General features: G+C 41.7%; 3 protein-coding genes and 3 long non-coding RNA genes across 6 annotated transcripts in view; 5 read left to right on the top strand and 1 right to left on the bottom strand.

Annotated features, from left to right (window-relative positions):
* The window catches only part of LOC119733852 (paraneoplastic antigen Ma2-like), a 1,233-nt gene extending 15 nt beyond the window's left edge, over positions 1–1,218 (top strand). The window contains exon 1 of the mRNA XM_038207219.1: positions 1–1,218. This exon is cut by the window's left edge and continues 15 nt beyond it. Within this exon, the coding sequence (XP_038063147.1) occupies positions 1–1,218 (1,218 nt within the window).
* Positions 1,219–5,784: 4,566 nt separating this feature from the next.
* Positions 5,785–7,548, top strand: LOC119734110. The gene is made up of 2 exons (XR_005272043.1): positions 5,785–6,386; positions 7,018–7,548. It is a non-coding gene; the product is annotated as an uncharacterized LOC119734110 (long non-coding RNA).
* Positions 7,549–25,356: 17,808 nt separating this feature from the next.
* LOC119733851 lies at positions 25,357–31,298 on the bottom strand. Its single transcript, XM_038207218.1, has 8 exons — positions 31,160–31,298; positions 30,200–30,325; positions 29,728–29,902; positions 29,224–29,314; positions 28,243–28,581; positions 27,178–27,343; positions 26,564–26,682; positions 25,357–25,732 (listed from the first exon to the last, which is right to left on the bottom strand). The coding sequence occupies exons 1-8, from the start codon at positions 31,296–31,298 to the stop codon at positions 25,421–25,423; spliced, it is 1,467 nt and encodes a 488-aa protein (XP_038063146.1). The 3' UTR covers positions 25,357–25,420.
* A 21,962-nt stretch (positions 31,299–53,260) lies between these two features.
* On the top strand, positions 53,261–53,777 carry LOC119734105. The gene is made up of 3 exons (XR_005272041.1): positions 53,261–53,364; positions 53,540–53,593; positions 53,704–53,777. It is a non-coding gene; the product is annotated as an uncharacterized LOC119734105 (long non-coding RNA).
* A 1-nt stretch (position 53,778) lies between these two features.
* LOC119734104 lies at positions 53,779–55,353 on the top strand. The gene is made up of 4 exons (XR_005272040.1): positions 53,779–53,808; positions 54,570–54,677; positions 54,944–54,991; positions 55,283–55,353. It is a non-coding gene; the product is annotated as an uncharacterized LOC119734104 (long non-coding RNA).
* A 6,383-nt stretch (positions 55,354–61,736) lies between these two features.
* LOC119733850 lies at positions 61,737–69,078 on the top strand (the record flags this gene model as incomplete). Its single annotated transcript, XM_038207217.1, has 7 exons — positions 61,737–63,699; positions 64,031–64,081; positions 64,250–64,351; positions 64,528–64,620; positions 64,789–64,881; positions 65,050–65,142; positions 65,828–69,078. Coding segments are annotated over 7 exons (2,631 nt in total), but the record flags the coding sequence as incomplete, so codon positions are not given.
* Between the last annotated feature and the right edge of the window lie 3,011 nt (positions 69,079–72,089).

Raw genomic sequence — 72,089 nt, 5'->3', positions numbered from 1 at the left:
CCTTCGCAGGTTGAGATAACTGATTGGTGTAAGAAGGAAGATATCCGCCCGAGCCATGCCCTCCTCCTGAAAGCAGATGGCATTCTCACTGACACAACCGAAGACATCCTGATCGCTCTCGCTAAAACTGTACAGCACATCATGAGTGTCTCGCGGAGGGAGAGAGATGTTGCTACCCAGCTGCTCTGTGAGTTTGAGAAAGAGGCATCGGATGTCGTACTGCCCTCCTCAGGCGAGGTTTCACTGAAGCTTGGTGGCCGACATGTCCCGCTAAAAATTAACCGGCTGGGAGTGGTAGTCAAGAATCGGGTGAGGATTCAGGATCTTGTCGAGAAAGGCTTGATGCCGACAACTCAAGAGAAGAAGAATGCGAACCAGTTGGGGGAGGCGTTGGCACGATGCACACTCAACAGCAGCAGAAAACTTAGGCCATTCTCTGGAAGCAAAACACCAGCCAAAGATGAAGATGTCTTTGACACCTGGATTGAGCTGGCGAAGGGTCAACTGGATGAGGAGGAGAATGATCAGGAAAAGAGGAAGCGAATTAGGGAAGCTCTTCGCCCTCCAGCGGCGAACATAATTTCTGATCTTAGACGAGACCAACAAGCTGCAACTTCTGAAGATTACTTGGGTGCTCTTGAGTTGGCTTTTGGAGGTACAGAATCTGCAACCGAGTTGCATGTATTATTTCATTCATCTCATCAGAAGCAAGGGGAGACACCGTCAGAGTACGTGACTCGTCTTCAGGACATTCTTCGCAGATTGATCAGGAAGGGTGGAGTGGAGAAAGAGAAGAAAGATGGCTTGCTGCTCTCTCAGTTCATCAAGGGTATTCTTTATGATGAGATGCTTTTGGTTAACTTGCAGTTGAAGGAAAATGTGTCACAACCCCCCACCTACCTTCAACTCCTCCGAATGGTGAGACGTGAGGAGGCTGAGCAGATGGTAAAAATGTCTCATCGTAGTGTCGATGCTCCTAAAAAGGAGGCCAAAACATTCCATCAATCTGCAGGTAGCAAGGAAGTTGGGGAGAAAAGGAAGACTCCTACAAACAGCCGACCCAACTTTTGTTACAAGTGTGGCTTAGAAGGGCATTATAAAGGGAAATGCCCCAATGAGCCTGATGTTGAGAAGGTTAACAGTGCATTGATCAAGTTCATCCATCAGGGAAACGGGACAGGGCATCTGAGGGGGGCCGCCCAGAAGCCCAAAGAATAAGGCCCAATTCCAGTTGTACAATTGGCACAGATATTCCTGCTGGTTTAATTGGAGAGCAGCTGATCGTGGAAGGCTATGTTGATGGAAAGATAGCCCATTGCTTGTTAGATACAGGGTCATAAGTGACTCTCATATGTAACAGTTTCTTCCAGCAACTGCGGAGGACCCTGTATCCAATGAGTGATTTGGTTTTGTGGCATGGTGGAAGTGGCACAATGCCATATCTTGGGTGGACCCAAGTTGAAATTGGGCTTGATGTCGGGTTCTCTGGCACAAACGAGTCTTTTCTGACACTGGCATTGGTGGTGCCAGATGGCAGAGATTCAGATAGGTACCAGTTGGTTGTTGGTACAAATTCTGGTGTACTGCGGAATTGTTACCAGGCTGTGTTTGGTGGAGACTTCCGAAGAGTAGACACGACTAGACAAATGGATGTACACCCAACCTGTGCCAAGATTTACAGAGACCTCGAACTCTCCAAAAGGGTTCGATCTGATGGACGCATTGGAGTCATAAAGTTTCATTCTCGGGGTACACTTACAATTCCTGCCAATTCAATGAAGACTGTAGCTGGCACACTTCGTAACAGAGTTGGCGGACAAACTACTGTACTGATTGATGCTGCTGTGCCACGCAAGTTGCCTGGTTGTTTAGACGTAGCGTGTTCCCTGGTAAAAGTTGGTGCTGGATTCAATAGAGTCAGCGTATGTCTGTTGAATTCAACAGGGACAAGTGTACAGCTGCCGAACAAGTGTGTTCTGGCAGGGGCATCCATACCTGCCTGGACAAGTGAATCTGTCTGCAGCAAAAGTGCAAATAGTGGCAAAATTTCTGCAAGTCCATCAGACTCGTCAAATTCACACCGAAAGGATCGACCGACGACAAGGACAGAGTTTGCTAACTTACCTTTCAAGTGGGGTCCCATCAGTGAAGAGTGGCGTGATAGAATTCTAGGACTTGCCCATCAGAGGTCAGAGATCTTTTCCAAGCACGAGTGGGATGTTGGTCTCACTGATGGAATTCAACATGAAATCCGACTAAGTGACGAGCAGCCTTTCCGCGAGAGATCTCGGCGTGTGTCCCCGGCTGACTTGAAGGATCTTAGGGATCACTTGCAGCGACTGTTGGATATTGGAGTGATCACTGAATCAAAAAGTCAGTATGCATCTCCAATTGTCATCGTCCGTAAAAAGAATGGCCAGATGAGACTCTGTGTAGATTACAGGACTTTGAACTCCCGTACCTTGCCCGATCAGTATGCAGTTCCCGTTATTCAAGATGCTCTTGACTGTCTACATGGATGTAAATGGTTTTCAGTGCTAGACCTGAAATCAGGTTATTACCAGATTCCAATGAAGCCTCAAGACAAGGAAAAGACGGCATTTGTGTGTCCAGCTGGTTTTTTCCAGTTCGAGAGAATGCCCCAAGGCATTAAGGGAGCACCAGCAACATTCCAACGACTAATGGAACAGTGTGTGTCAGGTCTGAATTTTGATGAAGTCCTGGTGTACATGGATGATATCATAGTATTCGCTCCAACCCTGGAAGAGATGGAGAAGCGGCTGGGTAGGACCTTTGATCGTCTCGCTCAGTATGGCTTAAAGGTGGCACCGGAAAAGTGTCAGCTGTGCTGCACCTCAGTAAAATATCTTGGCCATGTGGTTTCAAGGGAGGGTGTCGAAACTGATCCTGCAAAGGTGGAGGCGATCAGATCCTGGCCACGTCCAGAAAACGTCAGACAGCTGCGCTCTTTCTTGGGGTTTTGTGGCTACTATCGCCGATTTATAGAGGGTTTTTCCAAAATTGCTAAACCTCTCCATCAGCTCACTGCAGGTTTCCAGCGGCACGATCCTTCAGCAAAGTCTGCGGGCAGGACACACATGGATAGACGGGTGTCATTCGGTCAGTTGTGGACGGCAGAGTGTGACAGTGCGTTCAACATTCTCAAGGACAGGATGTGTGCTGCTCCTGTATTAGCCTTTGCGGATGTAACACAGCCATTTGTGTTACACATAGATGCCTCCCGTGATGGTCTTGGAGCAGTCTTGTGTCAGGAGTCATCAGGGAAACTGCGCCCAGTAGCTTATGCTAGCCGAGGGTTGACCCGCACTGAAAGAAACTACCCCGCACATAAGTTAGAGTTTTTGGCCCTCAAGTGGTCCGTCACCGAAAAGTTTAAGGACTATTTGTACACAGCAAAAGGGACGAAGGTGTATACAGACAACAACCCCCTTACTTACATACTCACCACAGCAAAACTCGATGCTACGGGCCACCGCTGGCTAGCTGCCCTCACCGTGTTTGACTTCACATTGCACTACAAGCCTGGACCAAGCAACAAAGATGCTGATGCATTGTCTCGAAGGCCTCACTGCCAAAACTTGGATGTTGTCGATCAGAAGGAAAAGATCCACATCCTGGAAGCTCGATTGCAGGGTGAAAGTGGCGAGACTGAAAAGCACTGTGATGTTGAAGTCATCCATGCTATTTCTGCCAGCCTCTTGCCAAGTTCTGCAGGCAGTGAAGTTGATGAAACCCCAACCTATCCTTTAGTGCATTCCTTGGCTCTGGGTACTGAGGCTATTCCTGCATTGTATTCTACGCCAGATGGGAGTGGATCTGGTGAACCAGTCGAATGGAAGAAAGAACAAGCTGGCGACGATACATTCAAAAGAATCCTTCCAGCAGTCATAGATGGCAAGAAACCCAAAGTTGTGGCTGATATGACTCCCCAAGAGAGGATGATGGTAGCCCAGTTTGACAAGCTGGTTTTGAGAGAGGGAATTCTGTATCGTCGGGTCATCAGTCCAGCTGGCGAGGAGACGTTTCAGTTGGTGTTGCCTAAGAAGTTCAGAGAACAGGCAGTGAAGGGACTTCATGATGACCTGGGTCACATGGGAGTAGAGAGGGTGGTTGCTTTGGCTAGACAGCGGTTTTACTGGCCCAAGATGACTTCGGAGATAGAGGATTGGGTTTCTCATTGCCTTAGGTGTGTCTCCCGGAAAACAACGCAAAAGGTCGCTGCGCCCTTGGTGAATATATCAACCAGTTCTCCTCTTGAGTTGGTGTGCATGGACTTTTTAAAGTTGGAACCTGATAGGAGTGGATACCAGTATATCTTAGTCATAACCGATCATTTTTCAAGATATGCACAAGCTGTGCCAACCAGGGATAAATCATCCAGAACTGTTGCTAGGGTGTTGTGGGAACGTTATTTCCTGCACTATGGGCTCCCAAAACGCCTTCATTCAGACCAGGGGCGAGAGTTTGACAACAAGCTTATAAAGGAGCTTGCGTCTCTTCTGGGGGTGTCTAAATCCAGGACAACTCCGTATCACCCACAGGGCGATCCACAGCCCCAGCGATTTAATCGCACATTGCTCAACATGTTGGGTACTTTGCCTGTCGACAAGAAGCATACTTGGAGCAAGTTTGTAGCACCCCTGGTTCACGCATACAATTCCACAAGAAATGATAGCACAGGGTTTCCCCTATCACATCATGTTTGGAAGGGAAGCTCGACTTCCCATTGATGTGTGTTTTGGCACAGCTCCAGATGGCGTGTCCCACAAAGAGCACACAAAGTATGTCCAAAATCTCCGACGTAACCTGGAGAGTGCTTATCGACGTGCGTCAGAGGAATCTGCTAAATCAGCAGCTGCCAACAAGCAACGTTATGATGTGAAAGTGCGAGGGAGTGAGTTGCAGACTGGTGACAGGGTACTCGTCAGGAACGTAGGTTTCAAAGGCCCTCATAAGATTGCAGACAAATGGAATCAAGACGTGCATGTTGTTGTTGGCCGCCCAGATGATAATATACCGGTGTACAGGGTCAAGTCTGAGTCTCGACCTGGTATTCTGAGAACACTGCATAGGAACATGGTCTTACCAATTGGTGGTATTGCTCCTGAAGTAAGCCCCAAGGTTACAGCCTCTAAGGTTCCAAAACCTGTTGCCCAGAAACTGCGGACATCAAACTTAAAACCTTCACCAGTACCAGCTCCAGTCCAGAGTGAAGAGGAACATGACACTACTGCCCCTGATGAAGATCAGGAAGTAGTTCTCATTTGGCCTAAAGTTGGAAATCCAAATGAGGTTACTGATCAGCCGGACCCTGTTGAGGAGACACGGGTGGACCTGAGTCAACGTCAAGAAACCAGTATGAAACCAGGCTGTGAGAAGATGGATTCGGTCAGACTGAGAGTGGATGCTGATGTATTTGTTCCTGCAACTGTTCCACTGACTCCATCAATGAGTTCAGTGCAGCAGGATACAAGTACTTCCACAGCCCTGAAAGTAACTGATCAGTTGAGAGAGACGACGACTTGCGACACAGGTGTGAGAGACTCTCACTGAAAAGGGTATAACCTCTTGTTCAGAAGTACCCACACCTATTAGCCAGCCCACATGTTCTGACAATATCCCCACAGTTACTTCAAAAGCAGCCGGGGCTGTAGATGTATCAAGTTCTGATGAGGAGAAAAGCTTCGGAGAAGTGGGACTTCAAATCAAAACTACTGTAGAGGTTGAGCATGATGGTGGTGGTGTACATTCAGACGAAACCGATGACCTTGGAGATGGAACTGGGATGACTGTCGATGATGGTAGCCCTAACAGCTCAGTGGTTGAAGCTCCTTGCCGTGAGTCTTCTTTTCTTGATTCAGTAGCTGAGTCCGAGTCTGAGGAGGGCAGTATCAGTGATCCACATCCCGCAGATTCTGAAGAGGATGAAGGGTCCTTGCAGAGTCACCCTTCACGTCCCTCTAGGAATAGGCAACCACCAAAGCGATACACTTATGATGTGTTGGGTCAACCTACTTGTAGAGCAGTACAGGCTAACGCACAGAGTAGTTGGATTCCGGAGTTCTGTAGATCATTTCTCTCTACAGACAGACATGTTATCGGGACGATACAACATGTTTAGAAAGGGGGGAGTGTAGCCACTTGCTTTCCAGGAGTCGCGAGAAATGAAATAGCGCCCTCAAGCGTTCGCTAAAAACGCGCCTGTTTTCTTGCCATTGTTCACGAAGTTTGTTTGTCGATAAAAGTTTTGTTCGACAAATTTATCCAGAATCATCTTGCTGTAAAGTCGCTTTTTGAGCGAATCATCAACCTATTGTGTGCCTCAAGAATCCGTTATTTCTGCTCAGCATACTGTTGGCTCTCAGGTGTGTGATATTTCCTATATTTGAGGGGTGTGAATTAATGACTTTTCATGCTATGTAAAGCACACGTTTATTTGGGAAATGCGTGTAATGCAGGGATATATAGGGGATTGAATCGGACATTTTTGAGTGCTAGCTTTTGATTAGATAATGGGTTGACATGTAGCTTTTCACATTGGGATATATTTCTTTGTTTGCATTTATTGTGCCTTCTTGTTATTTAAGGAAAGCAGTAAGTTCCTGTAATTTGTTTTCCCAGACAAACTTTGTTGTGATTGCAAATGCAGTGGGTCAATGTTAGTTTATATGCACATTAATACTCATGCATAGTTGAAGCATGTGCATGTCTAGATTGGTTAATTATGGGAAATAATTAAAGTGATTATTGCGCTGATTAAACGTTGTTTAGTGCTCATGATGGATTCATGGTGGATCAGTTGAAATATATTGCATGGGTAACTGTACCTGTGAGTACATGTTACTATGGTAATTTGCATGCCCTTGCAACGAATCTATAAACAGTGTGTATTGAAATGGACACGCATTGAAAAGTTTATAGCTTGTAAAAACGTGCACATGGCTATATTCGGTTTTGTACCTTATGTACATGTTTTGTATTGTATTTTGCTCTCAGTTCTCAGGTTCTCAGATACAAGTGAGAACTTCTTAGTCTCTCTTTGAGATAACTGAAGGGACGACCTCACCTGATTGCCGTTTGCCAGATCTGAATTTCACCTGATAAAGAAAACTACTACAGTAGGCCAGTGGTCATCAGAGGTGCTCCGTTAAACTACTGGAGTGAGCCTACTCAAGGAGACCAACGACTTCGTCTGCCTTGCAGTACCGGGCCAGTTTACTGACTTCGTTGGAGTCACCGGTTCAGTCAAGTCGGTTGTCTGGACGTCACTATTTTGGAACTGAAAGCTCCAAGAGTAACATTGACTTTCTTGCCGGCCGGCCGGCCATCTACTGTGCACATCATTGGGCCCCATTTTTTTGTGTATTACATGTACTTGAGCATCGTTGATCCATATCCTTTTAATTAAACATTGATTGTATTTTGATTGAATTGTTTGGCCAAACGAAATTGTTGTTACACAATAAAAGCTGATTGGAAATTAATTTATTGTTATTCTCCTGTGTCCTTCCCTAAACGGTTACAGTTTAATGGAAACGCGTTACATTCTCTGGCGCATGGCGGCGAGTTCGATCCAGATGTCGACATGTCTTCTTCGTCAGAAATTATATCTTGGGGGTTTAGAGATCAAAAGAAATATTTCGCTAACAGACAGAAGCAGCACAGCGCAGTGTGCAAGTCAAGTGGGCTGCGGATTTCGGAGAAGTCGGGAACAACCTTCAGAATTAGAAAGATCGTCAATAAATCAAGAACTCCAAGCAAAAACAACACTTTTTAATATGTACAGGTGATAATTTCTTGGAATACTGGGTATTTACTTTACATAATCACATGTAAGTAACGGTGCTAATTTCCATAATGCTTTAGTTTAAAAATGTACTCAGGATGTACTCGATATTTTGTTCTCGTACTCGGTCCGTACTCGGACTCTGAAAAACTCAAACTCGGAATTTTGGCCTAGGACTCGACAAAAAAGTACTCGGACTCGGCCCGTACTCGGCACTGTGTGTACTGGGAAGAGTTGGTACTGGAGTTTTGGTACTCGACTACAACACTGTGTACATGTATAACCCATCAGACATGTCAGAGTTTGTTTTAAATAAAAATGTTTGGAGTGCTATGAAAACATGACACTTACATTCTTGAGACAAATAGAAACATGATATTTTTTTTAAATAATTACAACAGGTGAGGGTCCTGTATCTAGAAAATGCGAACATACGAAAGCGCTACAACTTTGGCCAGGTGTATGACAAAATTCGGAGAAAATGCTGCAGGACTCAACTGAATAGGTATGTGATAATTGATAATATATTTTCTACAACACAACTGGGCTGCATTTGAATATCTGAAACGTAAAAAACTGTGCTGATCAATCTTTATGGCCTGTTTCAAGTATGCAGAGATGATTACATGTACGTCATCATGGCTCACGTGACATCATCACAAAAGTGCATATTTTATCTTATAACACCTCACCCACGGATTCTTTGTCTGGATTGGCCAAGAGCGAGTCACATGATACTTTATAGTATCAGGAGGCCATATCTAGTTTAAAATCACATAATGACGTCATCGTGACGTCACTGCAATTTATGTCTATAAACACTGTCTGGAATATCTCCATACCTATATGTACCTACCCACCGTTTTGTTACGATCAGACATACCCTTATATGTGAATCACAAAATCACTTTTTTGATGACGTCATGATGACATCACACATTTTATGATATTTTGAGCATCTATCTTTCACCTAACAAACATGTTACAACACGAATTTGAATTTACCATGTTACATTGATAAGATTTTAGTAAAAGGTCCAAAACTGTAAAATTTATATAAAATCACATGATGACTTCATCGTGACATCACTGCAATTTTTGTCTATAACACGTCCAGGAATATTTGCATAACAAGTTTGAACCCAATTGGACCTCCGGTTCCGTAGATATAGGGCCTTAAAGTGTGCACTTTTAGGATCGTGCCATTTGTGACACATGACGACGTCATCATGACGTCACTGCAATTGTTGTCTATGACACGTCCCGGAATACTTGCATACTAAGTTTGAAACACACCGGGCTTCCGGTTCCGTAGATATAAGGCCTTAAAGTATGCTCTTTTAGGATGACGTCATGATTCGGCATACATCTTCAGATGGTGGTGTAAGTGTGTGCTAGGTTTGAAGTCGATCAGATTTGAAAAAAAAACCAAGTTCTACAAGTGACTTGTAGAACGAAAACACGTGTTATCCTATGAGAAAAATGTGGGGGAAAAAAAATTTAAAAAAAAATTAACAGAGACACACACCAAAACAGTTAGAAAAAAAGAAGGATTTCCGGCTGAAACCGGAAAAAAATGTATCTCTGAGTATATCAGCCCCAACAAACCTTTTCATTTTCAACTTTTCCTTTTTTCATATCACAATTGCAGGTTTGACACTGGCGCAAGTAGGATGCTGGGAAGTACATGAAGTACATGATCTTATATGAAGTACCCGACTGAAAACAACACAGATACCCCCCCCCCCCCCCCCTCTTCCTTAACCAGTTCATGCCGCTGGGCCCTTGCAGTACCTGGTTGTACTGGACAGTCTTGAAAATACAGCATTAGGGTCAGTTGTGATTATATCATATTCTAAATGCAATGCGCATGTAGAACATAAGTAAACAACTTTACAGCGCGTCATGACGGTTAAAAAATGTCACGGCAAAAAGCATCTGCAGTGGATACGCACACGTATTGCGCTGTTTACGTAGAGGTATTAAAATAAAATGCTCATTTGCTGATCCTGCGTTTCGGTTTTTGGCGTATCGGCTTTGATAATACAAACAAAATACGTACAACACGTCAAGTTGTCCATAAATGTAGGTGTGTGCACAAACATGGATGCACCCAGCAGGCATCACTCTGCACCTGAGTCACTGCTCTAGTACTTTAATACAGTGATGTAGTGCCTTGATGCTGGGCCTTGGCCTTAAGGCTGCCTTAAGGCTGGATTTTAGGGCCTTGGCCTTGGCCTCGAGGCCAAAAGCCTTGGCCTTGGCCTTGAAAGTTCAGGGCCTTGCAATTTTGAGTCAAGGCTCTTCAAGGCCCATAGATTTTTGCATTTTCCAGATAAATCTGTTCGAAATTTTGCTGTTACCATTTTAATCGTATTACCATGGAGGAGGGAAGGACCCTAAAGATTTGTGTGTTGGGCACACATCCACTTTTGTAGCATCACATTTGTTACCATTGTAGTAGATTTTCTGCAAAAATATTCTGTACACATGTGGGGCTAATGAGATGATCACTTTAATTGCATATAACTATGGAATAGATCTGATTGGTTGTATATGTCTCCCTGATAAGTGCTAAAGATTTGCATATATCTGTTTTACTTTAATTGCATATAACTATGGAATAGATCTGATTGGTTGTATATGTCTCCCTGATATGTGCTAAAGATTTGCATGTATCTGTTTTAGATAATGCTGATATTTCTGACCATGTTGGGCCAGCAAATAAAAATTTCCCAAATCAGTTTCTTGGATCCCCCTTTTGTTACATTTGGGAGAATTGTGTGTCAATATAGAAGTAAATCATTATTTTGTTAAGTTAAACCATATTGAAGACCTGAACTTATACTTTAATAGATACAGTGCAGTCATAAAACGGTGTAGGCCTATGCGAGCATGTTGTTTGTAATTGAAGAAATGTTGTTCTTCGTAACGAGCAATTCGTGATGATAAGGGTGGATCCAGGGGGGCCAAAAGGGGCCATGCCCCCCCCCCCAAAAAAAAACTCCGAAACCATTTTTTTTTATGTGACGTAATAAAGGCAGGCAATGAGTACACCACCATCTTTTCCTAAAAAAACATCGGTTAAAATGGTCAGAAATTGCCTCCAATCGCACCACAGAGCATCTCGAATCCAATTTTTTTTTCGGGGCCCTTAAGCGGGCCCCGAAGCCCAAGCCGTAATTTTTTGACCCACTTTTTTTTGGGGGGGACCAAAATTTTTTTGCCCCTCCCCCCCCCAAAAAAATTGTGTTCTGGATCCGCCCTTGAGTGATGATGTGTCACTCATTTGACTATACATGTAATTAGTTCTATATCAGTGGTCATTTCATAAAACAGGGCCTTGGCCTTGGCCTTGAGGGTTAAGCCTTGGCCTTGAGGCTTGAGGGTCAAAGCCTTGGCCTTGGCCTTGAGGGTCAAAGCCTTGGCATTGGCCTTGAGGGTCAAAGCCTTTGCTCCAACACTGATTTAATATAGCTTTAAGGATTATATGAACAGTTTAATGCACATAATGCTTGCGTAAAATATGCACTTGAACTTTACTGTGAAGACAAACATTGCTGACTTTGAGAAGCCAGTGGTCTCTGTTGCTACTATGCCCTCATCCAGAGTGCTTTGTATACATGCAGGTGGGTTGTTCCCTTGATAGAGGAAACAGTTTATGTTACTAACAACACACAAAATACATGTATCTAGATATGTACATGTGTATTGGTACAATGTAGGTAACAGTCAGAGTAGCTTCAGTAAGTTGTTTGGTAAAGGCATGTTCATTAACTTGTACTAGTTCTGTAATACACCGTTTTTAAAATGAGATTTGGATTTCTGTAGATATTTGACTATGTGTTTAGAAATTATCACATGGATTCAAACATGTCAAATGAAGTTCATGCAAGTAGTGATGATATAATTTACCATTGACATATCTCAGTCCAAGATGAATTCAAATACCACAGTTGTGAGAATGAACTTATAAATGTACCAGTAGGAACTGAACCATCTTAGCATCTATAGCCCCCCCCCCCCAAAAAAAGTCACCGGTTTCTGGTATGCGCGCGCGTCGCCCTAGCCATGCGAGTCGGCAAAAAGGATAAGTTTTTTTTCCATGAAAAATGATGTCTCAAAACCGCCAAACTCACTGGTTTGACTGGAATCCTGCTGCTGCACAATTTTATCGTGTTTTTAGATGGGGTTATGGTCGAGAAGAAGCATTATGTGGCCTCTCTGGACTCCCATATATTTGCACTAAGTTTAGTCGGGCACCATTTGCAGTCATCAGCCGACATTTGAAGCAAAAAATCACAAGTGTACATGAGGATATAACACTGGAAAATGTACTTGAAACTCTATTTGATGTAAAACACGTGAATTTAAGCCAAACAAACTAATTTTATCAGGGAAATCAACTAATTTGGAAGTTACACTTGTTATTTTGATCCTATGTATACAGCCCACTAAGAATGTAATAATTAAGTTGCTTGTTTGAACTGAAATAATACCATTGTACATTGTGTCCTAGAACACTATGACTAAAGAGCTGCAAGAATGAACTTAACTTAAATAGTCTGAGCATACCGCTCACAATTAAATGTGTCTGCCGAGTTGTACAGTCCATCACAACATGACTGATGGATAATTCATCGCGCGCGTGTGTGACGTCACCATTGAAGAAAAACAAGTTGCGCTTTCTCAACGACTGTTTTATGTAGTCATATGTGCCCGCGCCGTCTGACAGTGTGGGCTTTTGGCGCGGGACACATACGACTACATGCTCGGAAAAAAAGCCACTATGTCAATCTCCATAAAAGGGTTGTTTACATCTTACTCGTCAGCTGAACACTCCATTATTTTGCTAGAGGGATGTTTCAAAAAGCATGAATAGAACTTGTTGAACAAAATTGGGATTTTTTGAACGAATTATTTGATAATTTTTAACCAAAAAGGTATTTATGAATGGGAATAAATATGTGCTCGGTCGGTATTTATCACTCTGTTTAATACCACTTAGAGTCTGGGTGCTGATAATTACCCTCGCCTCCGGCTCGGGTAATTATCAGCACCCAGACTCTAACTGGTCTTAAACAGAGTGATAAAAACCTCTCGAGCACACATTTATTCCCATAGTAATACATAAAATTGATGTGACGTCATCATGTCATCACGTGACATGTGACGTCATAATTCAAAGCCCTATGAGAATGTAATTACATAGTATATGCCACCATTTATTATAAACAGAAACGCATCCTTCCTTGATGGAACTTATACTTGAAACTTTACATGTCACACGTCACAAAAAATTACCTGTCCACAAACATAAATCTAGTTAATCTTGTTCCCCAAACGTATTTTATAAATGTATAAATTGTGAACTATTGAATGGAATGGTGCCAGACTATTTATGCAGTAAATAGTACACATATCTTTCATTTTTTTAAATGTGGCTTAAAACATTGGGTGTCCACTGTAATGAATAGCCTTTTACTGATTACCCATTGGCCATTCTGAGTGTCCCGCACTGGAATAGCCGCTTACTGATCACATACCAGCGATTTTGAGTGTGCATTTGAATAGCCGGTCACTGATCACACACCGGCTATTCTGAGTGTGCATTTGAATAGCCGGTCACTGATCACAAACCGGCTATTCTGAGTGTCCACTGGAATAGCCGTTCACTGATCACACACCGGCTATTCTTACTGTGCATTGGAATAGGCGGTTACTGATCACACACCGGCTATTCTGAGTGTGCATTGGAATAGCCGGTTACTGATCACACACCGGCTATTCCTAGTGTCCACTGTAATAGCCGGTTACTGATCACACACCGGCTATTCTGAGTGTCCGCTGGAATAGCCGGTTACTGATCACACACCGGCTCTTCTGAGTGTCCGCTGGAATAGCCCGTCACTGACCACACACCGGCTAATCTGAGTGTCCACTGGAAAAGCCGGTCACTGATCACACACCGGCTATTCTGAGTGTGCATTTGAATAGCTGGTCACTGATCACAAACCGGCTATTCTGAGTGTCCACTGGAATAGCCGGTCACTGATCACACACCGGCTATTCTTACTGTGCATTGGAATAGCCGGTTACTGATCACACACCGGCTATTCTGAGTGTGCATTGGAATAGCCGGTTACTGATCACACACCGGCTATTCTGAGTGTCCGCTGGAATAGCCGGTCACTGACCACACACCGGCTATTCTGAGTGTTCGCTGGAATAGCCGGTTACTGATCACACAGCTGCCATTATGTGATCGCACACCAGCCATTGTGATGTATTGGCATAGCCAGACTCAGCAGTGGCAGGATTTCTTCAGAATTGGTGATATATTTTGTGTAGCATATTAAATCAGTTATTTTTTCATCCCACACATTTCATTTTAATACTTAAATGACAACGTACCATTTTTAAAAACAAATGATGTTGACTTTTCCTTAATGATTTTGGCGAAAGGCCTTTTTCGACCATAAGGCAAGGTTAGTACTAGTGACTAGTCTTACTTGAAGGCAAATCGTTTGTTTATTTTGTACACATAACAAGTGTTGTGTTTCCACATACCAGATCTTTACATTTTGTAAGAGAAATTAAAGCATTTGTTCATTCTGTCAAAATTGTGTATCAATAAACCTGCTACTGAACCAGAGCCAATTTTTGTCATATTTTAAGTACTTGCATTATTTTTGGTGTTAAAAAACGGTTGCATCAACACGTCACGGCAAATATCGCATTTTATCAGGTCACTAAGATAGAATTTGCATGAAAAACTGATAAACCGAACTTTTTCGGCAATTTAAAATGTCTTCTTTTTTTAAATATAATTTTAAGAAAATAGTTTTCATCCTGTTAAAAGAGTTCCTAAAATATATTGTTGATAATAAGCAGGACAGTTGAAAAGTTTCCTACTTGGTTCAGCAAATTAGATGACAATTTGGCGATTAGTTCATTCCTTAGACACACAGGACACTTCATTGTATATGTATTTCCAATTTTGCTACAAAATCTAGTTCATTTAACCCACACTTTCATTCATAGATTTTGTTCTCAAAAGGGGGGATGTAATGGCTTTTTGAAGGTGTAGTTGCATATGATGTGTGTCTGTTTCTGAAGTACATGATTCAGAGTAAAGGCTGGTTTACTGTCGAACTGTTAAATTAAAGAATTGATGAATGTGTCTACCATGGAAATGACACATTTGACAAACCAGCACATATTGATGTCGGCAACAGGAGACTGTGATATGATATGATAGTTTTGTGTTGTACGTCTTTGTGCAACAGCAAAAATGTCTTGTTTCAGTTGTTCCTTCGAGACCAGACATTAACGGCAAAAATGATGAGCATTAAAGCTTTCCACTAAACCACCTATGCCATGTGAGCCTAAATTATCTCCACATATCATCAGCAGGTAACACTGATACTTTTGGCCATTAGGACCAACAATTCCATGCACTTCTAACTCAACAAGATCCCTTATCAGAGGTTGAAAATCTTCATCGTTAAAAACCTTGTAATCAGATTCTTTGCATAACTGGACAAGCTGTATTTGGTCAATTTTTGACCTGTTATAATTCGTCACCGACACCACGAAGTAACACTCTACCGTGTTAAAGCATATTTTTTTCGATTTTCAGTTTACTGGATTTTTAAACATTACTCATCAAGGCCTACCATTGCACAAAGTTTCAAAGCTTCACTTTAATAATTATGCTAAGTATCCATGGCAACTTTTGCGCAAAAGTGACAATTTTCGTTTTCACGAAGTAACACTCAAGTTCCATTTCCATTGCATTGCATGGCGCGCACTCTGCTCATAAGTGAGCAAAAACGTTTTCACGAAGTAACACTCGTCTTGTAACAAGTTGTATGAGCGCGCGCGCGCTGACCTGAAGTTGCACTTTCCTCGTGTTAAATACATTGAAGAGTGTTACTTCGTGAAAACGAAAATTAACAGTTTCGCAGCCTTTTCGGTTTCACGAATTAACACTTTTTTTCTCTTATTTCTTGTTTATTTAATACACAAACTAGTAAAAAACAGCAGAATTAATACATTCAATTCATCAAGTGTCCACAACGAGAAACCCAACTGAAAAAACTCTGTCGTTTTGACGCAAAGTGTTGTTTTAGAAAGCGTTCAACTTTAGTTGCCGTTTTCTCCGATTGCTAGCTTTTACTGGTATGTAGATGGGTGTTACTTCCGTTCGTGGTGTCGGTGACGAATTATGGATGTTTCCTAGTGTCAAAAACACCCCAAAGAGACTTTTTGTCTCTTTCCTCTTAGCTGATCCGAGGGGGTTGACTTCCTCAAACGCATCTTGATATAATATCACATGCAATACATCTGGGTCATGTAAGAAGGGAGCACTCTTAAAGAGTAAACCGTCAGTAAAATCTGAGTAAACCTCATTTTCGGGTTGCTGTTGATTCTGCAATTGTTCTTGTACAGATGGTTCTGACAGGAGGTTCTTTAATGTCTCTCTATTTTTGTTTGTTTGTTCATTTTTTTCCAAGCAGAAGTACGAGTGGTTCAAGGTAATTGGTAAAGGTAAAGGTAAAGTGACTTAAATGTTTCCTTTTGACAGGGGGTTAAGGACTTAAGATTTGCAAAACTGTGTGAATTAGAAGACTGCAGTGAACAGGTTCTGAATGGACAACAGTATTTGAAGTTTGATTGGTTGATATGCTGGAAACTGTAGTGTTTATTATACTCCTCTGCTGTACGCCCCCGAAAACCACAACTGCAACAATTCATCAACAAGCATTGTGCTGAAAATATAAGACAAGGATTTTTTTTTACCACCACGGTTATTGCATGTACTTGAACGTGTAAATTTACATACAAAATGTATGATCCTAGCATTCTAGTGGCCGACCAAATTTAAATGTACATTTTAAAACCAAAGGTGATTAAACGAGACCTAGCCCTCGTCTATGGCCCGCACTTCATGCAGGGAACTCTCTTCACTGGACAGCGAACGTTCCCAAATTTTGGAACGGTCGATCCACTAGTCTAAAATATTCGTCAGAAGAACTTTTAATTTTGTGACTTTTTTGATAAATCTCTAGTCTTGTTTTATAGCATTACTCTCATCTCGTGTTTTTGTATCGAATCATCATGTCTCCTCCAAATATCACGCTGGGCTTTGATTCACTTTTTTAAATACATGTTTTCTCTCTGGCATCTGTATACTTAAAAATGTACATCATTTTCTTTCTGTTTTATACTTTTGTGAATGGATTAATAATTAAATCGTGTTGTTGTTGTCAGATACACACATTGATTTTGGATTAATTTTCTACCCGGCATTTCCATGATACTGTAATAATTAAATATATACAAAACAGACGGAAAATATATCGGAGGAACACAGGACATGGTCTGCATCGTTTTAATAGGTCCCCTCGTACGTTAATGATATTTAATGCATGTACTGTTAGATTTGAAGTCCGTTATCCTACAAAAACGTTGTTTGCTGTCTCGTGAGGAATTAGATTTCCATGCCTTCCAACAGGCGGTTTTTTTTTTTAAATAATTGAAGAGGATATGCGTTTATGCCCTATAAAGAGAATCCTTGAATTGAAGAAAACTGCAACCAGCCCCGCATCTTTGAATAAAAAACAAATCATTTCCAAACTTTAGCCTTAATCTCGAAAACAGCCTCACTGATTAAATGAACGAAAGCGCCTCTCTGATTTGTCATGGGACTATTTTTATTATTTTACGAAATAAAAATAGAAAAGAAAAAAAGCGGAGCTTACCACTGACGATTTGCACTTTGTCAGACAAAATCTGAACTCCGACTGCACGGGTCCTGCTGCACGGACGTACTCACGTATACCCGACTGCGAATACCCATCGGCGCAGCGTTCCGTAGGGAACACGGCGTTCCCTCCCCATTCTAGCTAGACCGTAGCTCGGTGCGTTCCCTTCAAGACGCGGAACGTTCCTACAAAACGTTCCTCTGGACCGCGAACGTTCCAGACTTATGAGACGCTCCCTAAGACGCATTGGGCTTACTTGAATCAGATATCAGTTAGAGATGGTGTGCTGTATCAACGTTGGAAAAACGGGGGATGGTAGTTCCTTCCGGTGGAGGCTTGTGGCTCCCCAAATCGTCAGACACAAGTTTATAGAAGAATTGCATGGCGAGAAACTTGGTGGCCATCTTGGCCTGAAGAAGACGTAAGCCCGTGTGAAACAAAGATACTTCTTTCTGGTCAGGCATGAGTGCTGATGTAAGGACCTGCCTGCTCCAATTTAACTAGTGTGCCAGTAAGAATCTGCCCCCTATAAAACGGAGGGCGCCCTTGCAGCGGTATGTTAGGGGAACCATGGACAGGGTAGCGATGGATCTGGTTTGTCCCCAAGATGGATGGAGGCATATGCGCTTCCGGATGCGAAAGCTGACACAGTCGCCGCTAAATTTGTTAGCGAGTTTGTGTATCGATTCGGAGTGCCGAGAGAGGTCTATACGTACCAAGGCACCAATTTCGAATCCGAACTGTGTCGGGTCCTCGGCATTAGTAAAACAAGGACTACAGCATATAATCCCAAGTCGGATGGTCTCATAGAGAGTTTCAATAAAACCCTCGTTACCATGGTATCCATGATGATTGACCCACACAAAGGTCAGTGCGACCGGGACAAGTGCCTCCCATTTGCAACTAGTGCGTACCGATGTACGCCGCAGGAGAGTTTGGGGGAATCACCGAATATGATGATGCTTGGTCGAAAAGTTACTCTGCCATTGGACTTAACCGTGGAGAGTCCTGCACCAAGTAATGACGAAGCAGCACAGACGAACTATCCGCAGAATCTTAGGGACCTGTTTCAACAAGCTCACGAGTGGGCGCAAAACGCTTAGGAAAAAGCATGAGACGTCAAAAGGTGAACTATGGCCGGAGGGCAACCAATCCTTGCATCCTAGAAAATGAGTTCGTGTGGGTGTTCAACCCCGCGAAAAAGAAAGGGGTGAGCCCCGAACTTCAGTTGAAGTGGGAGGGGCCATACCTGGTACTGAAGAAACTGTCGGATGTGGTGGTTCACATTCAAAAATCAAAGGGCGCCAAGCCACGTGTTCTACACGTGGACAGGCTGAAGCCATACCAGGGTAGTCTGATCGATCTATGGACTACTCCCAGAGAAGGGCCTTCTCTCGTGACACCGAAAACGGCGCATGCGCTGAGAACGTACAAGGCCATCTGAAGGAGTTGGAACCTTCATCCATTGAAGGAGTTGGAACCTTCAGATGAAGATGGTAAAGAAAACAATCTCATCGTACCCTTCGATGGTAAGGGTGGAGAAACCATTATTCTTGAACCCCTGTACGATGCGCGTGGAGGCGACAGTCTTCTTGAAACCTAAAATAAAGAGGATGAGACCAGTTGTCTTGAACCCCTGCAGGATATGGGCACAGATATAAATACCTGTGTTGAACACGTACAAGACGGGGGTGTAGAAAGTATACAGAAACCATGGGGTAGCATGGATGCGGCAAGCAGGGTACAAAAATCCAAAGAGTCAAGGAGGTATCCAAAGAGGGCGCATAGGTTGCCCCTAAGATTTCGTTAAATTGAATTTGAGTGGGCTGTCAAATAACAGCTATTTCCACCTTTTTGTTTTTCAGAATTGTCTCTTGATGGCGCCCTAACAGAAACAAAGACGTACAAGTGCGACAAGTGTGGTAACACATTCCAGAAATTGAAGGCATTGCTCCGGCATCTTAGGATAAACCACGGGCAGGTAGCGTTTCTGTACTGCAGCCACTGCGGATTCCACGTGAAGCGCAGGGACCGTTTGCGTAGGCACTGCAAGATGGAGCACCCTGCGAAGCTGTCCGAGGTGTCAGAGATAGACATGGAGCCGGAAAGAAGGGGGCGCCCCACTGCGGGGGCTGGCCCCCAAGCACAAAAGGATGTGCGTCTAGTCAACATTTGTCAGATCCCCAAGCGCCTTTGAAGGTCGTTGTGCCGTTGAACGGCAAGAGTAGTCAGGAGGTCGTCGATGACGGGCTTCCCGCCCTGAAAGGGCTGCCCCCTTGTCTGTCCCCTATCCCTTCCTCTCCTCAACGCACTGTGGAGGAGGACTCAAGACCGCCAGGAGATGAGACGCCATCAGTCTGTCATCAATGCCCCCACTGGAGCTAGACATCGACAAGGATCTGGAGAAGATACCAGAGGAGCCTCAAGGAGAGACGCACGTGCCAAAAAAAGACTTCATCAAGGAAGCAGCCCCCTGCAAAGACTCGGTTTGAGCTTCAAAACCCGAAGATATCCAAACTGGCCACCTTTGTGGAGACCATCATCTACGTCGACAACGTAGTCATCTCCAGAAAATCTCGCAAAAGGACCTTCTGCCGGGACGTACTTGTGCAGTGCAGCCACGCACTCCGTAGGCATGGATCTGCAACCAGGAAGACCTAGGATATATCAGAAGATGAACTTTATATATGTCTTGAAGATAAAGACTGTTATTTTTTTTAAAGTATATTTTATAACAACCAGTTCAAAAAGAGCTTTATTTAATTTCGAGACGTATGGGACAAAAAATGGGCTTGAAAAGTCATTGTATTACTAAAGTAATTGCATAAGATCTTATAACCCATTGTTAAGGTAAACACTATGTTGAAAGTGTTTGTGTATTACTATTGTTGTTCCTTGTGTTTCTCTTTCAGGTTTTCAAATTAAAAGTAGGTTGTATTAAAATTTCTTGTATTAAAATGTCGGATTATCTAAATGAGGGCATTTAGGCCTGTCAGGAGGCTGTGAAACGTGACAGAGGGCGCTTTTGCATGGAGTGCTGTGGCTAAAATTAGCGCATTTACTTTTAGTGCATAGCAGTGGGCTAGACGCGCACAGCGCTTAGGCTCCGCCTCGCGCGTTAGCAATTGGGCAGTGGGGTCACTGCTTGGTGACGTGAAGCACGCACGCGCAGGCGCATATGGGCCTGCGGCCGGCTCGCTAGGCTCTATAAGGCGCGCAGAAAAGCGCAGTTGGTTGGACATGATTTCTGGTTCGCAAACGCAGGCACTTGCGGGCGTGTGGTTAGGCATTATACCTCCTGTACTTAGGAGGTAGGGCTGTTGGGCGGTATTGTGACGAGTCGGTTACGGTTGCTCGAGTTGGTGCTGGTTGCTGCGGGATCAAATGTCCCTTCTTAGGGGCGCAGGTTCGTTGTGATCTTGGCTCTGCAAGTAGGGGCCGGTGGTGCTTTCGATCAAGATAACTGACTCCGGCAAGGTCTGCCTATATGGACCTGCGTGCGCTAGGCTAATAGGAAACAATAGGCACATTGCTAATGCTGCGCGCTGTGGATGTGAGCGGGTGAGTTAAGGGGCCTAGTTGTGGTGCGGTTCGAGTCGTCCCTTATAGGGACTTGCGTAATATCTGGCCCTAGACTTGCATTAGTCTCACGCATATTGCGCTTGCGTAGGAACTTGGAACTCCCCCTTCACTGGGTTATCGTACACTGCTTGTATCTCGAAGTTCATTGAACCCCTGTATTTAAGTGTTGCATTCAGAGCGCCCTCTATTGATCTCTTTACTGTTCCAGAAGAAATGTGAATGTAAACCACATGGACCACATTGGGGTCAACACACCTTGGGTCAGACAAATGAACAAACCACTACTTAGTCTATAAATTATACTGAACTAGAAAATCTTTAATTTGAAAACTCGGTCAGAACTCTAGATCAAAAATCTTTAACGCCAGCGCTGATGATGATTGACTAGTCAGTTCACTTCACTTCACTTCGTGGAGTTCCGGCGAAACCACGGAAGTTCAACGTCACTGTTTACGCTTCATAAACTGGTTCCCTCCTCTTTGGAGATGATATGAAAGATGCTCCTGTTACGGTAGTTCACCTAATGCAGACAGCATACATGTTATTCCTGTCCTTGTCAAGATGTTACTTGTGTAAGCTCACATGTGGCCAGTCCAGTCACCAACGGCTTGATCCACTCAAGATGTGTCGCAGAGTTCCAGACTGTGACTGTCCAGGCAGCAAAAATACAGATCAAGTTAATCCCAAAAATATCAGGGTACACCTGAGAGTAAATAAAAAGCAAAATATGTACCTTAACAAAAGGCCTGTGTCTCTACACAAAGCAATTTAGGGGGTCAAAGCAGACGGTATTCACATTTGTTTCTGGTACGTGTCGTCCGCGCCACGCCTGTGGAGAAGGGCGCCCTCTTTCGAGCACCGCTCGGGTGTGACGTCACAATATTTCATGCAACTTCTTTTTTTCTACATTTCCCTAATATCTGTCTGGAATAAAGTGATCACTTTTTTGTGCCTGCTCTTACACAGGTGGCATTAATTCTTTTACAAAACCATCGTCCCTCTCTGTCTTATACTCTATGGGTTGATCGATCGAAAGTATCCACTTATTGAACTAACGCATGATATCACGTACCACTCGGTATCATGAAAACCATTATCTATCTATTTCAATGTAAGTCTCGATACGACTGGAGAAATTAGTACCCGTGGGAACTTGATGGTGTCCACGTTGGCTTCACCATTACCAGCACGATTTCCTAACGAGCCACCTTTATATACAATGCCTCATTGGCTATTTTTTTTGTGCGTAAACCTTATCAGTCAGACGATCACATTCAATTGAATTCGGCAACAGCGCAATTCCCATCATAAAGAATAAGTAAATTAACCGGACCATTTATTTCCAAAAGTGTGATTCTCAAGACCGCAATGGGATGCGGTCACAGTAACTGTCAATGATATTGCATCAGCTGAATATATCAACTGTTTCAGGTTTTTTTGGTTTATTTCGTGTTTGCACAACGTAATAATCCCCAGTATGCAATGGTGGAAAATGTTGGCTGTAAGAACATGTGTATACAACCTGAACAGAACGAGTTTCATGTTAAGTCGGATATTAATGCACGTTCATGTACTATATTTTTGCTCTTATATGTTTTTGCAGGAAAAGCAAAAATTGAGCTTCCACATAATACGACGGTGAGAGTGGTGACTGAGGATGATAGTACTGATATTGAGGAAGATTAGGTTCTGCAAGGACTGGAAGCAGGAACTCTTCTGCTTATTTTGCAAACTGAGGAAATATGGATGTCATCATCTGCCACTTAAGCCATCGATACCTCTGTCAAGCTTCAGTTCGAACAACCCTGTGAAGCCCCATCATCAGAGCACTCAAGCAGCTCACGTTACGGATGCATCTCCACTTCCAACCTTCAGTCCAGCGGTACTGCAACATCTTACTCTGGGAAGGGAGTTTGTGGTCTGGAGGGATCTGATCTCGGAGGCAGCAAACTACTACACGGGTAGATACCCATGCATTAACAGTCCGGGAGAGTACTGCAGCATTGGGAAAAGGATGTTCTACTTTTTTCCCAAGTATTCGCCGTGAGGGAGAGAAAGAATGGGTAAGAATGGGCAAAACTCTCCAAATTTACCTCATTCGTGATGGAAATTCCAACTGATTTATTTGTTGTCATGAAAATTAATGTAACCACTATATATCTTCATATCTATCTATATCTATATATTTATATATCTATATCTATTTTTGTTTAACCATTAAAAATAATGGACAATTAGCCCTTTGTGCAATACGTTTGGATAAAGTCCGGTGCACTGATATAACATGTTCACATGTTCACATTCAAATTCTCCAGACTAAAATATTGCTAATTTATCGTCACATAATGATGATTCGGGGCAAGCATTTGACCCACGTGTTACCGATTGTTGCTGGATGTCATGAAACATATATAACCTTGCCACCAAAACATATGATACTGTGATGTTTGGAATGGAATATGGACACGGAGAGAAACTATTTTATTCAGGATTACATGTGATACAGTTTCCTGGTCTAAGACATACAACAACAGAGGGCGCTGTTCAACTATACTACATTCATTTGGGCGAGTAAGCTTTTTTTAACACGACTCAATATTCCTTTTTTTTTACTTTCAACTTTAAAATTTTGAACTTTAAAACTGTCAAATGTTTTAAAACCTTGAAACTTCAGAAGGTTTTGCCTGAAATTGGCTGAGAGTGTGATTTGGCCTATTTTTGTAGTTGGCTAGTTAGTATAGATTTGACGAAAAATGAGCGAATACATTGTAAATTGCGGTTTGCATAGAGTTCACTGAACATTCTTGAAATCGCACTAGAGGCTTGCAAACTCGTGTGGATTGACGAAGATCGGACTACAGTTTAGGATTATCCTCAAGAACTGCTGGAGGTTTGACGAGAGATTGAGGATCTTGGGATGGTTGTGGATCAGTGACTACAGGTACATGTATGTCGTCTGTGGGGTCATCACTGTTGTCATCGTCTGGGGTGAGGAGGTCAGGGTGTGGGGATCGGACCTTTTTGAAGTGAGAGACGTTTCATCTGGTTACTTTGTCTCCTCTTGTGGCTTCCACCATGTTTCCTCTTCTCATCGTGACTTGGAAGGGTTTGGGGTTAAATTTTCTTTGGGTCTGGTGCGATGCCATCTCCGCTGCACGTGTGTCCGTAGAACTTCACTTCTGGTTGTGCAAACTTGCATTTGCTCTTGTTCAGTCTGGCGTTGTGGCTCTGGAGTCTGTCAAAAACAGCTTTCAGGTTTGTATCGTGTTCTTGTTGATCTTTGCCGTAGATAAGAATGTCGTCTGGTACATTCCTGCATCCACTCAGGCCAATAAGAAGTTGTGCCACAGCTGACTGGAATATCTCAGAGGCAGCGTTGTTACCAAATATCAAACGCTTGTAGCGGAAGAGACCGACTCGTTTCAGTTAAGGCATTTTGCTCTCTCTGTCCAGAATTTAGAAAAGCAGAAAGGATAAGCAGTCGTCATCACAGTAACTAAAAGAATGCGATTTGCATTCACATGGTTTACTAAAGTGGGGAAATTGGACTTAAAAACTTACTTTGATTTAACACAAACCTTCGATACTGCATGATTAATGGGCTTTTTTTACTCGTTCAGTCCAATCATTTTGCTCTGCAGAATTTAGAACAGCAGAAAGGTTAAACAATCGTCATAACATGAAAGTCACTAATGCTGCCCAGCATACTTAGATTTCACAATTTGACTTAACAATTTTGTTTCATAAAACATTAGATTTTTTAAACTTCATGGAAAGAAAAAACCTTTTCTTTCAAATGGGGTCTTCACAAGCTCATGAGCTTTCACGTATGCAAACACAAGCCTAGGCATGAGCGTTATTTGCATATGATTTGCATCCAAAACAACTGTAAAACTAATTAAGCACTCCACTGAACTGAAATGCAGCCTACCTGCAGTGTGTCATATATCCTCGGCTCGGTGTTTTTGTTCATTGGCTTATTTAACAAACATTAGGGTGAGCCAGGAAACTTTGATTGGACCAGACTTGATTTTCGTATATTTCTGCACCTACTGTGGAAATCCAAGTCTTGGGTTTGAACAAATGTGTAGTCAAAGTTTCTTTGCTCACCAAAATTGATTTGAAAATTTCTTAATTGATAGCCAGATTGAGATTTACATATTTGTCTAAAATCACAAACATTTCACTTTTAATTACTGGACTCTACTCAAAAGGGTCTAACATAGTGGCAATAACATGGCATGGAGGCATGGCTTTGCATCTAAAGTGCTTTCAGTGCCATGGCAATTTCTGTCACCCTCGGAGGTAACTTGCCTGTGTACTCAAGACCATAGATTTGTGTCTGTAAGTACAGAAAGAAGTTGAAGAGTTGAGGTGAGTATTCAAGATTGAAGATATAGTGGCTTTTGAACAGTAGGTCGACTGCTGCTGTGATGTTGGTTGATGGGAGGTGGAACCCGAACTCTTCTATCTTCAGCAGAATCTGTTCCATCGAAGATTTGGTGCCGAGGACTACCAGGGTGGGTTGCTTGGTCGTCTTATCATGCAGAGTCTCTTCCAAAGGCACATTCACCTGAGATAATCAGAGCAAGTGTACAATTAAACAGCCTATTCAAACAGCATTTTGGACACTTTCTATGCCATGAAAAATGTTACGTACAAATTTCATCACTTGGTCACCTAGTGATCTATGTACATGTACATGTACTTGCTGCCTGTCGGTGCATGTGCAACTGCAAGAAGTAAAAATAACTGCTGACCATGGCCCAAACAAGCATGGTGATTTTTAAGTAAGATTTGAAGCTATGCATGGTGGAAGTAGCAGTAAGTTTAAGGTTTGCGGGTACACCATGTGATCAGATATCTCTTTTATGGATGTGGTGGTTCTCTTTGGGCTTTTGGATGTGGTGGTTCTTAACACTCAACGTTTCGGCCAGGATGCTCTGGCCGTCCTCAGGAGAGGCCTCTCCTGAGGACGGCCAGAGCATCCTGGCCGAAACGTCGAGTTAACACTCACCGGTTCTTTTCAGAACCACCACATCCATAAAAGAGATATCTGGTCACATGGTGTACCCGCAAACCTTAAACTAAACCTTGGTGATTTTTGTTCCAGTTGTTTTTTCTCTCAAGAATTCTTGAGAATTGAAAGCACAATTTTGATCAGAGATGCAATGACCACAGCTTGTTTCCCCCATCCAAAAGGTTCAACTCGAAATTGAGTGTGTCATAACCAAGGAGAGATGGAATGTTGAGGGAGCTCATTATAATGGGCAGTTGTGCAGAACAATGTACGTCGATGGTCAACACTTGGCATACAGGCATAAAGGTGATAAGATACAGCATCTACAGTACAGTTCTAGAAACCCAGGCGGTATATCGTATGCGAATACCATGATGAACATACCTCAAAAAATTTCACCAAGAGCCTGTCAACATCTTCACAGGAAACACGACCCTTGGCCTTGGTATTGTAAGATGGCAACAGGCGCAGCAAGACCAAGAAGCCATACAGTGCTGTCAGCTCTATAAAAAGAAATCAAACAATGACAAAACATTGCGAGACCAAATGCAACCATAGTGTATTTTGATTGGTTTTTTTTTGCTCCCTTTGCTTCTGAAGGTAATTTAATGTGCCGTGATTCAAAGTTTAGATTTCAAGTAGGTTGTTGTGAAAATGATAAATGGAACCTATCAATTTGGTATGAAAAGGGCTAGTGGCAGCTGTTTGTTGAAAGTGTGTGTGTAATTGCTGCAAAAAAAATAATTTGTAACGCACATGATCCCCACATCCCAACAGACACAAGGATCTTTTCATCCTAATGCAATCCTGTTAAATCATAGGTCCAAGTGAATTAAAATCAATTTTAAGTTATGGAAAGTTTTGATTGACCTGTAAACAGACCTTTCAATGTACATTTGTCTAGTATAAAGGGAAAACTAATGCTTTGAGTTAAGAGAACAGTAGTGACTTATTAGAGTTTCACCTAAAGAGATCATATTATATAAATAAATCATTACCTTCGGTTTTCCTTGAAGTTTGTGCCCTGAAGTCCTGGTGCACTTTAACCACTCTCTCCTGCTTACAGGTTGAGGCATATGTCAGCAGCATCTGCGCGTGATTGGCCCACTTTTGCAAAAGGTTATCAGCAGGATCACTGAAGATGGCTTTGAAATCCTGATCAATCTAGACATAAATATTCAGTGAAGAAAGGTTACCAATAGATACAGCAAGAAAAACCTGGAAACTATAATTTTGTGACTAGCTGCTGAAAGTTTGTGATGCCTTTGATGGTGATTGTTACAAACACCAAGGATCAAAATTTGGTTTTATAAACATCTGAAAATGTAATAGGAAAAGCTGTTTTGTCCTTCACCAACGTGTTGTATGAAGCACTGTATACTCAGTGCTTTCCTAGAGCCTGTGAGAAAAAAATTCACAGGCTTACTCGGGCGGGACTCAAACCCACGACCTCCTGCTTACTAGTGCAGACGTCTTAACCACTCGACCACCGAGCTTCCGGGGCCGGCTGGCTGATTCAAATCCAATATAGCAGCGGATACCGCAATCAATGTTAAGATGGAATATTTGTGTCGGGGATGTAAATTAATTGCGGTATCCGCTGCTCTCACAGGCTCTTGGAAAGCACTGAGTATACAGTGCTTCATACAACACGTTGGTGAAGGACAAAACAGCTTTTCCTATTAAATTTACATCCCCGACGCAAATATTCTTAACATGTGAAACATCTTAATATATCTTAACATCTGAAAATGTCTTCCTCAATGTTTCTCAATGTAAAAAAAAAAGTAAATGATCTTCAAAGTAGCCCTTCAATTGCAGGCACCAGCACAATTACTGACAGTGTTGTAGTCGACACCATCACAAGACCAGCCACTAGACCACTCACAAGTAACAGGCACAGCAATGACAAAGAAATGCCTCTGTTGCAGTACATTTGAACAGTTTTTGACTTGAATTGAGAGTGTTGATCTTGTGGTGATCTCGTTGGTCTAGCTCGTGTCGGTCTGGTGTTGGTCTCGACTACAACACTGATTACTAATGACAGAAAACATACAACTTACCAATTCTGGCATGTCCATGAAGCGAGGGTACTTCTGGAGGATTACAGACAGAAAGGGTTCCTCTGCATTAATCCATGCCCTCCTATTTGGTGCAGACTGGGCCATAGCTTTAGTGACGGCCGTTTTGTTTCGGTCACCAAGGGCATTTCGGCAAAAGGACTCCAGTTCTTCTGCTTCCGACTCTGGTAGCAATTTGCAAGGCAAGTCCTCTTTAGGGCAAGGCTTTGGAGTGTCTTTCTTCATCCTCAGCTTGGCTGATTGAGGTAGACTGCGCCGCATGTTCTTCAGCTTGTCTTGTATGTAGCCACTCTGTCCTCCTGCTGAGCAGAAGAAATGCTCCTGTAGAGAGGATATTTAAATAAGGTAATTCATAATAAGTATAACAGTCTAGCTGCCACAAATTTAAAACAGTTATTTTTATTCAGGTGATTTTCATTGAGGCCATTTTCAAATTGCAATAAGAGACCGGTAAAACTGAGAATTGTTGAATGCCTTTTAGAACTGAATAATAATAAAAAAAAAATAGGGGACATTTATATGAAACATATACTATAAAAAATATACTCATCTGCACATTATAAATTATTACTGAAAACCTGAAAACATTTTTTTAATGAAAGTAGGCACTTTTTTATGAAAAAAGGCACACAGGCAACCTGTTGTAGGTAATTAGTATTTGCAGTTATTCCAAAAGTTATCCCAGACCAACGTTGAATAAAATAAAGAATCCACTTGTTATATTGGTTGTGTAAAAGAGAAATAGCCGGTAACGAACTTCAGAGTTGTAATGACTTGATTCAGTCAAATGATTTGAATCGACTAGAGTCACAAAAACAAGTGACTCATTACAACACTGACCACCTAAAAAAAATGTAGGAAATACCTGGACTATAAAGGCAGAAAAAGTTATATCCTTCTAATTAAAGATATCGTTTCTTTGTTGAGAAGTTGAGAAAACTTGGGATGATCTTGAACACTTACGTATCCTGTTTTTCCACTCGAATCCGAGAGATTTGGAAACAGGGTGATTACTGATCTTCCAAGTGCATGCTTCTCTTCAATGGTTGGATAACTGATTAAAGTTGAACAGATAAAAATGAAAGATTTGGTTGAAAATCCTCACTTTAAACAATTTATTAATTTTCGGCAATGTGGGAACAATGTGAAATAGCAGTTTATGAAGTACGGTAGCAATTAGATTTACAAGTAGCTAGCCTACCTACTACTCTTAGCCATTTCAATGCTCTTTAGCCTAATTGTACATGTACCACTGTTGCAGCTAGGTGGGTAGTTTTACAATAGCTTTTGTTTGATCCACAAGAAAAACTGACCTGGGTGTGTCAGTTTGACCAGAGTTGTCCCTTCGTATTGATGAGGGCTGTGCATTTTGAAAGTTATGATCAAACACTTCTCAGAAATAGTCTCATTTTGGGTGATTAGTTTAAGTATTAAACAATTTTGGCTTGGTAACAAAAAGAAACATACCTTCCACATTTTGCAATAAGATGTGCAACAAGCACGCTGACAAGAGTCATCCTTGAACCTGGGCATATGTATCTGTTCTTGTGGTACTCCTTTATAATGGTAGGTCCTTTTGGGTGCTCCATCAAAATCTTACGAGCGTCGAAAACAATCTGTGACTGAACACAACAAAAATGTACTATAATTCAATTGAAAATCCAAACTGGATCTAGGCGGGTTGTATTCGAGACCATCACAAGGCACTGCAAGTCAATCACATGTTAATTCAGTCTTAATCTAAGTCACAATACAAATGTATATTCAAATGACTAACAAAAGCATTCTTTTGTCATTGTTCACCCTGTTACTCATGACTGGGTCAGTGAAAGGACTTTTGATAGACTCAAAAACAACTCTGGCTGGATCATGAAAGCCACTTTGGTTGCTTTAATTGCTGGCAACATTAAGTTTTCTTCCACTTCTGACTACCTCTCACCTTTGCTGATCCTGATGAGACACAGCTCTTGGACACTGCATCCTGTGAAGTAGATGGTCCATCGGGGCTGGCAAAACTGTCCTGCACGGTGGCTGAAATGGCTGTATCTGGTGTATCTGAAGGCATCTGCAAAAGATCCTGAAGTGAAATTGCAAAGGAAATCACCATTAAAGTCAAGAAACAATATTTACAAACCCTCTCATAAAATAAATTCGTGGGCTAGTGGATCGGACTACATCCCACTGTGAGGTTCAACACATCCAAGTGCATATTATGAGGATACACAAGACAATTTTTACAAGCAATTTGGATGGAGGCAACTCATAGCCCTGTACACTAGAGGATAGCTTGATGAGTAGCACAAATTTTATTTGTGATATTAAAATTGAAAATAATAATGAATCTAATATTATATGAGATTGATGGGAACTGGGGCCTCAACTGCATTTTTTTTCATCTGACTGGCAGTTTCAAAATGTCTTCACCTCATCAGTTGGACTTTCTCTGGTCTTGAAACTTGTGGCAACTTCTTGGCATTTTTGTGAATCTGGAAACTCACGATATCCTGGCTGTGAAGTAGGCGAGCTTTCCTGCGATAGAGAAATAATGTAGTGAAAATGTATCATGTATAGCAGTGTTCCCCCTTTCTCATACAGTGTATATCCTTTTCGACATATTGCACATGCCCACATTCAGACACTTGAAAACAAAACGTTTAGGCCCACTGCAACACAACCATCATAGTTGCCTTGGTTGCTTTTAGGTTATTGTGCAAATACTGACATGTCCACGCAGGACAGCACGCTAACTGTCCTTTTCATTAACACTGACAGTCCTCATCAATCCTCCACCTGTCCAAGGATTGAGGACTTAGGGTTAAAACTGTTTTCCTTGCATTTTGAGTGAAGAACCTTAAAAATACTTCATGTTTTTGCAAAAAATTATACATCATGCACTTACAATTGAAGATGAGCTTCTGGATAAGTATGGCACCCCCTCCGTGTACAAGACTGTACTTGCAAGAGTAGCTGATGACCCTGACTTGGAAGACCCAGGTGATAAGCCCTCCAGTAGTGGTGGGGACTGACTTAGGGGCCATTGTGAATCAGTTGGCATTTCAAGTTTTTGGAATTTGACTTCAATGACATCATCAATGATATCATCATCCATATCATCTAGTTCAACATATGGCCCATGCTCTTCCAATTTGCCTTTGAAAGCATGCTTTTCTAGACTCGACAAGGAGAATTTGTGTTTTATTTGCTGGCACATGGTATTGAAATTGCTTACATCAAGCTTCAGCATTTTTTTCTTCTCATGTCCATTCTCTTGGACGTATGTCACGTATACTCTTTTACCCATGATAGCATTTAGTGTGACTGATTCAGCAACTGGCTCAAAAAGTACATCAACATTTCTTTCAGGTAGTCTTGTGTTATTATGTCAAACTTGTATGCCCCAATTAGAACAATTAAGAAGTGTAATGGGTCATCAACAAATACGGTAAACCACTCATCATCTGCATGTACGTCATCAGGAACTGGCATTGTTTGGCTGTAAATGAGGATTTAAAATGGTTTAAATTAATATTCGGCAGTGTCAAGGACTGGCTAAGGGTTATTGCACCAAGAAACAACCATTTCAGAAGATGTAATTTCTAGGTGTCACAACATTTGTAGTTTCATATTTGTTCACATGTAGGGGACGGAAATTTTTAAGCAAATGTGGTTGAAGAAAGAATATTTCATTTGATTCCCTAACAACATAGGAGTGAATGTGTTCTTCGAAATTCTCTACTAGCCACACATTCCCTGTCATGACAACAATTTTCCCCACAATGATGACATGTGATATCTGACCAAACCTTGGCATTTCATCTACCATGCCAATCACTACCATTGTGCCAGTTCTGTACTCAGTGCCCCAGTATGTTAGCTTTTGTGTTACATAAACCTCATCATGGGGAAGGAGTCCTGGGACCTGTTTCAGAAGATCGTTGAAGTTTTCTACATCAATTACAGAACAATTGACAGTTTCATCAGCCTGAAACTCAAGAGGTTTCTGACTATGCTGAGACCACTTGCAGCAGTGGCTTATTTGATGCCTCGAAGCTGCAGTTGAGCAAATGTCCTTGAAGCAATTTACGACACTTGCCAACTTCTTTGTCAAATTATGCTTTGCCTCAAATCGCATAGACCACAAATTGATCAGTGGTCCAAGCTCAATCATGGACATCGGATAGTGCACCATAAAGTGGTGCTTTGGAAGCAATCTGACAGTTGTAAACAATTGCTGAAATAATGCATGGTGATCTTGAATAAGATATTTCAAATACTGACTCAAGGCTTCTGTGACTCCATCTGCAAAAACTATATCCACAATTGTTCGTAGTTTCAGAAGCAATGCCCAGTGCAAATTGCCCACTGGAATGAACGATCCAATCAGAAGAGGCAAAACTCGCAGGAGGCACCACATTTGACTCGCTGTTTGCTTCAATGAATTGTCTTTGCCTTTTAGAGTGGATTCAATGATTAGTGATGGCTTATTCTTTTTGTCACAGTTTCCATAACTGTGGCTTGATAGTCGTGAACTAAACATATCCAGTGTGAAAAAGTTATCTTCATAGATAAACTTCTCAAGGACTAATTTAACTTCCATTGGCACTACCCCTTCTAGCAGGTCATGCATAATATCTGGGGTTATATTCATCGTTACATGATAATAACGAAGGGTGTTCAAGTTGCTGTCTCTCTTGACACCCGAAAGTGATGTTGCTGCAGTGTTGTGAAGTGAGTCATCAACATGATCACTGTGACTGTTTCTGTCTCTGCGTGGAAATTCCTCGCCAAGAAACTGTGTTTGAAATGTTTCTCTATGACCCAGACAAATCCCGCATGGTTTATTGGCACCAAAGCTTTCAACAAAGCCCAGCAAACCATTGAGCCCAAGATTGTCTCCACAAACTTGTACTAATGTGCCACGGACAAACCTCACAGTTTTGTCTGGAAGAGAGATTTTGGCACCTTCGTCAGATTCCAGTTTCTTAAGTTCAGCCACAAATGGAGCTAAAACAGAGTTAAAGCCATACTTCTTCAGATCCAGACAGTTACAAAAGGCCAGCAAGTGGATGTTGTCCAATGAAGAGTTCACTCTTGGTTTCAAGTTTTTGAAGGTGCAATAGAATGCTCCAATTTTGTGAATACCTCTCTTAGAACCCAAAGGATTTACAACTTCAAATTCATCAAAGTAAAGACAAATCTGAAGTGCCTCTTGGCAGGAAGAGTACAAAGGATGAGTTCTACACTGACGGCCATCACAGAAATCTCGCAAGACATCATCACTGCTTACATGTCCAGATTCAATTTCATGGCTTGCATAAGCATCTCCTAGAACCATACCAATGATTGACAAAAGGGAGACATATTGGAATGTCTCTGGTACAAGTACTTGCTTAGACTGACCCTTTTCTCCAGTCTGAACATCATAACGAAAGCCAAGGAAAATTTTCTGAGGCTCAACTACACTAAGATGTTCCTTAAGAAATTTTTTTCTTGCTTGTATCTTGTGTGGAGGCCTTCAAACAGTGACTTGTTTTTGTCAAACTCTGACAATAAGTTCCTGTACACTACGTTGTCTGGTACAACTCCCATGTCTTTACATGAACCTTCAACTTTACTCTTCAAATCATTGATTATTTCACCAGTCAAACTTACAGTCGCTGATACCACTCTACTAAGTGTTGCATGAGTCATGTTAGTGTCGGACAGAAGTGAGCCAATACATGCAGCTGCTTGTTTTTTTTGTACAAAACGTATCTCTCCTGATCTCTTCAACTTCCATATTACCAACAAGTCCATCACTATCACTTAAATCATCCTCACAGTCTTCAAAATGATCACGTAAATCTTCAAGTAAATTCTCAGTTTCAGTTTGACCATGCTGTTTTGTAACATGCTTCCTAAAAGAATTGAATGTACTGAAGGCTGATGGGCATTCCCCTTGACCACAAACTAACTGCAAATTGTTCATGTCAAAAAGAGCATGTGCCATGTGTAAATGGCTGATCAATTTTGAAACAGGACCTGGAATGATGATATGGCATTTAAAGCAAATGTACCCCATATTGTCAATGTTAGGCCTTAATATTAGCTAGGTCATGGGCTGGGAAATCTCATGTCATGCACGTGGCCAACTTCCTCAACCTGTACAACTGGCAAAGAAATTGACAAAATAAAAGACAAAATTATGAACTTTGAAGTATTAAGGTTTATAAATATGAGCTTTTTAGTTGTTTCTTTTGTATTCATCCTCACTCTAGTACGTTTCACATTGCATTTATTCCGTCTTTATGCCCATAAAGATTAGAAGGCAAACGTCATTGATACAAAATGTTCGGGCCTAGGCCGGCCTAGGCCTAAAACCAAATGTCTACATATGGCAATCATGCTGGGCTGCTTCGGACTTAGTCCGAGAAACTACCCTACAAATAACCTTTTATAGCATTTGGATACGGTTGGGAGAACATTAAAAATATTACTTTAATAAAAATAATAGGCCCCCTTGACTTACTACTTAGCCTAGTTCCTAGTGTTCCATATTCTTCCTTTTTTGAGGTGGGTTTTATGTTCAGTGAATGTCTGTTGCATGTTTTTAGGTGAGTGTTATTGGGATAGACTCCTGTAGAGGGAAAAGACCCAGCAAACTCAGACACGAAATCGGTGTCTGGACGATTGCACAGCGAGTTACTCAAGCTAAGCCTGAGCATGCCTAACCTTGCTAACGTTTAAGCTAATGTTAGGCCTGGCTTAAGTTGGTAAAAAATGGTAAGGGCTATGGCCTAAATGTCGCGAAAAGCTACAACAACGCCTTGACTTGAGCGTTACTATATCGTGTATGTATCAACTATAGGGGACTATGAGTTTCATTGTATTTGAGGTTTGCATGTTAATAAAGAGACAACGGAAAAAAAATCTAACCTCAAACTCATCGATCGATGCCCGAGTCTGTGTGCAAATATGGCGCCGTGTGCGTACGTACGTGTACACACATACATACATAACTACAGCACGTACATGTACATGTATGCCTACTGTGCACGGCATGGCGGCCAGTGCGTGCGCGCTTTCCATTTATGGGTGCGTTCGATTAGCTTCCCGTGTTTACCCGGAGGTAACACCCGGGGGAAGCCACGAAACGAGACTAATCGAACGCCGCGGTGTTTTTTACCTAAGCATGCTGGGAAAATAATAGGTCAAAGGTTGTTTGGCGGGAACTTTTAAGACATGAAAGAGTGTGAAATGTAAACATGTCGTCTGCTCATCAGGAAAATGGAGAGGCATCGATCAAAATTCATTACTTGCATCATTGCAGTGCGATCAATTGATGAGAGAATAAACGAATTTGCTCTAAATTATCGACAAGTATGTCAAAACGACCAGGTAGCTGTAAATTTATTGACAAATCGTAGGGACTACGTCCCAAAAGTTGAGGATTACGTCGAGTACACCGTCCCGCAGTACGAACTAACGGACTTCAAGAGTCACTTTCGGCTTGAAAAACTACATTTGAGCTCCTCATTCAGCAACTTGGACCTTGTCCAGAGTTGAGGCCAAGACAAATCCCCGGAAATCCACATACAGATATTACAAAGTCGGCATTGGTTTTCCTGTGGTATTTTTGTAAGTAATTTAAAAAATCCGATTTAATTTTAACACAAGTCCTAGCTAGGTATTACTCTTTTGTTATAGGCTAGCTCCATAAATGTGGCCTATTTACTGGACAGCCTCCGTAAACATAGGCCACACAGCCACATGTACAAAAACGTGTCGCACTTTGCCAAATTTTGATTTTCACATTTAGGCTTAGTTTGATTTTTTTTTGCTTTAGAAGCATACTCACCCTCTTAATAGACTAATCAGAAAGTGCTGCCTTTTTCAGATGTATATTGTTTGTGAAATTTCATGTTGAAATTTTGATACGAAAACGTGTAAAAATGATTCTGGAAATTTCACGAAAAATATACATCTGAAAAAGACAGCACTTTCTGATTAGCCTATAAAGAGGGTGAGTATGCTTCTAAAGCAAAAAAAACCCTACAAACTAAGCCTTAATGGGAAAATCAAAATTTGGCAAAGTCGACACGTTTTTGTACATGTGGCTGTGTGGCCTATGTTTACGGAGGCAGTCCAGTAAATAGGCCACATTTATGGGGCTAGTTATAGGCCTAACTATTATTAGCTGTTTAGCCCTGATTTTTTTTTAAGTGAAGATTATCTGTGGTGGCAGTAGGCCTACCATGCATATCCACCTATCCCGAGAGCGAGATGCATATAAAATGACAACCACAAAAAACCCTGACATTGCGGTATGAACTCACTGCTTAGGCTTTCCCAAATTGTGTTCAGTTAGTCATATTGTAGTAGAAATATTTTCATTGTGACTACCCCCCCCCCCATAGTTAAAACCAATCAGTCATTATAGTTGTAAGCTCAAGCTGTGGGAAAACACAAAACAAAGAGATTGTGTATTTAATATAGGGGACGTTGAACAACAGAGGACAATTTCAATTCCCGAGGGGTTCCCAATTTGGATTCATGTAGGCCTACAAAACATATGAGCGGTCTTTCTTGAAAGTTAGAACAAATGACAGAGGGAAAATAGGGGGTCCCTGATTGCAGGCAAATACAGGGATGTGGGTGTGTGTGTGTGTGGGTTTTGAGTCAAGAGCAAAATTTAGGGGGAAAAACACTCCAGCAAGTCACTGAGGGACAGGACAGGTCATCAATATGCAAGAGATCTTAAAATTATTCAGCCTTTGTTTGTGTTAAAAATACTTCCGCAGGGGCCAAGTTCCTTGGGACCGAGGAATATATTTGATCTGGCACTAATTGCTGATCAGTCTGCATACATGGGACCGAGTTGGTTGGGGACCCAGTTGACCTGCACGTGAGGGAGGGGGTATATGAAGATGGCCAATAAATGGCAGAAATATGAAGCAGATAAAATATTGTCAGTGTCTTTTTTTGTTTCATTGACGGTGACACACCTTCAAGAAATAAATACATATATTAATTTTTTTTTTCATTTGCTTCTCAAAGTAAACAATTAAGTCTATTGTTTCAGTGAACCAACCTTCCATCTACTTACATTTTTCCATGTGTAATCTACTTTTACAATACCTATTAACAAACAAATAAAACATTTAATAATACTTCAAACAACACAAAATTAAACTGATCAACAAACGTGTCTTTATAACAAAATGCAAACACTTAGTCAATCATTTTAAATATCTGTTCCTTACTTACTTCTAAATGTGTACCCTCGTTTTGTATATCCCCTTTTTAGGAAACCTGGAATCGTTTCGCAGCATGGCTGATCGGTTTGGGCTTTCAAAGTCAACTGCTCACAGTTGTTGCAAGAAGGTAGCTTCTGCTATAAAATGTAACCTTATGCCAAACATAATCACATGGCCCTACACGGAAAATTCGAAGCAAATTATCTCTGAAGGATTTGCACAACTTTCTTCGCTTCCTAATGTGATTGGAGCTGTGGATGGTTGCCACATCCGCTTCAAGGCACCCATTAATCATCCACAATCATACTTCAACAGAAAAAAATTCTACTCAGTAGTTCTACAGGGAGTCTGTGACCATCAGTTGATGTTCACTAATGTCATGTGCGGTTGGCCTGGTACCAGCCATGATTCTCGGGTACTGCGCAATTCCAGTGTATATCAGGATGCCCACATCAAGTTTCAAGGACAGGAGTACATCATTGCAAACACAGCCTACCCACTGAAAACCTTCTTACAAACCCCCTTTAAGGATTTTGGCCACCTCACACAAGATCAGAGGCGATTCAACAGGGAGTTGTGTGCAGCCAGGCAAGTGATTGAGAGGGCTTTTGGCCATCTAAAGGGAAGATTTCGCAGGCTCACCCAATTTGATGTCAGTGACCCACAATTTCTTGTGTCCACAGTCCTTGCTGCTTGCACTTTGCATAATGTCTGCATTGCACAAAAAGAGGAGGTGCTTCTAAATGACATATTTGCAGTGTCTGAAGATGAAATGCCTGATGGAGGGCATGAAGCACCAAGAAATGATGGAGCTGGACGACTGAAAAGACTTCAGCTTGTTCATCAAATCAATCATCAATAGGAAATGTAGAGAATTTGTACAAACATCCCAATCCATTTGACACATGGCAGACTTCATGTCGAGTCTGAGTCACCTCTCCCAAGTCAGAGTCCAGTCATAAGTCATGCAGGTCGAGTCCGAGTCACCTCTCCCGAGTCAGAGTCCAGTCACGAGTCATGCAGGTCGAGTCCGAGTCACCTCTCCCGCGTCAGTCCAGTCACGAGTCATGCAAGTCAAGTCTGAGTCACTTCTCCAGAGTCGAAGTCATGAGTCATACAGGTCAAGTGTGAGTCCCAGTAACCTCTCCCGAGTCAAAGTCAAGAGTCATGTATACAGATCAAATTTGAGTCCGTGTCTAAGTCGCAAGTCATACATGTTGAGTTTGAATGCCAGTCACTTCTCCTGAGGTGTTGGGGTGTTATAAAACCTCACAGTTTAATTTGTGTGAACGTTTCCATTTTTTCAGAGTTTTTCTCTTATTCATTGAACTTGAAATACCGCTCACCGAAAAGGCACCAGTTTCTGGAAAGGATAATCTGGCACCAAATACTATCAAGTTTGCATTTAGGCATAGCTACGATTGGTCCTTGGCACTATGCCAGCCTAATACAAAACCGGCTGTTTCTCCCAATTTATCATATTTAGTTAGTTCGCATTTTCTTTGCAATTGATTACAAACTTGTGAATGGGTACTAGCCAGCTAGACTGATAACCTGACCTAACAATTGCCCAATACTTTCAAATGTTATGTTACAACCAGAACAGGGCACATGAATAATGTCTGCATACTACAAAGTAAATGTTGGCCTTACTGTTGGGTCATCGTGAATTTCAATAGTCACGGCTATGTTTATCATGCGAGTGCAAGTGGAACACGGAATAATGAAGTGCGTCTGTGTCCGGCCAAGTGGTATGTGGGACAGAGTAGTATGTGGGACAGACGCACTACATTTTTCGTGTTCCTCGAGTGTGAGCGTGATAACAAATTTATCTTCAAGCAAACTTGACGCTCAGTTCAGATGGAATGAGTACACTTTACATTTCAACTTTACATTACGATTAATTCATCGCGTCAGTGCAACAAGGTCGTATCTCAAAAAAAAACCAGCATGTGTTGTCATATACATGACATGCGAGTTTTCAATGTCAAAAGGTTGTATCTCGCTTAAATTAACCCAGATATACACACAAAGTCAATGGATGTTGCAATATGCTAGAAACGACCTTGCACAGAGCGTATTTGCTCCAGATACGACTTTGTTGCAGAATCAAGTTGCGACCTTGTTGCACTGACACGACAAATTGCTCCCTTTCATTTTCAGTGGGATCAGGGAACTAGACTAAAAGAAAAGCTTTTGTTTTGGTATAGTCAGGTTTCAAATATCGCAGAAACAATACTTTAATGTGGATGTAACAGTGTCAAAAGCACTCAATGGAAATGTGACATGTGGGGTTGACACATTGTCAATGTTACGTCTACAGCCAAGCTATCATTTCTGCTCTATTTGATTCCTGACTACCATAACAAAAGTTTTCTTGTTGTGTTGCATGTATATCCCAGCCAGCACACTGACGTCGGCCCAACGTCGTGTTCAGTCGGGGATCAGTCGGCAAAGTCGGTAAATGGTCGCGGTCGGCCAAAGGCAGTCGCACGGAAGTCGAACCTACGTCCCTGAAACGGACGTTGGGCTCTGACCGTCTTGCCGACGTTGGTGGGATTGCAGTTCATCGACATACCAAAAAAAAACCGGTCAGCCGACGTCTGCTGTCGTTCTTCTGGCCGACGTCATATTATTCAGATTCCCGCCGACGTTGGTGGGATGATTTATAGCCGACGCGTTCAATCAATTACGTCGGACCGTAGTCCCTGCACAGTCCTACAGCCAACGTCGGGTTGTTACGGTTTTGCCGACGTTGGTGGGAAAACGGCTAACCGTTAGGACTTATAGAAGCCGGTCTGCCGGCGTCGGCTTTCGTTTATCAGGCCGACGTCATATTATTCAGATTCCCGCCGACGTCGGCCTGATGATTTACAGCCGACACGTCCAATCAATTACGTCGGACCGTAGTCCTGGCACAGTCCTACCGCCAACGTTGGGTTGTTACGGTTTTGCCGACGTTGGTGGGAAAACGGCTAACCGTTAGGACTTATAGAAGCCGGTCCGCCCACGTCGGCTTTCGTTTTTCAGGCCGACGTCATATTATTCAGATTCCCACCGACGTCGGTCTGATGATTTACAGCCGACACGTCCAATCAATTACGTCGGACCGAAGTCCTGGCATAGTCCTACAGCCAACGTTGGGTTGTTACCGTTTGCGGACGTTGGTGGGAAAACGGCTAACCGTTAGGACTTATAGAAGCCGGTCCGCCGACGTCGGCTTTCGTTTTTCAGGCCAACGTCATATTATTCAGATTCCCGCCGACGTCGGCCTGATGATTTACACTCCGACACGTCCAATCAATTACGTCGGACCGTAGTCCTGGCACAGTCATACAGCCAACGTCGGGTTGTTACCGTTTTGCCGACGTTGGTGGGAAAACGGCCAACCGTTAGGACTTATAGCAGCCGGTCCGCCGACGTCGGCTTTCGTTTTCAGGCCGACGTCATATTATTCAGATTCCCGCCGACGTCGGCCTGATGATTTACAGCCGACACGTCCAATCAATTACGTCGGACCGTAGTCCCGGCACAGTCCTACAGCCAACGTCGGGTTCTTACTGTTTTGCCGACGTTGGTGGGAAAACGGCTAACCGTTAGGACTTATAGAAGCCGGTCCGCCGACGTCGGCTTGACGGTTTTTCAGGTCGACGTTATATTATTCAGATTCCCGCCGACGTCGACCTGATGATTTACAGCCGACACGTCCAATCAATTTCGTCGGACCGTATTCTTGGCATAAACGTATCATAATGGGTAAGCAAAAGCTGGGGTGAAAATCCCGTTAAAAGTTTATGTAATGAATTTGAATCCTGTTTTGTATTGTAAATGTCATATATTAGCGCGTCACGAACGTTTACGACCCGCCACTTACCCGCATTCAATAATAAAAGGGCAGGTCTCCAGTCTGAAAAGTGCCGTTCGCGGGCTTTTTATGTTGGTAATGCTAATTTTTTGTCACTGGTGCGCGCGCGCGGTCCCAATGCGCGCTAATGGTGTGACATAAAATGTAGTTTCCGCGAAATATGGGTTTAGCTGCAAATATATATTATTTGGTAATGAATTAGGAAGTTATCTCAGAAATTCGGATTCTTAGCTAGGGTTTTATATGTGTCTGATAAAGATTAAGGATAATCGTAGTAAATAAATGAAACTCTGCCATCTTGAGTGTTCTATTGTCAGTTGGTCACAAGTTTTCGAAACACTAAAGTGGTGTGACCTTATCGACGATTTTATTGGATGAGGAAGGTCCTGCGCGCCCTGAACTATTATGGTATATCGTGCGCGCGCGCGCACGTACGTTCGCATGTACATGTACATATGTATTTTCAAGCCAGCTGATGTGAGGACACATATAACTACCTCGCGGTAATCCGGGGACCGTTGAAAAATTTGAGGACATTTCTTATGTCCTCACATTTTTTATCGTACTACAAGGACTTGCGGCTTGAACAGAGGCTAAGGACGAATTACCATCGTTGTCCTCGCATTGGCGGGTTTGCAGCTACGCAAGAGATCTCGCGCGACAACTCGGAACTGTATGGCGCCCTCTGTTGATGTAGTTGGCGCCCTACGTATACGTACGTGTGCCGCGCCGCGCGCCGATCGATGTTGTCCTCACTTTTTCTTGAAGTATGGCATGTATGGCCGCGTGACTGCTGAGGCGGGCTCCGTAAAGTTCCTTGCTCCATGCCATGGTTAGACGGTGATGAAAGCATCATGCAAAACGTGAGATCAAAACGAGTAAGTCGGCTACATGTAGGCCTAAATAATATTGTTACTGTTACTGTTAGTGCTACTGTAGGCAGAGGTAGGCTTATTCAATACGGAATCGGGACAACTCGTTACCGGGACAACTCGTACCGGGGGCGACTCGTACCCGAAATTTGTGACCCGGGACAACTCGTACTGTAACAGCAGTTAGGCCTACACAAATAAAGGTTCGAATTACTACAAGATTTGAGTGATTTCTATCTTCTGATTGATATGATTGGTTATTTATTCTGGTACTGATTGGAATCAAACGGTCCTACTAAAGCGCGTCAACAAGGGTCAACAAGTTTTAGTAGTCGTTAAGTGCGCGTCAACAAATTTTTTATAGGCTTTTGAACAATAAAAACAGCTATATACGGTAGAAAAAGCAATAATGAACATCTTCTGCATATCAATTAAAGTTAAAATTACTTAAAAAGAAGTTTTCCAGCGCGATATCTACGACGCGTTTTTCGGTTTAGTATTGGCCGCCATCTTGTTTGAGATCTACATACTACGCATGCGTGGAGTGTACCATTCATACATAGGGGTTTCTTTATACTATACGCTTTGCGAAACCTCGTTTGGTTTTTGCATTGGGATTTTTTGGCAGACATTGTGAACAGTGTCAGTCGGCATATTTTTCAAATAATTAGCCAAGTACCGTGACCAAGTTTTGCATAATTTATAATTGAAAAAAAAAATTTTTTTCCTAATTTCTTTATAAACGAGGTATCGCTAAGCGTATCGTATAAAGAAACCCCTATGCGTGAATGGTACACTCCACGCATGCGTAGTATGTAGATCTCAAACAAGATAGCGGCCAATACTAAACCTAAAAACCCGTCGTAGATTTCGCGCTGGAAAACCACTTTTTAAGTAATTTTAACTTCAATTGATATGCAGAAGATGTTCATTATTGCTTTTTCTACCATATAAAGCTGTTTTTATTGTTCAAAGGCCTATACAAAATTTGTTGACGCGCGCTTAACGACTACTAAAACTTGTTGACGCTTGTTGACGCGCTTTAGTAGGACCCGAATCAAAGCATAACAACAACGGCCATATTGAATCATATCCCAGCATGCTCTACCCGGCCCACAATGCATCTGCCATCTTGAGCATACGATTATAACATACATGTGTAAACGTTACATGTACATGAACAATGTGTGTGTAATATCCCGTTACAGTACCCTACCCCTAGAACTATGGGTATTAAGGTAAAACTAATAATACCCATAGATAGGCATATCAAATTTAGCATTCTGTATACAACACGAATTACAAAAAGTTGGTTATTTTCAACCAAATTTTACCAAACTCAAATGGAAATCAATCGCGTTCATACTCGCCATGTGGGCTCAGTCTCGCAAGCGCCCGTAAATTAATTAATAAATAGCCGTTTTTGCATATTCATTGATAAATGTACAGTCTGGTTCCCGAACCGAAAAAGCAATCGTCCGAATCTTTTGGTTGCGGAGCCAGACCTCGTCCGATGCATGATCGATGACAACAGAAGTTGAAGCGTCGATGGGAATTTTGAAAAATTCAACGACGAATTTCACCAAAAGTAAGCACCGCCAAGTCCTAATTTTGATGAAATTTACGGGCGCTTGCAAGACTGAGCCCACATGGCGAGTATGAACGCGATTGATTTCCATTTGAGTTTGGTAATTTTTGGTTGAAAATAACCAACTTTTTGTACACACATGCGTATGGCCAAGTATGTACGATCAGTACTGTTGGCCATAGACTAGGGCTAGAATTACGCAAGCATGTTGTCCTCTGAGTTTTGGATCGACCGCAGTATATTTGTACCCCAAGACCTATGCCCAGTACATGCAGTACTTCGTGACATATACTCGTGTTCAAAACGCGAACAAGTATAACTTTGAATCGATCCCGATGGTGCCAAAAATGATGAAAACGGCACGATCAAACTTGTTTAGACCGACCAGACATATGTCTTACACCATTACACAGCTTTAATATATACTGAACTCTTTGGAAAAACATCGTCTGATTTCGAGAAAAATTTTGAAAGCAAGATTTAAAGGCATTTAAACAGCGGACTCCCTCAGATACTGAGACGTTTCAGCACAAAAAGAGGAGCAGGCAAAAACATTTTAAACAGTCAAAACTCACCGAAAAATAAACAAATGTTGAAGAGTTTTGGGGCAAATGATGTCGGACATCTTAGATTATCATCATAGAGTTAATCCGCATTACTGATAGCCGAGGCATAATTAGTTCATTCATAAAATTGAACCGAGTCGGGCCGGAATCGGCCGAAAGATCTGGGGTGCGCGTGAAGCGAGAAATTTACAATGACGTCATACTGAGCGGCGCTGTTCACCTAATTTGCATACGGCAAATTCGGCGCGAAGTTTGATTGTGAACGGTCCCCGTTCCGTACCGAAGCTACAGTTTGAGTTTTAACGAACGAAGCGTTGTTAGTGCGCGTGACGTCAGAATAGTCAGACGCCGCCCTCGATATGCACTACAGACGTTGTCTGTGGTTCCCAGACCAAAAGACTCTGACGTCATGCTAACAACGCTACGTTCGTTAAAACTCAAACTGTAGATTCGGTACGGAACGGGGACCGTTTTCATCATTTTTGGCACCAATGGGATCGATTCAACCCTTATACTTGTTCGCGTTTTAAACATGAGTATGTCACGAAGTACTGGGCATAAGTCTTGGGGTACAAATATACTGCGGTCGATCCAAAACTCAGAGGACAACATGCTGGCGTAATTCTTGTTGTATACAGCATGCTAAATTGTATATGCCTATCTATGGGTATTACCTTAATACCCAAAGTTCTAGGGGTACTCGTACCCGAGACAACTCGTACCCGGGACAACTCGTACCCAGGACGACTCGTACCCACGACAACTCATACCTTGTACTTTTCTGTAACCTAGCTACATAAACCTCTGCCCATACTTGCCATACCTTTTGAATTAAAGATGAGAACTGTAATATCAAAATTAACACGAAATTGACGATGATTTCATAGTTGGGTCCCTGGTCTTTATCATCTCTCCCTGAACATGTGCCTGGGGTTGGTTTCCCCCTCCGACGATCTTAACATTGTTTCTCCAAATTTTTACGGTTTTTAATCTTAGATCATGTATGAAATTTTTTCCCTTAACTTTTTTATTGAATTTTATCCAGTAATCTTTCAATGTACAGTTGTGCCTATTTAAAAAGACAATTGTTTTTTTTTACAACCCATTACAGTAGAATTTCATGTGCAATTTTGATTTTATTTCACTGTAAACTCCCCCATACCCAAATCCTTCCCCACCCCCCTTCCCTTCCCCTTCCCCACCCATTCCTCCAGCCAGCCCCCCCCCCCCACCCATATCCCTATCCCCACCCTCCCATTCTCCCCTCCTTTGCTCTTCCCACCCTTTCCCCTTTTCATGCTATTCCCTCCAATTAGTGTATTTGTATTGCCTTGCAAGGCCTCCTCAAGGTTTTATCCCCTTGTTTTTACGCCTGAATCCTAGGTTGCTTGTTTGATTTGTGATGTCACCCTCCCACTGTGTAATATTGTATTTTAATGTTTTAAACACCTACCAAGTACTGTATTTTATTTCTTTTTGTCATTTTAACTAAATGTCACTAAAGGTATTTCAAATATATCAGCAATATTTGGAAACTAAGGATTGCCGTCGATTGCCGCCTGGTGGACCATGTTCATGAAATATCTGCCCTCTGGTTAAGACTGAATATTTGAAAATTTGATCAAATTTGAAGTCACATATTCAAATATTCAACTATTCGAATTGACTCAATCCTTCATGTATTTGTTGACCTCAATATTTGGAGACTGACTACATTCTGCATAACTTGAGTGGTGCTGAGACTGTGGAAGGTGCACATGTACGTTGTGTGAATTCTAATACCTTTTTATTTCCAATGTTTTCATTAGGGAAGATTTCAAAAACCGGATTATTTCAGGGCCGAAAACAGCTTTGAAGTTCGCCTGTTACCTGTTAAAGGGTTGTATCCCTCCACATGCATTCCAAACAGTTGGAAGCCATTAAAACTCCCCCCTCCCCCTTTCTTTGAGGTCATCTAGGCATGAATTCAAATTGGACCACAACTTATTTTTCTTAGCGTGACTTGCCAACCAACAAAAAGCATAACACTGATAAAAAAAATAAAGAAGAATAAAAAGAACCAAAATTCGTATAAGTCAAGTCATAAGATCTTTCAGATGCATGCCAGACGATGCAAGGTGCTGGAAAACACTGTGCTTGTAAAAATTGGGAGTCTCAGGGTCATCAGACTTATGACAGTGTCTAGTGACTTGACTTCAAGTCTACTAATGTTGTGTGTACAATGTTTACCACATCTTTACCACAGGGAGATCTGTTTTCACGACCAAATGCTTCTATCAAGGGGATTTTCTACTTCAGTATGTTGGCCAACATATCGATTCAAGCGAGGGGGAAAAGCGGGAAAAGCAGCAGCCATCGGTGTTCCGGTACTTCTTTTCTTCAAAGGGCAAAAAGATGTGGTAAGAAGACTAAGATTTGTATGAAGTTCAGTACACTTGTACCGGTATGTATCAGGACCAATTTACACGTACATGTAGGCCAGTAGATCTGCCCCTCACAATTTTTTTTCAGCCAGGCACGGTACTAGAGCCAATGTTTTTTGGGGGGGCTAGACCCTTCGCATGTGACTTCAACTCCAGACTTTCGCTACTTCTCTTATACTTTGGGAGTCGAAAAAGAACCTATATGCAGGGTGAGTAAAAAAAAAAGAATTTTGAGGACACAATGAACAAGTGCTTTTCGCAATGCTTAGCTCCACATTCATGAAATTTGAATGATCTATTCAGATTAGCCTGGACATAATTCTATTCATAAATTTTTGCCACCCTTATTCTATTTCTGAGAAAATAGAATGGGAGAAAAAAAAAGATTTTGTTTTTACTCGTCCAACGTGGTTTTGAAGTGTTTGGCGCGTAATACACAATGTAAGTACCTTGGCGAAAGCCAGGGTCTATCAGATTTGAACAAATTTGCTGATTAATTATGCAAAAAGACTGCTTCCAGGGGCGGATCCAGGATTTTTCCAAAGCGGGTGGGGCGTGAAATGTACCAAGCAAACAGTGCAAGCAAAAGCAAGGGCGTTAGTCACGTCTCATAAGTGTATGGGGGAAGGAGAAATCCCTTGATCAGAACTAATCCAAGCGGGAAGCTTGCAATGAAGGCCTAACGGCGTGGGGGCCCCGGAAAATTTTGGATTCTAGATGCTATATCTGGTTTGGTGATCTGAGGCAAGTTTTTAGCTTGCGCTTTTGCAAAAATGTAGGCACACAATTTTATTTGAGGTCCAGAAAAAAAGGGTGGCGGGGGCCAATAAACAATGTGATATTGGGGGGGGGGGGGTTGGATGAGGACATGTCCTCCCCCTTCCCCTACCGATTTCATTCTAGCCGAAGAGTCCCCGATGAAACTCTTCATTAAGGACTTTCCCAAATGGACAGCGAAGTCGGCAAAGATCAAAAAAGTTTAACTTTGCCAACTGTCGCCATCGTGTTGTGAGAGTATAGGCCCAGTCAAATACACTATAGGCACTGCCATGCCGTGCATTGAGGGATGTCTCTCACCACTTGAGTGGCACAAATTTGACCCATTTTATCCTTTGATCAAGAAATATGAGTATAAATGTAAGTAAAATAGCTGCCCTTAATTGAAAACTATTGAAATGAAATATCAGTTCAGCTTTCAGAGAGGTGTGAAGTACTAATAAAATATACCCAGGTGACACATTTTCAAGCATTCGGACGCTATTTTGTTGAAATCTTTTAGCCGAATGACATGCAGAACCTTCTCTGCCTGGATGTCCGCGACTTGGCATGTTTCTTCTTAAGAAAAAAGTCAAATTTTATCTGTTTTCTTGGCGTATATGGCCATTTTCTCTGGTTTGATGTAACAACTTTATCCCGTGAATACATATACCGGTACAGTCGAACCTCGATAATAGGAGCACTGTTTATACAAAATTCTGCTTATAACAAGGAAAAATTTAGGTCCCACTTCCTTTGTCTTCATTGTTTTCATTCCTGATGATACAAGGTTCCTGTTATAACAAGGTAATCTGCAAAGTCACAAGGGCCTCTTATTAACGAGGTTCAAATGTACATGCCCGCATCGTCTTCAGTTCCAAACTCATGTTCATGTGTTACAAAACAAGGCGGCCGGAAGCGCCGGTGGAAACCGCGCTTGTCCAACGTGACAATACATGTATTAAATGGGTCGTAAAACATTTAACTGTACACGCATAGAAGAGTCTGGGCCAAGACTACTTTGCTCATAGTGACCTTGCAAAATGATCAAAAAACTGTTTCTAAAAGCTTGGTTGGTCCACTTTCCAACAAAACAACTGATTTACAAGAAGAAAATGTACATATTGAAAATACTTTCCTGAATTTACCTGTCGTACTCAATTGACAATTGTGCAGAGATGCGTGACTGAAATGAAATGAAACTCATAAAGGGGTTGAGTCCAATGTGGGAATACATTTATTTGCACTACGAAACATTTTCAAAATTAACGTCATGGTTCTGTAGGTTTCTTAAAAACAGTTAGACAGATGGAGAAATACTGTAGATTAAAAATGTATATTGCATTGTTTTTGTTTTTTTTTGTCTTAAAGTCTTCCCAAATGTTTCATCAGATCTTGGCATATTTAAAATATTTGGTTGCACGTTCTTTTGTCCTCACATTTAGACCTTGGCTTGTGGAATAAAAGTTTTGTGCATGGTGAGTATATCATACATGTATGTGCTGGTAAAGACAAATCTGCTAATTTTTGCTGCATGTGAGCAAAGTAGCTTGCTTTTCTCCCCTCGCACCTTCGTACTTTGTTTCCTGGTGATGGTGAACTCAAAGTTATGGTAAACTGTCCTCATATTCACAACTTGTAAGTAGGGCAGTGCATCCGAATGGTGTACATTTTCCTCATAATGCACTTGCATTGGCCTTGTACATTGTCCTAAAATTGCCCCTCATAATGCACTCGCATTTGCCTTGTACATTGTCCTCACATTGCCCCTCATATTGCACTCGCATTTGCCTTGTACATTGTCCTCACATTGCCTCTCATTTTGCACTCGCATTGGCCTTGTCTTGTACACTGTCCTCACATTGCCCCTCATATTGCACTCCCATTGGTCTTGTACATTGCCCTCACATTGCCCCTTATTTTGCACTCGCATTGGCCTTGTCTTGTACACTGTCCTCACATTGCCCCTCATATTGCACTCACATTGGCCTTGTACATTGCCCCTTATTTTGCACTCGCTTTGGCCTTGTCCGCTACACTGTCCTCACATTGCCCCTCATATTGCACTCACATTGGCCTTGTACATTGTCCTCACATTGCCCCTCATTTTGCACTCGCATTGGCCTTGTCCGCTTCACTGTCCTCACATTGCCTCTCATATTGCACTCACATTGGCCTTGTACATTGCCCTCACATTGCCCCGCATTTTGCACTCGCTTTGGCCTTGTCCGCTACACTGTCCTCACATTGCCCCTCATATTGCACTCACATTGGCCTTGTACATTGTCCTCACATTGCCCCTCATTTTGCACTTGCATTGGCCTTGTCCGCTTCACTGTCCTCACATTGCCTCTCATATTGCACTCACATTGGCCTTGTACATTCTCACATTGCCCCTCATTTTGCACTCGCATTGGCCTTGTACACTGTCCTCACATTACTCCTCATATTGCACTCACATTGGCCTTTGTACACTGTCCTCACATTACCCTTCATTATTGCACTCGCATTGGCCTTGTACACTGTCCTCACATTACTCCTCATTTTGCACTCACATTGACCTTGTACATTGCCCTCACATTACCCTTCATTATTGCACTCGCATTGGCCTTGTACACTGTCCTCACATTACTCCTCATTTTGCACTCACATTGACCTTGTACATTGCCCTCACATTACCCTTCATTATTGCACTCGCATTGGCCTTGTACACTGTCCTCACATTACTCCTCATATTGCACTCGCATTGGCCTTTGTACACTGTCCTCACATTACCCTTCATTATTGCACTCGCATTGGCCTTGTACACTGTCCTCACATTACCCCTCATTATTGCACTCGCATTGGCCTTGTACACTGTCCTCACATTACCCCTCATTATTGCACTCGCATTGGCCTTGTACACTGTCCTCACATTACCCCTCATTATTGCACTCGCATTGGCCTTTGTACACTGTCCTCACATTACCCTTCATTATTGCACTCGCATTGGCCTTGTACACTGTCCTTACATTACCCCTCCTTGCCTTGTCATTTTTTCATTCTGCGTGTCACACTCATGCATTTGTAGAGTACAAGTTTGTTGTGTGTAAGGATTTATCAGATTCGTCCACACATTTAACTGTGTACACCTGCCCGTGCACGCAGGTTTGTTTATGGTGTTAATCGAAGACATTCTATTGTTTTTCACCAACTTTCCTTTGTTTATATTCTAACTTTTTGTGCAACAGCTCTCATTTGTTTTGTACACGTTTTCTAATTGAGGTGGTCCTCGATTTGACTCCTGTCCTCAATTATCCAACAATGGTGTGTCCTCGATTTACACCGTAAACATGTACACCAGCACCATGTAGGCAGTTTGGTTCCCACATCCATCCTTGGCACAATATGCATTTTTTAAAATGCATACCGGTAAATGTTGGGTGCACATTTCTGTTCTATTTTTATACTTTGCCGTAATTTCATTCTAGGGGGTTTGCACCAGCAGCGATGTAAGGTTGCAAGCTTTCTGAAATGTAAATCATGCCTGCTACATTTACCTGGTAGCAACTTGGGATTGTCATCACATTAATGGTTTACTCACATTGTCCTTACATTTTCCTCATATTTTCCATTAATGGTACATACTCACAGTACATGAACAAGTTTGTTGCATTCTGTTCTTGCATTACGAGCAGTGCACATATTGTACTTTACATGCACCAGTATCTCCTGATCTTGCTCTATTCTGGACTAAACCTGTGCAATTATCCTCCATGATGAATGCATTTTTTGTAAAACTCGCAGGTCTGTTGTCTTCTCAAGTGTTTCATTTTGGTCAGTGTAAAGTAGTCTTGAGGTCTGTTACATGTAGTTTTTTTATTGTTATTTACAAAAGATTCTTTAATTTAGGGAGATGTTGTCATTATTCAACCCTTGGTTGTTTTTGTAAGTAAGAAACAAACTAATACAGTTTGCAGCAAAAGAATGGATGAAGTTGCCCAATGTGTTACACATGAAAGTGAGATTTATTCCACCTTCTACAAAATGCAGGGTAGAATAAATTTCATAAGATTGGCTGCTACATTTTAATAGCGCATTTCCATATAAAGTCCTGTTACAATTCGTCAGTCGTACCACGAACCGTCGTATCCTGGTATTTTGGGCAAAGTGACATTTTTGATTTTTATCATTAATAATGTTAAACTGAATTATTTTACGGTGATTTTAGACCAAATTGAGCTGTAATTTTGAAATATAGGTAATCAGAAAAAAATATTAATCTGCAAATATAAATGAAACTGTTTTCACGAACCGACTTATACATTTACGCCGCTTTGTCAGTCCACAGAAATTACGAAAAACCGTTCCACGAACTGTCGTATCTTTTTACGACACTATGTGGAAACGTAGTGTGTCATTTTTATTATGCGCCCTCTGTTGGTTACGTCAATTAGCTTTTTCGTACCCAGGACTCTTGAACTTGCGTGCTTGTTTTTTAAACAAAGGCAGACTCTGCTGGGAACGAGGAAAAGCATTGCTTCGCACACGTACACGTTGTACGTACGTACATAGCATACGTACGTACGTACGGCTGTGCAGCTTGCAGTTTGCTGGGGCTGACTCAGTAGGCAACTTCAGGCCATTAAAATGGCTGAAAATGGCACCTTGCCCTCCACGGATACCATGACAAATAAAGGAAGTGAGTATTTTTCTTTTATAGATCTCTATGTAGCAAATATATGTAAAACACTCCCAAAAACATGATGTAAGCTTGAGCTAGCCAACGTTAGGGCCTAGGCCCTAGCTAAAGATTGGAATGGTTTAGGCAAGTCATTGATTCGACGTTTCATATGTAGGCCTACTTGGCTTTGTGTAAAGGCCTATATAATAATTATTAATAGTGCAATTTCGCTCAATCCTTTTAGGACTCTTGGACTCGGCCTCCCTTTAAATAATAAAATATAATCCCCTCAAGCTCGATCGCTTTAGTAGCCTACTTGAGTACTACTTAGTCTTGGCTTACAACAATACATGTTTTTAGTCTTGCATGCATGATGTAGGCCTCCCCAAACAGGCACACTGTCACTGTTTCAGTTTAATAAGGAAAATTTCAAGTTTATACGTGCATCCATGCCCCCTTACTTGTCTATAATTGGGGTGTTTTTCTTGTTCCCTGTCCTAAACCTCACCTGGGAGTATAGTCCTGCCTTAATAATAATAAACAACACAACAATATTCTCTGGCTAGACCAATGCCTGGCTTTGGTCAGTGAGTTGAAGTAGGGCCTATCGGTGGGCCAGTAGGGTGGGATAGCCCATGCAAATTGGTAAAATAGACATTCCAAATGATTACCCTATTCCCACATTTTACATCCTCTGGCAAATATGTAATATAAACAAAGCATTACCTCGCTACATGTACTATCAAAAGTTACATTACCTGAGAGTCATCATTAAAAATGGATTCAAAATAGCATTCTTTGAATATAATTTTCAACTTCAAATTCCAAATATTGACATCCTGTTTAACAACGACCTTTCTTCAAAGTAAGACCACATTGCCAGTTTACAGTATAGATGTATAAAGCAGTTTGTACTTCAATTTAAAGATAACTTTGTTTCTCAATGTTTTCCATTTAGTCACAGGCACCTCTCCAAAAGATGTCTTGGTCCAGTGGAGTGACCACACAAAGAATGTAGTTATATCCAGCGAGTTACATTTTCGTGGACTATTACATCAACATCAGCGGGTGAAGATGAGGTGGGGAAGAACTTGGTGGAGGGGCAAGGTGCTTGCCTATGAATCAGCAAGTCAAGGTATTTGAAAGAAGCACTCGTACAGCTAAAATTGGAATCGAACATGGCAAAATTAAGTTTTCTTTAAAATGCCCATGTTCGTACCCCATTATTAATCAAATGAAGTTCTTCTCAGTTGGTATAATCACACACATCCTCAGTGAATTTCTGTTTTCATTTTGTTCTTGAATTGTAGAGGCATCTGATGAGTCTGAGACCTTCCGTGATGTGGATGTTACATCTGAGCAAGGTACGTACATTTTTATACTGCATGTGTGTAAGTGATAAGGATGGCAAAGAAGTATGACAACTCGATGTGTATTAAACATTGTTGTAATAGGATGATTTACTGTTTTGCAGATTCCTCTGACAGTCAGGTTATCGGAGAGCTTAGTGACAGTGACTTGGACGAGATGGATGACATTCCACTTACATAGCTGCAGACACACCTGGCATCAACTCAAAGTGAGTATCACATGGAGATAGCCCCATAATGTGGCCAGTTTACTGGACTGCCTCCGTAAACATAGGCCACACATCCACATGTACAAAAATCGTGTCGACGGAGCCAAATTTTGATTTTCCCATTTAGGCTTAGTTTGTAAGTTTTTTTGCTTTAGAAGCATACTCACCCTCTTTATAGGCTAATCAGAAAGTGCTGCCTTTTTCAGATGTATATTTTTTGTGAAATTTCCAGATTCATTTTTACACGTTTGCGTATCAAAATTTCAACATGAAATTTCACAAAATTAAGACATCTGAAAAAGGCAGCACTTTCTGATTAGCCTGTAAAGAGGGTGAGTATGCTTCTAAAGCAAAAAAATCCTACAAACTAAGCCTAAATGTGAAAATCAAAATTTGGCTCCGTCGACACGATTTTTGTACATGTGGATGTGTGGCCTATGTTTACGGAGGCAGTCCAGTAAATAGGCCACATTTATGGGGCTAACATGGAGATAGCATCCCATACATCTTCAACATTATAGCACGTCTTTCTTTTACCCAAAATATCCATCAAAGGAACTTGAGCTGAATTAGGATTCTAAGCGTATCTTTGAGTAGTCCTCTGGTGAGTGCAGATGTCAAGCCTGACAATCTATATGTAGTTTCTCCTTCTTGATACCAAATGACACCTGAAGTTGCTTTTCTTAATGATTCATAAGTAGGGACAAATGCTATTATTTGTTATGTTTATGTTGATTTCCTGTTCTGTTTCTTTCCTGCAGAGCCACTCCATGAAACTGATGGCAATGGGAAAGTGAATGTTACTGACTCAGAGGAGATGGATGACATGTCATTGATGCAGTTGCAGACACACTTGGCACGTACCAATAGTAAGTTTCACCTGAATATGTTAATATTTGAATGAGTGATTCATTTGTTTCGTATCAGTTTATCTTCACATCGTGGCTAGTTGACATCCAACATTATTTTCTTATCCTTCTAGAAATTTTAACAGTCCTGAGATAGACATGCATGAAAGTACACCATTGAAAAAAAAGCAGCTTGTGGCACTATCTTATAAAAACTGTAGTAAAACAAAGTACTAATAACACAGCATTGTTGGTGGTGCTAATGTGATTGTTTCTGTGCCTTGCAGAAAGCATGACATCATCGGAAGCTGCAGTCTGTCCACCGTCTCAGACTGGTAGGTACCAAATGGAGTATTCACTCACTTTTTATATTTGAATAGTTCAAGTAAAATATCTTAAAAGTTGTTTCACAGTGGTTAAGAATCTTATAAAAGATAAATGATTTCAAAATTTTAGCTTTGAGTTTTTGTAGGAAGAATAGTAAAAACAAAATCACCTAGTCATTTAACTCAGCTTTCAACAATTCTTGGCTTCCTTTTTTTTGCCACACACACTACATATTTCCTTTACATCTATCTCATTCAAATGTGAATGAATTCCTTGATGTGATTTTAATTTCTATGCAGCCCAAGACCTCAACGCGAACAAGACAACAACACCCACTGAACTGGCTGCCACTGCCATCCCAAATGCAACAATACCTACAAAGGAGGCTGGTGAACACCAGGAAAGCCAGATGATGAACATATCTGAACAGTGTTCAGAGTTTCATTGCCTTCAGGACATTTTTGCCGCATGTGCTCAATGTCAGTGCTTATTGTGCTTTGAACATTTTATTAGAAGTGATGCATGTTCAAATCACAATAAGTATTTTTCTGTATACGTAGATAACATGTCATCCTCTGTAATTGACAACTCTCCCTGTTTTGTTGAGGTTGGCGCTACTGATAACACACTGATTCAGGATGAAATGCTGACCACAGTTGATGTGGGAATGAACATTGACTGTGTAAGTGATCCATCTCAACAAAAACAACCCGAAGATTATGTGGTAGATGGAGAAGAGAGAGTTGAAACAGGGTTCTCTGCTAATGTTCAGCCATCTGGCACTAAAGCAAGGAACAAAAATGTCACATTTAAGCGAAACCAGGGAGAGTCATATTATACTGAGAAAACCAATAGGTATGTCCTGCCAAGAAAAGAACAAAACAAGCAAAGGTGTTCATCTGCATTCTGTGATGTAAGAAAGTTGTCATGCAAGGCATTAACGGAGTCAGACCGCAAGTCAATACAGCATGCATTTTATGATTTAGGCAACTTAAGCTTACAACGCCAGTGGATTTCTCGCCATCTTGAAATACAGAATCAGAGCCAAAACCCCAGAAAGAAAATTAAATTGAAATATTTTCTTCCACTCAATGAAGAACTTCAAATATGCTCCAAGGTACAAGTGTGTAAGGTTATGTTCCTGAACACGCTTGGGTTGTCAGAAAGACAGGTCAGTACCGTGGTTAAAAAAACAAGGCCTTTGGGTGTGATAGAACCAGAGAAGCGAGGTGGTAGGGTGAGAAAAGATCTAGACCAACAATTAGCCGATGAAGTGCACAAACACATCAACAGATTTCCTAAAATGGAATCACACTTTTGCAGAGCGAACACTGGCTATCAGTATTTGTCACCAGACTTAAACATAAACAGGATGCACAGATTGTACCTCGAAGAGCACAAAAAGAATGGCAGAAAAGCTTCTTTGAGTTTTTACTCGAAGATTTTCAAAAGCATGAAACTCAAGTTTCATTCTCCCAAGAAGGACTTGTGTGGGTTGTGTGATGCCTACAGAAAAGGAAATGAAGAAGAAAAAATGCGGATGTGTATCGATTACGAAAAGCATATTCAAGAAAAATGCAAAGTTCGAGAACTTAAGGAAGAGATGAAGGAAAAGGCGCACTTGAATCCTGAGACTTTTGTGGCATCAGTATTTGACTTGGAGCAAGTCTTGTACCTGCCCAGGTCTAACAGAGGTGAACTTTTCTACCAACGAAGGTTGTCCTGCTATAATTTCACTGTGTATGAGCTTGCGAGCAAAACTGGATACTGCTATTTGCATCACGAGGGCTTAGCGAAGCGTGGATCGAATGAAATTGCTTCAAACTTGTACTCTTACTTAACAGTTTTAGACAGGGAAAAGAAAAATGAAGCAGCCTTTTTCTGTGATGGGTGTCGTGGCCAAAACAAAAACTCAGTCTTGCCAGCTATGCTCATGCACTTTGTCAAACACTCAAAATCGATGAAAAGTGTGACAATATCATACTTTGAAACAAATCACGGTCAAAGTGAGGGCGATGCCATGCATAGTACGGTAGAGAGAGCTATGAAAAACTTTGGTGACATCTTTCTGCCTGCACAACTCGCTGCCCTGATCAAACTGGCTCGCCGAAATCCTTCTCAATACATAGTTAATGAAATTCAAACAACAGACATCCATGACTGGAAACAACTCTCAAGAGACATGCATATTCTGAAAGTTCGCAAAACTGTGGAAGGAGAGCCAGTTGATTGGACTAAAGTTATGGCTGTGAAGGTAGAAAAGAACTCCCCAAGTAAGATCCAGGTGAAATTTTCTCACACTGACGTGAACTTTTCTACCATTGCTATCGGTGAAGGGCAAAGAAAAGTTGGTCATCAGCTTGAAATCAGTCCTAAAAAGGCATACCCAAAGGGACCGCCCAAGCTGTCCCAAGACAAGTATGCTGATCTGATGAAGATGTGCACTGGCACTACGCCATTGATTTATCATGCAGATCATGTTTCATTTTACAAACACTTGCCGCACCAATAAGACCACACGCTCCATATCAGTGTCAGAATCTGCAAGCTTTGGTTGAAATCATTGTGTTAACTTCAGTTTGTCACTTCATCAAGCATCGGAATTTGCATCAGTGTAACATGTGCCATTGATAATTCATTAATAATTATTGTAGCAAAAATGTTTGAATGAATTTATGAATGAATTTGAGCTACAGAGTTTCAGTGTGTAAAGACAATTTTGTGCTTGAATAAAAATACACAATTGATGAGAACCTGTAACATTGGAACTGGCAAGCTGTTATTTTTATGTTATCATTGGTCTTGCTTTGAACATAACTTGACTTTCAACTCCAGAATAGTGCATATTGGGGAAATAATGCTCTAAAACAACCAGGGAAGATTGAAATTGAGCCATTCTGGCACCCCTTGTAAACGCAGTGCATGAATTCAATATATGTACACGTATAACATCAAACCACGCATGCGCAGTAGGGATAAGTCACACGCGCTGGGACAAAATCGCCACATTTTCGTTCCACGAACTGTCGTAACTTTATACGTCACAATCGCGGTGTTCGAAAACAGGCAAATGATAATTTCACAAAAACGACGTTTGATTTCCGAACAAAATAACATTCAACAACCGGATTGTTGACACAAACGATAAGTATTTAATTAATCCACGATTATTCTGCTGCGAGGCTGCATAAAATGGATTAAATTGTAAATCTGCTTGTTTGAAATATGAGTCATTGAAAACATGCCCAACTTTAAACCGTTTTTTCTCAAATCAAGGTAAGTCTGAGTTACGACGGTTCGTGGTACGACTGACGAATTTATCAGTTTGACCTTTGACTGTTTGGTTGGTTTCTTTCTAGATAATCAATTTTGGTGTTTTACTTGCAGTATTGATGCCACTGAAGAGCCTACTGATGGATTGAAGTTTGGAAGATTGGTCAACCACGGGCGCAAAAATGAAAGAAACAGCCACATGAAAGTTGTGGAAAATGGTCTGCTGTGCCTATTTGCAACTAAAAATATCCATGCAGGAGAAGAAGTTCTTTATGATTATGGGCTGCCTGATTCATTTCAATTCTCAGTTCCTCCGGCGTATTCTAATCATTTGGGTGCAAATGAGCTCCCGGTTTCCATTGATGATGCTGTCACTGCAGGGGGTCCACCACTCACTCTTACAGTTGCACCTGATTCTAATCAGGCACATGAGCTCCCGGTTTCCATTGATGATGCTGTCACTGCAGGGGGTCCACCACTCACTCTTACAGTTGCACCTGATTCTAATCAGGCACATCAGCTCCCGGTTTCCATTGATGATGCTGTCACTGCAGGAGGTCCACCACTCACTCTTACAGTTGCACCTGATTGTAATCAGGCACATGAGCTCCCGGTTTCCATTGATGATGCTGTCACTGCAGGAGGTCCACCACTCACTCTTACACTTGCACCTGATTCTAATCAGGCACATGAGCTCCAGGTTTCCATTGATGATGCTGTCACTGCAGGAGGTCCACCACTCACTCTTACAGTTGCACCTGATTCTAATCAGGCACATGAGCTCCCGGTTTCCATTGATGATGCTGTCACTGCAGGGGGTCCACCACTCACTCTTACAGTTGCACCTGATTCTAATCAGGCACATGAGCTCCAGGTATCCATTGATGATGCTGTCACTGCAGGGGGTCCACCACTCACTCTTACAGTTGCACCTGATTCTAATCAGGCACATGAGCTCCCAGTTTCCATTGATGATGCTGTCGCTGCAGGGGGTCCACCACTCACTCTTACAGTTGCACCTGATTCTAATCAGGCACATGAGCTCCCGGTTTCCATTGATGATGCTGTCGCTGCAGGGGGTCCACCACTTACTCTTACAGTTGCACCTGATTCTAATCAGGCACATGAGCTCCCGGTTTCCATTGATGATGCTGTCACCTCAGGAGGTCCACCACTCACTCTTAGAGTAGCACCTAATTCTAATCAGGCACATGAGCTCCCGGTTTCCATTGATGATGCTGTCACTGCAGGAGGTCCACTACTAACTCTTACAGTTACACCTGATTCTAATCAGGCACATGAGCTCCCGGTTTCCATTGATGATGCTGTCACTGCAGGAGGTCCACCACTCACTCTTACAATTGCACCTGATTCTAATCAGGCACATGAGCTCCAGGTTTCCATTGATGATGCTGTCACTGCAGGAGGTCCACCACTCACTCTTACAGTTGCACCTGATTCTAATCAGGCACATGAGCTCCCGGTTTCCATTGATGATGCTGTCGCTGCAGGGGGTCCACCACTCACTCTTACAGTTGCACCTAATTCTAATCAGGCACATGAGCTCCCGGTTTCCATTGATGATGCTGTCGCTGCAGGAGGTCCACTACTAACTCTTACAGTTGCACCTAATTCTAATCAGGCACATGAGCTCCCGGTTTCCATTGATGATGCTGTCACTGCAGGAGGTCCACTACTAACTCTTACAGTTGCACCTGATTCTAATCAGGCACATGAGCTCCCGGTTTCCATTGATGATGCTGTCACTGCAGGAGGTCCACCACTCACTCTTACACTTGCACCTGATTCTAATCAGGCACATGAGCTCCCGGTTTCCATTGATGATGCTGTCACTGCAGGAGGTCCACCACTCACTCTTACAGTTGCACCTGATTCTAATCAGGCACATGAGCTCCCGGTTTCCATTGATGATGCTGTCACTGCAGGAGGTCCACCACTCACTCTTACAGTTGCACCTGATTCTAATCAGGCACATGAGCTCCAGGTTTCCATTGATGATGCTGTCACTGCAGGAGGTCCACTACTCACTCTTACAATTGCACCTGATTCTAATCAGGCACATGAGCTCCCGGTTTCCATTGATGATGCTGTCACTGCAGGAGGTCCACCACTCACTCTTACAATTGCACCTGATTCTAATCAGGCACATGAGCTCCCGGTTTCCATTGATGATGCTGTCACTGCAGGGGGTCCACCACTCACTCTTACAGTTGCACCTGATTCTAATCAGGCACATGAGCTCCCGGTTTCCATTGATGATGCTGTCACTGCAGGAGGTCCACCACTCACTCTTACAGTTGCACCTGATTCTAATCAGGCACATGAGCTCCAGGTTTCCATTGATGATGCTGTCACTGCAGGAGGTCCACTACTCACTCTTACAATTGCACCTGATTCTAATCAGGCACATGAGCTCCCGGTTTCCATTGATGATGCTGTCACTGCAGGAGGTCCACCACTCACTCTTACAATTGCACCTGATTCTAATCAGGCACATGAGCTCCCGGTTTCCATTGATGATGCTGTCACTGCAGGGGGTCCACCACTCACTCTTACAGTTGCACCTGATTCTAATCAGGCACACGAGCTCCAGGTTTCCATTGATGATGCTGTCACTGCAGGAGGTCCACCACTCACTCTTACAGTTGCACCTGATTCTAATCAGGCGCATGAGCTCCCGGTTTCCATTGATGATGCTGTCACTGCAGGAGGTCCACCACTCACTCTTACAGTTGCACCTGATTCTAATCAGGCACATGAGCTCCTGGTTTCCATTGATGATGCTGTCACTGCAGGGGGTCCACCACTCACTCTTACAGTTGCACCTGATTCTAATCAGGCACATGAGCTCCCGGTTTCCATTGATGATGCTGCCACTGCAGGAGGTCCACCACTCACTCTTACAGTTGCACCTGATTGTAATCAGGCACATGAGCTCCCGGTTTCCATTGATGATGCTGTCACTGCAGGAGGTCCACCACTCACTCTTACAGTTGCACCTGATTCTAATCAGGCACATGAGCTCCCGGTTTCCATTGATGATGCTGTCACTGCAGGAGGTCCACCACTCACTCTTACAGTTGCACCTGATTCTAATCAGGCACATGAGCTCCCGGTTTCCATTGATGATGCTGTCACTGCAGGGGGTCCACCACTCACTCTTACAGTTGCACCTGATTCTAATCAGGCACATGAGCTCCCGGTTTCCATTGATGATGCTGTCACCTCAGGAGGTCCACCACTCACTCCTACAGATGAGCAAAACGCGTTAGACGTATCAGGTGATTCTGGCCAGCCTTGTCTGCATGAAGGAGCGAAGGCTAGTGAGTCTGTGCTGTTCATCCCTGTCATTTTGGACATGTTGGAGGGTCCACTCATTCCTACAGATGTGCAAAATGCAGAAGACGTATCAGGTGATTCTGATCAGCGTTGTCTGCATGAAGGAGGGGAGGCTAGTGAAAATGTGCTTTCTTTTCCTGTCACTTTGCACATGTCGGAGGGTCCACTCATCCTACAGATGTGCAAAACGCAGAAGACATATCAGGTGATTCAGACCAGCATAGTCTGCATAAAGGAGCGGAAACTAGTGAGTCATCAGACTCTGATTTCATTCCCGACTCTTCATTTTCAAGTGGCTCTGAAGATGCAATTTCACTGGAAAGGGTTGCACGACCTACTGGTAAAAGATTGCCATTTGGAAAACATGGGTGCGTGCAAGTTGCTGCATTCAAACAAGATGGGAAGCGTAGCTGGAACAAGGCAGATTACTGCCTATACTGTGGGAACAAGCAAGCAAAAGTCGCACGTCATTGTTTAGTGAAGCACAAAGACAAAAATCTTGTCCGTGAAATTAAAGCACTCCCATTGAAGTCTGTTGAAAGAAAGCAGAAAATCACTGTTCTTCGCAACAAAGGTAACTTGCAACATAATTTTCTCGTCTGGGAATCAGGCTCTGGGGAAATTGTTCCCCGAAAACGTCCAGCAGCAGAGGTCGCTGCTTCAGAGTACTTACCTTGTGAGTTTTGTCAGGGTAGCTACAAGCGAGATGGTCTATGGAAGCATCAAGTAGAGTGTGCCAAAAGAAATAAAATGGTTAGAAAGCACCGATCACAGTCAAATGCAAAAATGATGATCCCCGACAGTTCAAGTGGTACAGCAAGTGAAAGTCTGAAGACAAATGTTATCAGTCGAATGGTGGCAGACGACATCACCCAATGTGTCAGGAGTGATGCTGATATCTTGTTATTTGGGACCAAAATGATAAAGAGTCATCCAGAACCACATCAAGCACTACCCATATCACAAAATATGCGTGACTTGGCAAAAGTCGTTGTTGCTGCAGGCAGTATTGATGAAACAGTAACTTCTATCCGGGACCTCGTGAATCCACAAAAGTTTGATCTTCTTGTCATGGCAGTCAAACAGGTAGCAGGATATTGCCCTGTAAGCAACAGCTACAAGACATCATCTTATGCTAGAAATGTGGGCTACCACCTTGATAAGGTTGTTGCTTCTCTGAAATCTATGGCAATCAAATCCGAAGATCAGGAGCTGCAGGACAGAGTGGAAAAATTCCAAGAATTGAAGCGGGCAGAATGGACGTCGGAAGTTGTGACACTTGCACGTCACAATTTGGACAGTCGCAAAAACAACAAACCACAACGTCTCCCTATAGCCTCAGACATCAAGAAACTGACGGGCTGTCTAAAGAACACCATGCACAAACACAAAGTAGCACTTCAGCAAAATCCAACTTCCAACAAAGACTGGACAGAACTTTGTCAGTCCACCTTGGCCCTTGTTGTGCTGTTCAACAGAAGACGTACTGGTGAGACGGAGAGACTTCTACTGCGTTCTTATAAAATGGCAGAGAATAATGCAGACATTCAGCCAGATGTGTTCCAGAGTCTTGGTGAGGTTGAAAAGGTTCTTGTCCGAAAGTTCACCAGAATTGAAGTGCGTGGAAAACGTGGTAGAAAGGTCCCTGTGCTTCTAACTAAGGAAATGGTGGAGAATGTAGATATGCTGAATGCCACTAGAGAGGCAGCTGGGGTTTCACCCAACAACAAATATGTTTTTGGTCGTGCTTTTTGCAACTCCCCATTTCAGGCTAAAGCTTCAGATTGTCTGAGGAAGTATTCCAGTCTGTGCGGAGCCAAGCACCCAAAAACTTTGAGATCAACTAAACTCAGCAAGCATATTGCTACCATGTCTCAATTACTTTCTCTGAAAGAGAATGTACTAGATATGCTTGCCAGCTACATGGGTCATGACGTGAGAATTCGTCGAGAATTCTACAGACTTCCAGAAAGCACCCTGCAGCTCGCGAAGGTCTCAAAGGTGCTGCTAATGATGGAGAAGGGTGAAACAAGCAAATACAAAGGAAAATCCCTGGATGAAATTGACGTCTCCCTGGAAGATGGTAAGTACATCTCCTTTAATTGGTGAATATGTTTGAAGATGTAATTATGTGGAGATGGTGAAAGTGGTGACAAATTAGCAATGCACAAATTGCAGCTGGAAATTTGCAATTTTCATAATTCTCCAGTCGGGTACAGACATGGAATAAGTGTGTGATACCACAAATTTCAAGGTTAAAAAGTACATGCACCTGTAGTTCATTTGCCAATGTCTGTCAGTACTTTCTGTGTCGGTAGTTTTCCAGATTGAACCAGGAAGTATGGTACATTTGTGTATTACAGCAATTTCGTTCTTTGTTAATTTTTGACCAAATATTTGTTTATTTCTTGCAGTTGATGAAGACTCTGAGTCAGATCACGTAGTTGATGGGGAAAGTTTGGAAGGTATGTGATTCTTTTCGGTACATTTTCATGTATCTAAACAAAACTGTCACATTCCGAGTGAATGTTGGGGAAAAATCACTTGGTGGGGACTCAAACCCACTGCCTCCTGTTTTCTAGTGCCAATATAGCACTATCAGTAACCATTCTCATGGTCCTTTTTTTTTCCAGAAACCCCAGAGTCCTCGACCGGCACCGGCACTGGCACTGGCACTAGAGAGTTTGGTGAACCCTTCAAGCCCAATGACGCAAATGCAGTGGCCCAAGACAGAGGTAAAGGATAAACGTTTGTTTGGATGCATACAATTTGAACAATTAAGGGGGGGGGGGGGGGGAAATAAGCTCCTTCCCAAAGTAAGCTTTTCCAGTTAGGACATTTTGTCATGCTTATGTAGTTATGTCATGGTTACCATTTTCTTAATTCTTTTTGTTTGTTTGTTTGTTTTCAGAAACCCCTGAGTCCTCCACCAGCACCGGCTTTGTGAGAGAGTTTGGTGAACCCTTCAAGCCCAATAACGCAAATGCAGTGGCCCAAGACAGAGGTAAAGGATAAACGTTTGTTTGGATGCATACAATTTGAACAATTAAGGGAGTGGAAATAAGCTCCTTCCCAAAGTAAGCTTTTCCAGTTCGGACATTTTGTCATGCTTATGTAGTTATGTCATGGTTACCATTTTCTTCATTCTTTTTGTTTGTTTGTTTGTTTTCAGAAACCCCTGAGTCCTCCACCAGCACCGGCTTTGTGAGAGAGTTTGGTGAACCCTTCGAGCCCAATAATGCAAATGCAGTGGCCCAAGACAGAGGTAAAGGATAAACGTTTGTTTGGATGCATACAATTTGAACAATTAAGGGAGTGGAAATAAGCTCCTTTCCAAAGTAAGCTTTTCCAGTTCGGACATTTTGTCATGCTTATGTAGTTATGTCATGGTTACCATTTTCTTCATTGTTTTTGTTTGTTTGTTTGTTTTCAGAAATCCCTGAGTCCTCCACCAGCACCGGCTTTGTGAGAGAGTTTGGTGAACCCTTCAAGCCCAATAATGCAAATGCAGTGGCCCAAGACAGAGGTAAAGGATAAACGTTTGTTAGGATGCACACAATTTGAACAATTCTGGAAGGAAAAAAATCAAAGATTTTACTCTTGCACAGGTTGATATTTGCTGTCAAAATTTGTTTCACTTAAAATATTTCTGTTAAAGCAAGGAACTGTGGCATCAAATATATGTATAAAATGTATCTGAAGTCTAACCTCACATAACTCAGGTACAATTCCGTTGTTCTTCCTTACTTTAAGTTGTGTTTTGTTTAGCAAGATTAACCATTCTTGTATGAAAATCAAGAGGAGCAAAGGCCATTTGCTGTGATATGTGTCTGAAGGCCAATTATTTTAAAAGGGGTGAAAAAGGACCAACCAAATAGAAAACTTATTAAAATTCTGCCATGGCATTGGCCACCGTTGCCATTATGGAATAAGAACACCAACATAGGGTTGTGCCTCGTGCTCAAGCATGTTATGACTAGATCATTGCAGCTGTTCAAATTGCATTGTCTCGTGTTGATTTTCCAGCAGTAATTAACACTCTTTGACACTCCCTTTGTGACCTTCGTATTTAATTTGAGTATGTCACAAAACAAAATACTTCAATGTTTGACTGGATTTACCAAATTAGTTACACAGCCTTTGTAACATATTTCCCTGTGCCAAAAATATAAACAGTAAATTTGCTGGCTGTTTTGTTTTTTTAAATGCAGGCAGTGTGGGACAACAGAAGAAAAAAAGACTGTGTCAGCCATGGACAGCCATCGAGAAAAACTTCATTGCCACTCATTTTGGACAGGCCCTTGATCTAGGGAGGTCTCTACGAAAAGCTGAATGCGTAGAGGCACAAGACCTACACCCAGAATTGAAAAAGCGCAAGTGGTCTAACATCAAGGATTATGTTCTAGCTGAAGCAAAACGGAGGCGCAAGGATGCATCTCATCAGTAGCAGCCAAGCATCTGAATCTGGCTTTTTAGTCTAGGGGCCTGTTTGTTTCACACTGATCTGGATCTCGAACAGTGATCCCAACGCTGGTTCGCTCCAACCTTTAGGCGGCTTCTGGTGTCAGTTGACCAACGACGGAATAAATTCCATATACGGACTCTACTTATCTGTCACCAAACACATCAATTTTCACCTCACCTTGTGTTTTCATTGAAGCGAAATCCAGGAGGTTTGGAAACCTGAAAAAATCTTGGGAAAAGTGTGTTTTAGGGCACATTGTAGGGGCACATATCATTCGCACAGCCGATGAAGCAGAGGAGGGAAAAGCAGAGAAAGTAACGATAACGTCTTGGTGCTTCAAAATTCATTTAAAAAAAGTGGAGTCCGTATATGGAATTCTTTCCCCAACAACAGATCACTGATTGCAATCGGATCCATGCAAAACAAACAGGCCCGTAGTCCAAATGTATTGCAATTGTGTGCAAACGCGAAATTGCAAAAAGCAAAAGTAGGTCCTGCAAAATTGCACTACATTGTACATGTAAAATGTCATGTTTAATGACGTCATGATGACGTCATTAAACATGTGATTTTATATTTTATTTTTTTCTTCGGAAATCTTTGCAAATTTTGATATAATTCAAGTCTCCTGTCCCTCCACTTGAGTGGGAAATTAAGTTACATTGTAGATGGCGGTCCTGTTTCAACATCATAACTTAATTTGTGGTATTCACAATTCTTATTTTGACTTCGGACTTGAAACGTTTGGAGTAGTCTTTGGCAAATGGCAAGTTAGGATTGGTTTTGAGGTCAATGGTCAAGGTCACAGTGGTGAGTTTAAGGTAAATGGTCTGGATTTTAACTAATTTAGATATGATATTTGGACCAAAACTTCATTCGGCAGGGGTAGTTCTTTGAAGAAAAAAACAGTTTGGATCGGCTCTGAGGTAAAACAAAATGTCAAAGGTCAAGGTCACAGTAGTCAGAAAAGGGTAAGTGGTTTCTGGATCATAACATCAGTTTGAAACTTCTATGGGGTCGGTTGTGATGTCAAAAGTAAATAACTTCCGGATCATGTCTTCAGTTAGAAAAGATATTTGGACTTGTATCCTCCATGGGGATTGCCCATTGGCTGAGGGGTTTCAACAGCATTCCTGTTAATTTTTGAATGTGTAGGATGTGTGCTCACTTTTACTGTGTTTCTCAAAGGATGTACTCACTTTTATTATGTCCTCGTGTGAATTGCATTGTCTCTAAATATACATCCCATGATGCAATTTCATATCATACACATGCAATACGGCAACTTCAATTGAAATGACACATGTTGTTCAGATACACGATGATGGAGAGACTAGCCCCAAACTAAGTCCCTTGCCTATTCACAGGCTCATGTCTGAGCCCAGGCCCATACCTAGGCCAAGATTTCAAACTCGTTCCCGGCGTAGGCCAGAGCCAGAGCCACCGTTGGTACATTGGAGACACATTTCACCAGTTTGGACAAAGATGATACTATCAGGAGTGAAGAAAAATCACCAAGATGTCAAGATCCTCTGGGTAGCAATATTGTCAGTCTTTATATTGACTTGCCTAATTGGTGGCTGCCTGGCTCGGCATTTGTGGGTACTTCTCTAAGTAATTCAGGTGGGTGTATTTGAATAACCGTTTCTCTCAATAACGAAAAATGTTACAAAGGAGTTATTATGTGATTTAGGGGAGGGGGGGGGATGACAAGTGGTCAGTGGTCAAGTGAACTTTTCAAATGTTATACATGTAGGTCAGGAATGTTGATCAATTGATTTGCCCTCTTGCCTTCTTTGTGTGGTCTGCGTGTGCACGGTTACTTAGGAAGGGTCTTTCCAGGGGATGACCAAAAGAACCAGTCTCCTGTCCCTCCACTTGAGTGGGAAATTAAGTTACATTGTAGATGGCGGTCCTGTTTCAACATCATAACTTATTTTGTGGTATTCACAATTCTTATTTTGACTTCGGACTTGAAACGTTGGGAGTATTCTTTGGAAAATGGCAAGTTAGGATTGGTTTTGAGGTCAATGGTCAAGGTCACAGTGGTGAGTTTAAGGTAAATGGTCTGGATTTTACCTTATTTTAGATATGATATTTGGACCAAAACTTCATTTGGCAGGGGTAGTTCTTTGAAGAAAAAAAAACAGTTTGGATCGGCTCTTAGGTAAAACAAAATGTCAAAGGTCAAGGTCACAGTAGTCAGAAAAGGGTAAGTGGTTTCTGGATCATAACATCAGTTTGAAACTTCTATGGGGTCGGTTGTGATGTCAAAAGTAAATAATCTCCGGATCATGTCTTCAGTTAGAAAAGATATTTGGACTTGTATCTTCCATGGGGGTTGCCCATTCGCTGAGGGGTTTCAACAGCATTCTTGTTAATTTTTGAATGTGTAGGATGTGTGCTCACTTTTACTGTGTTTCTCAAAGGATGTACTCACTTCTATAATGTCCTCATGTGAATTGCATTGTCTCTAAATAGACATCCCATGATGCAATTTCATATCATACACATGCAATATGGCAACTTCAATTGATATGACACGTTGTTCAGATACACGATGATGGAGAGACTAGCCCCAAACCAAGTCCCTTGCCTATTCACAGGCTCCTGTCTGAGCTTTGTGTGGTCTGCGTGTGCACAGTTACTTAGGAAGGGTCTAATTAGGTTCCATTTTCAATGAATGAAACATCCCTTCCATTGCACAAATGAAACATCCATAAATTGTTATGTGCCATGTCTTAAAAAACATTATAATTTGCACCGGAAAACGATTAAAAAGTGAAATTTATCATGCACAATTTTAAACCATGGATGTCAGTTTGCAAGACCTACTTTTGTGATGATGCAAGCAAAACTTTATTGTTTCCAATGTTTCCATTTAGAGCCCAGACTGCAGCAATACAAACCCATGGCACTGCAACAGACTGCACCGCACTGCATCAATCATCTCAACACAGCCATCTTGGAATAATCATCTTGGAACAATAATTTCATCAATGTCATGTTTAATGACGTCAAGATGACGTCATTAAACGTGTGATTTTTTATTTCACATATAAGAGTACGTCCAATCGGCATGAAACTTGGTGGGAAGGTAGATAGCACCACTAGTTTGCAAAACAACAAAATGACATCATGGTGATGTCATCAATTGATTTTCTGTTATACTGTCAAAATATGATCTGATTGGCCGTAAGGTAGGCGTAATGATAATGTGTTCATCATAGGTCTTGTGACATAATCTTGAAGGGGCATATTTCAAGCTCTTATATCTGGATAACTGTAAACCCAGGTGGGATCAAGTGGGTATGTAGGTAACCAGCGATGTGTTATATGTAATAATTGAGATTACATGATCACATCATTATAAAAAAATATATATATTAATATTTTAATTTTTGACCCCCAAATTCAGAGAACATCCACTGAATTGTTTTCAAACTAAAACATACAATAAGCTTTAATAGGTTGGTAGCTTGTATTGTGGAAGCCTATAAACCTTTCCAACTCATCGGTTACAAAACTGCAGCATTTGTTAAGTATGTAATATGTAACTTTTGCTTCATCTTTGAGTCTCTGGGATTCGGTTTAATTGGGCTGATGTGACAAAATGGTCTTGGAATGAGCAGAATACTTTCTTTTGGGGGTTGATCCATGAATGCAGCAAAGCCAAAGTTACTTTAATTGACTAATTGAGTCATTTTGTTAAAACACTTTTAAAATTAATTTTCAAAGTAATAAAAAAATGGGCAAGAGTGGGATTCGAACCTGCAACCTCCAGAATACCATATCACCGTTCTATCTACTCAGCTTTCCCTTTGTTGGTGGTCTCCCAAATTGTCTGTTTGGGATGGCGCTTGTCAGTAAACAAAAAACCACAATGCCGTTTTTAGCAAGGGATCACACCTCATTTTCCAAACATACAACCGTTTAACTCTGCAATTTTAATTGAGAATAGCACAAAATAAACCACAAAGGAACATGCAAGGTGATGTTAATTGATTTAGTGAACAAGGAAAAACTGGTCAGGATTGGAATTCGAACCTGCGACCATAGGTGTTTAACTTTGAAATTCTTATTACAATACTTTAGCCTCACTGACTTCAAAAACAGGGCTACCTGAGTTGATTCTTTTGGCCAATAACTTTCAGATGGGCAGTTACTTTAAGATAACTAGATGTTACAAATTTGCCCTCCAAAGTCAATTCTTGCGAAGTTTGAAATGATGTAAATCTAGACAAAGGTGAATTTCCGTGTTGAGAGTTTTTGAGTAATTCATTGTTAAAAGTGTAATGAACATACACAAAACGTTTTCAAGTTTCAACTGATTTTAATATATTAGGTGGACAATTTATTTTCTTGTCAGTTTAGTCTTACATTTTGATGTAAAAGTGTTGTTATTACCTTTAATTTCATGAATGAAATATTATGGTGGATTCAGTCGCAAGGTGCTGTTCAACATTGTTTTCTAAAGCATACAAAAGATGTCTGTCTATACCTCACCCCTCCCAGCCCCCCCCCCCCCCCAAAAAAAAAGGAGGTGGAGGAGGTGGTGTAAAGTTGTGTACATTTTTACAACATTTAAGCGGACAGTTTAAATTGTAGAAAAATCAGCCCAAGTTATAGGGATTACAGCATTTCATGTGTTTACAGTCATCCTCAATCTCAAAATTTAAAAAACGCATAACTTTTACAATAATAGCTTAAATAGCCCATTTTCCTCATTATTAAAGGGAACATTTTGTCGTAATGTTAAGAAATGGATGGATGTTAATGCTGGTTTGACGACGAACATTGGAATTGATACAAAAATGCCACTTTTCTTAAAATGAAAGCACACCCAGTGCCATGATTTTACTGGATGCTGAAGACTTTCCTAACAAACAGTCCAGTAAGATATTTCATAATAATTTGTTAGGTTTTTTGTTTTATGTTTGCAAATGTTTGTATATTCCTTTTAATTTCTGGGCGTAACAAATTGCATTCTCTGTTACAATTAGTTGCATAATTAAAATCAGAAGGAATTTTAATAACAATCATGTAAAATTAGTATTTTTCCTTGGAAGCTTACCAAATTCACTGTCCGCTTGTTACTGACACAATGGATGCTGTAACTTCAGGCATTCGTGGTAGCTGTGAAATTGCCTGGGCTTTGGGAAAGATAGCTCCTTTTGGAGATTGATGTTAATTACAATGATATTTTTGACAATGGTTTGGGTTTTACCTCTCAGCCCTATTGTCATTGCCTAATGTGTCCACCTGGACAGGCTTGTTTCAAAGGCATAACCTCAGTTAAAAGTGTTAATTGGACTTCAAACTTCCATGGGGGTTACCTTTAAAACTGACAAGTTGAGATTGGTGTTGAGTTTGAAAGTTCAAAGGTCAGGGTGACGCTGGTGGGTTTAAGATGAAATGATATCCGGATTATTACTACCACAATGGGCTGAGTGGTTTCAACAGCATTGCTGTTATTTTTCCAGCATTGCTGTTATTTTTCCAGCATTGCTGTTATTTTATAAAGGATGTCTCAGTAACTTGGTGTTTGGTGAGCTACTTTGAATACATGTACAATGTTAAGATGGTATTAATTGATCGTTTTGACTTGTTCCTAACAAAGTCTTGTTTTCTTCAAGCCATCCAAAAAAGCTAGTTTGAAAATTCCCAAGTCTTGTGAAAAAAAAATTCTGATTTATTATATTTTTTAATACAATGATAGTACTTTTAAGAAGTAAGTGCTCTTATTCGATTTGACATACAATTTTCATTTCTCGGCAGCTGTCTTTTGTTTTTGTTTTACCTGGGCTGCTGAGGTTCATGTGCGTTTCATTGGATATTGCAGTGCTGAAAGGCACATTGCACAAAAGTCACTTCCTCGTTTGTGTTACAAGTATCCAGTTATGCATTTCCTTCGTGAATGCACACATTTCCATAGCCTTCGCAATTTTCCATCATTTCGCGAGTAACCCTGGTGTTTGTTCCACAATGTTCTTCATTTTCTATTGTGC

Source organism: Patiria miniata, unplaced genomic scaffold (genome assembly GCF_015706575.1).
Source record: "Patiria miniata isolate m_02_andy unplaced genomic scaffold, ASM1570657v1 HiC_scaffold_26, whole genome shotgun sequence".
Lineage (NCBI taxonomy): Eukaryota > Metazoa > Echinodermata > Asteroidea > Valvatida > Asterinidae > Patiria > Patiria miniata.
This window is presented reverse-complemented; position numbering and strand designations above follow the sequence as displayed.

Coding starts and splice junctions, on each gene's coding strand:
- LOC119733851 (XM_038207218.1), bottom strand. CDS start 31,298: ATGGCCCCTAAGTCAGTCCCCACCACTACTGGAGGGCTTATCACCTGG. Junction 29,903..30,199: donor TCTCATCAGGATCAGCAAAG/GTGAGAGGTAGT, acceptor ATTGAATTATAG/TACATTTTTGTTGTGTTCAG. Junction 29,315..29,727: donor CTTATTGCAAAATGTGGAAG/GTATGTTTCTTT, acceptor AACTTTAATCAG/TTATCCAACCATTGAAGAGA.